The sequence below is a fragment of the Tympanuchus pallidicinctus genome, unplaced genomic scaffold (assembly GCF_026119805.1).
Source record: "Tympanuchus pallidicinctus isolate F22 unplaced genomic scaffold, pur_lepc_1.0 scaffold47, whole genome shotgun sequence".
Classification (NCBI taxonomy): Eukaryota; Metazoa; Chordata; class Aves; order Galliformes; family Phasianidae; genus Tympanuchus; species Tympanuchus pallidicinctus.
Window position 1 is genome coordinate 274,588 of NW_026294766.1, and position 52,354 is coordinate 326,941.

At 50.3% G+C, this 52,354-nt stretch overlaps 4 protein-coding genes across 4 annotated transcripts in view; all 4 read left to right on the forward strand.

Annotated features, from left to right (window-relative positions):
- Positions 1 to 213: 213 nt before the first annotated feature.
- LOC128090467 (keratin, type II cytoskeletal 1-like) lies at positions 214 to 4,888 on the forward strand. The gene is made up of 7 exons (XM_052702831.1): positions 214 to 420; positions 1,303 to 1,520; positions 1,796 to 1,856; positions 2,229 to 2,324; positions 2,650 to 2,814; positions 4,239 to 4,364; positions 4,664 to 4,888. The coding sequence occupies exons 1-7, from the start codon at positions 214 to 216 to the stop codon at positions 4,886 to 4,888; spliced, it is 1,098 nt and encodes a 365-aa protein (XP_052558791.1).
- A 9,018-nt stretch (positions 4,889 to 13,906) lies between these two features.
- LOC128090468 (keratin, type II cytoskeletal 1-like) lies at positions 13,907 to 27,409 on the forward strand. The gene is made up of 11 exons (XM_052702833.1): positions 13,907 to 13,964; positions 14,012 to 14,056; positions 23,121 to 23,260; positions 23,868 to 24,079; positions 24,259 to 24,319; positions 24,531 to 24,626; positions 24,901 to 25,065; positions 25,441 to 25,566; positions 26,233 to 26,453; positions 26,975 to 27,003; positions 27,183 to 27,409. The coding sequence occupies exons 1-11, from the start codon at positions 13,907 to 13,909 to the stop codon at positions 27,407 to 27,409; spliced, it is 1,380 nt and encodes a 459-aa protein (XP_052558793.1).
- A 5,524-nt stretch (positions 27,410 to 32,933) lies between these two features.
- Positions 32,934 to 38,564, forward strand: LOC128090487 (keratin, type II cytoskeletal 4-like). The gene is made up of 9 exons (XM_052702877.1): positions 32,934 to 33,392; positions 34,462 to 34,676; positions 34,965 to 35,025; positions 35,661 to 35,756; positions 36,329 to 36,493; positions 36,569 to 36,694; positions 37,036 to 37,256; positions 37,578 to 37,606; positions 38,086 to 38,564. Exons 1-9 carry the CDS (start codon positions 32,934 to 32,936, stop codon positions 38,562 to 38,564), a joined length of 1,851 nt encoding a protein of 616 aa, XP_052558837.1.
- Positions 38,565 to 51,527: 12,963 nt separating this feature from the next.
- The window catches only part of LOC128090485 (keratin, type II cytoskeletal 6B-like), a 6,248-nt gene continuing 5,421 nt past the window's right edge, over positions 51,528 to 52,354 (forward strand). The window contains exon 1 of the mRNA XM_052702876.1: positions 51,528 to 52,079. Within this exon, the coding sequence (XP_052558836.1) occupies positions 51,528 to 52,079 (552 nt within the window). The remainder of the gene's footprint in view (positions 52,080 to 52,354) is intronic.

Consider the following 52,354-nt stretch of genomic DNA (forward strand, 5'->3'; position numbering starts at 1 on the left):
TATGGCTACGGCAGCAGGAGCCTCCACAACCTCAGTGGGTTTAGGAACTTTTCTACTGGTGGAATCTATGAAGGAGATGGAGGAGGGTACGGAAGGCACTGGGGGTACTATGATGGGAGATACCTGGACAGGGACTTAGGGAGAAGAGGGTATTTTGTAGGGGATTTTCAAGGTGGGGAAGGTAGGACGTATGGAGGAGGCTCAAGCAGGGGAATGCTCAGTGGAGGCCTTCGTGAGCAAGGGACTGGGCAGGGCTTGAGACACACTGCTGCTGGTGGAGGCATCAAGGAGGTCCATGTCAACACCAACCTGCTGAGGCCAACAAAAGTGCAAGTTGACCCTGAGTTCCAGAGAATGCGGTCAGATGAGAAAGAGCAGATTAAGACACTCAACAACAAATTCGCATCGTTCATTGATAAGGTGAGTCCCTGTTCTTTCTTTGCTTGTCATGGAGTGGGAAACACCAGAGCTGCTTCTTATTGGTCCAACCAATGCATCTGGTTCTCCTCTGCAACCTCATCCTCTGCCCCAAAATCTCTGCACTGTCTGGATTCCCTTCTGCCTTAATGGCTTACTGCAAACGCTGTTGTGTGAATCATGTTTAGCTGTGGAATAGGAATCTCTGTGTCATGTCTTGTGGCAGGACAGTAACGAACTACTGCATTGTTGCCAACATATCAGCTCATTTTGACTTTTGAGGAAATGGGTTTGTGATACTCCAGGGCCTACGAATTGTTTGTGCTAGCAAGAGAAACAGATGGTGGACTTGAGCATCCTTGAGGTTTTCTGTTTCTATTTCTCAAGCCGAGCAAAACGTTTCATTTCTCCCAACCATAAAACATGGACTTATTTGCTTGGAGATTTTCCAGATGCCCCCCGCATCATTCTTTACCTCTTTCCTTGGTCTATATTCAGAACTTCCACCTCTGTATGATTTTACCTTCTCAGTCATTCCTACACACATGCACAGGGGAAAAACAGCCTGAAAAACACTTCCACCCACACAGACAAAGGTGTGTGCCTTTGTTTGGGTGTTCACGTGTGTCTGCATAGGGTGGCAGCTGGTGCCATTTGTTACACATGAAGACATAAGAGCCTCTTGTATTACCGTACAGAAAAGGTGTCGGTTACACCCAGCTGTTTTAACCATGCTTAATCCTAAAAAATGGGGTCACTTTGACTCTTTCTTCTTTATTTTAAACCTTCTGCATGAGAGCTGCCAGCATACAGTCTTGTTTGTTGTCCCTACACTGATGTCAGTGCTTCCCAGTGGCTGAGGTGCTCCTGTGTTTTGCCTTCCAGGTTCAATGCCTGGAGAGGCAGAACCAGGCTCTGATGACCAAATGGGAACTGCTGCAGCAGCAAAGCTCGCAGCCGGAGGAGAGCAGAAGCATCACCTCCTTCTTCCAGTCCTACATCAATAACCTGCAGAGGCAGCTGGACACGCTGCGGAGCCAGAAGGAGCAGCTGGATCCAGAAGCCTATGAAATACTTCAGCTTGTTGAAGATTACAAAAAGAGGTGAATAGTCACTAAACCAGGACAAGGCATACGGTAGAGCTGGAGTTTTCCCAGGCAGTGGTATCATGCTTTGGGATGGCATGGCTTTCTGGTCTCCACGCACGCTGTAGACTTGAGAACACTGCTCTGTGGTAGGCTTGTTTGGGGCTTTTGGAGCTGAAGTTGAAAGAAAGTTCAACATGTCCACTGTTCGGATGATTCTCTTTTGTTTAAGATCCATTTGGCTGAAGAATTCAGATAGGCAATTAGCTACCTGTTTCTTCTCTCTGCTACAGATTTGAGGACGAAATCAACAAGCACGCATCTAAAGAAGAGGAATATGTGGAGCTTAAAAAGGTGAAGTAACTCAAGACACTGGGTTAAACCAAAGCCATGGAAATAAAAGAGTAACTGGTTGGTTGTTGAAGTTTTCAGAAATAGGGATTATCCTCACTTCCTTTTTCTAGAGACAGAATGGAGAGAAATCACTTCTTCCAGTGAATGTCTTTGTTCTGTGTAAGATGTGTATTTAAAAGTCTCCGTCTGTTTCCATTCACTGAAGCCTAGAGGAGAGATTGTTATTAAGGTCTGAAGTTGAGGAAAATAAATCTAGCACGAAGATCTGTGTGCTCCAGGAATGAAAGACTGAAATCAAGCTTTGTATGATCTGTGATTCAGAAAGGAGTCGGCCGTCAAAAGAACATAAATAAGTGTTGGTTTCTTTCACAGGAACTGGACAGTGCCTACATGAGAAAAATGGAGTTTGAAGTTCGAGTGGAAATTCTGAAGCAGGAGCTTGAGTTCCTCAGATGCTTATATGAGGCGGTGAGTACATTTCTTGGGTCAGGAGCACAGACACCCTTTGGAAGCTGCAGGAAAATTCTCCTGAGCAGGACTTGGTGTGCAGGGTGGTGCTGTAGATGGAACCACTCCTGATTTAATAATGTTGTGGGTTTTTTTAATCTGTCAATGAAAAAAGGGGCTGAAAGAGACATGGGAAAACTGAAACTGGGGATGGAGCAGCAGGACTTGAGGGAGGCTGGGATATTCCAGCGGGTAACTGGCCAGAAGGTCCAATTTCAGTCCTCATGACAGGACCCAAACTGCTTGTCTGAACTGTGAAAATCCAAAAATCTTGTTTTCCTTGCAGGAGCTGTCCCAGCTGCAAACAGTAGTTGACAACACCAATGTCATTCTGTCCATGAACAATGGCAGAGAAGTGAACATGGACAGCATCATTGAAGAAGTCCGGCAGGAGTATGAGAGAATTGCTCAGAAAGGCAAAGATGAAGTCAATGCCATGTACCAAGGCAGGGTGAGTAGACATATCACAGAATCACAGAATCACAGAATCACCTGGGCTGGAAGGGACCTCAAGGATCATGTAGTTCCAACCCCCCTGCCCAGCAGGGCCACCAAACATCCACATTGAGATCAGGTTGCCCAGGACCCCGTCCAACCTGGCCTTGAACACGTCCAAGGACGGGGCATCCACAACCTCCCTGGGCAGCCCGTTCCAGGGCCTAAGCACTCTCCTTGTAAAGAACTTCCCCCTAACATCCAACCTAAATCTTCCCTCCCTCAACTTGGATCCATTTCCCCTCGTCCTGCTGTTGTCAGCTCTTTTGAAGAGTTTACTCCCCTCCTGGGTGTAGGTTCCCTTCAGATATTGATAGGCTGCAATGAGGTCACTCCGCAGCCTTCTCTTCTCCAGGCTGAACAAGCCCAGCTCCCTCAGCCTGTCCTCATAGGGGAGGTGCTCCAGCCCCCTGCTCATCTCAGTCGCCCTCCTCTGGACCCTTTCCAAAATCTCAATGTCTTTCTTGTACTGAGGGCTTCACACCTGGACACAGGACTCCAGATGGGGCCTCACAAGAGCCAAGTAGAGAGGGACGATCACCTCCCTGTCCCTGCTGACCACCCCTCTCCTGATGGAGCCCAGGATCCCATTTGCCTTTCGAGCTGCCAGAGCGCACTGCTGGCTCATGTTAAGTCTCTCGTCCATCAGGACCCCCAGGTCCTTCTCTGCCGAGCTGCTCTCAAGGCCCACTCCTCCCAGCCTGTACGGGTGCCTGGGGTTCTTCCGGCCCAAATGCAAAACCTTGCACTTTGCCGTGTTGAACCTCATTAGGTTCACCCGAGCCCAGCCCTCCAGCCTGTCGAGGTCCCTCTGAATGGCATCCCTTCCTTCCACCGTATCAACCGCACCACTCAGCTTGTTGTCGTCAGCAAACTTGCTGAGGGTGCACTCAATTCCCTCATCGATGTCATTAATAAAGATGTTAAAGAGCACCGGTCCCAAGACAGACCCTTGGGGGACACCACTTGTTACCGGCCTCCACCTGGACATAGAGCCACTGACCACCACCCTCTGTCTGCCGCCTTTCAACCAATTGCTTATCCATCGGGGTCGCCCACCCATCAAATCCACTTCCCTCCAATTTGGAGATGAGGATGTGGTGGGGGACCATGTCAAAGGCCTTGCTCAGGTCCAGGTAAATGACATCGGTCACCTTCCCTTTGTCCACCAATGCCGTCACTCCATCATAGAAGGCCACAAGATTAGTTAGGCATGACCTTCCTTTGGTGAAGCCGTGCTGGCTGTCTCGGACCCACGACCCTGAGATTAAGAGTCTCATGCTCTACCGACTGAGCTAGACTCATATGAATGAGTCTCCCTTACTTAGGGTTAATTGATCCAGAAACCAACATGTCCATTCTCTTCTCTCTACCCATCAGTACCAGGACCTTCAGAACATGTGGGTGAATCAGCGAGAGCAACTGAGAAGCAGTTACCAGGAAATCCAAGAACTTACCAGGCAGATCCAAAGATTGCAGCCGGAAATTGAAATAGTCAGGAAAGAGGTAAAGCTGATACATTCCAACAAGACTAAACTATTCTTGCCACTCTTACATGGAGAGAAAGTGGAGAATAATGTAGCCTGCCGTTTGGAGGCAAAGCTAAAGATGATATTTTCAAAATGAAGAAAATTTGAATTTGGAGTGCCTACTGGGATTTAATTTCAATTGATTTACCCAGTCTAATGTTGTATCTTCTAAGCTTTGTCATTGCGGTCTTTTAATTTCCAAGAAAAATGAGGAGGGCTTGAAAATCCCAGTCCCACTGGAAGAAAAGGGACAAATTCTATTTATGCCCTCTGCAGAATGACAGACACCAAGAGGCTATCAGAGATGCTGAGCAGCGTGGGAGCTCTGCAGTCAAAGACGGACAGAAAAAGCTTCAGGAGCTGGAGAACGCTTTGCAGCAGGCCAGGGAAGACCTGGGTCGAATTCTCCATGATTATCAGGAGCTTCTGAATGCAAAATTGGCCCTGGATGTTGAAATTGCCATGTACAGGTCACTGCTTGAGGAGGAGGAGACCAGGTAGGCACAGACTGCTCATCATAAGTAGCAGCAACCTATCCCATGCTACGATCCATCACTTGGTCTTAGATGAGTTCCTACCTGGAAGGGTCGAAATCTTTGTTTGCCTATTGATAGCACCTAGGATTATTTTCATGTTTGGTAGTTCCATCTTCTCAATGTCACTTTTTGTTCACAGGATACAGGAAGGTGTGCCAGCTAATGTCCGTAAGTATCTTCAGGTTTCGGAGTTCTTAAAGGCACTGTTAGTATTTTGCTTGCAGTATGCTTAACACCGACTGCCAGAACGATGCCATGTAATTCTAGATTAGTTTCCTAGGAAAAACAAACAAGTGGCACTCCCTCATGAGTGGGAAAGTGCATGTATATGTGCATGTAAATATCAACATATGTCAACCTTGATTTTAAATTTATTGGTCAAATTCTAACAAGTTCAGCCAAACACATAGGAAATAGAGGAAAGTTCAGTATGTCCATGTAGTGAATGTAAAAAGCAATTGAAATAGTCCTAAAAAATTTCTGTAAGTAGAAAATCAACTGAAGGAGAGATCAACAAGGGCTCACTCATGATCTTTCCAGAAGACCCAGACATGCCGACATGAAAGCTAATATGCAACTTATGATTACGGAAGTCAATGCTAGAAGAATAAGTTTGATATGTATTTACTTCTTGCAGGTGTTGTTACACACAGTGAGAGCAGTGCAAGTGGCTTTGGAAGAGAACATGGTGACTTCAACAGAGGAAAGGAAGAGATGAGCTCTGATGATAGCAACAGGACAATATGGACAGAGACAAGAACGGGAGGGGGAAGTGACAGTGGAAGACGAAGTGATACGGGATCAACACATGGCAGTAGAAGAGAAGAAGGAAGAGAAGAAAGGCAATATCATACTGGAAGGAGCTCAGGGTCGGGATCTGGATCTGGGTATGCATCAGGAGGGAGAATTAGCACAGGAGGATCCTCATACAGAGGTGGCCACAGCTCTGGAGGCTTTGGGTCGAGCTCCGGCAGTGGCCGAAGCAGTCCTCACGGTGGAGGGCTGAGCTCTGGAGGGAGCAGTGGCTCTGGCAGGAGAGGGTCCATTTCGGGAGAAGGAGGGAGCTCAGGTCATGGGGGATCGAGCTACGGCAGTGGAAGTGGAGGCTCCATCTGTGGAGGAGGAGGCTCTGGCTCTGGCTCTGGCTCTGGCTCTGGGTCAGGTTCTGGAGGAAGCTTTGGCAGTGGTGGGTCCTCGTCTGGAGGTGGCCACAGCTCCGGAGGCTTTGGGTCGAGCTCTGGCAGTGGATCTGGCAGGAGGGGGTCTATTTCTGGAGGAGGTGGAAGCTCAGGTCATGGTGGTTCCAGCTATGGCAGTGGAAGTGGAGGCTCTATCTGTAGAGGAGGAAGCTCTGGCTCTGGGTCGGGATCTGGGGGTGGCTTTGGCAGTGGTGGTTCGTCACCTGGAGGTGGCCACGGCTCTGGAGGCTTTGGGTCGAGCTCCGGCAGTGGCCGAAGCAGTCCTCACGGTGGAGGGCTGAGCTCTGGAGGGAGCAGTGGCTCTGGCAGGAGAGGGTCCATTTCGGGAGAAGGAGGGAGCTCAGGTCATGGGGGATCGAGCTATGGCAGTGGAAGTGGAGGCTCCATCTGTGGAGGAGGAGGCTCTGGCTCTGGCTCTGGGTCAGGTTCTGGAGGAAGCTTTGGCAGTGGTGGGTCCTCGTCTGGAGGTGGCCACAGCTCCGGAGGCTTTGGGTCGAGCTCTGGCAGTGGATCTGGCAGGAGGGGGTCTATTTCTGGAGGAGGTGGAAGCTCAGGTCATGGCGGTTCCAGCTATGGCAGTGGAAGTGGAGGCTCTATCTGTAGAGGAGGAAGCTCTGGCTCTGGGTCGGGATCTGGGGGTGGCTTTGGCAGTGGTGGTTCGTCACCAGGAGGTGGCCACAGCTCTGGAGGCTTTGGGTCGAGCTCCGGCAGTGGCCGAAGCAGTCCTCACGGTGGAGGGCTGAGCTCTGGAGGGAGCAGTGGCTCTGGCAGGAGAGGGTCCATTTCGGGAGAAGGAGGGAGCTCAGGTCATGGGGGATCGAGCTATGGCAGTGGAAGTGGAGGCTCCATCTGTGGAGGAGGAGGCTCTGGCTCTGGCTCTGGGTCAGGTTCTGGAGGAAGCTTTGGCAGTGGTGGGTCCTCGTCTGGAGGTGGCCACAGCTCCGGAGGCTTTGGGTCGAGCTCTGGCAGTGGATCTGGCAGGAGGGGGTCTATTTCTGGAGGAGGTGGAAGCTCAGGTCATGGCGGTTCCAGCTATGGCAGTGGAAGTGGAGGCTCTATCTGTAGAGGAGGAAGCTCTGGCTCTGGGTCGGGATCTGGGGGTGGCTTTGGCAGTGGTGGTTCGTCACCAGGAGTTGGCCACAGCTCTGGAGGCTTTGGGTCGAGCTCCGGCAGTGGCCGAAGCAGTCCTCACGGTGGAGGGCTGAGCTCTGGAGGGAGCAGTGGCTCTGGCAGGAGAGGGTCCATTTCGGGAGAAGGAGGGAGCTCAGGTCATGGGGGATCGAGCTACGGCAGTGGAAGTGGAGGCTCCATCTGTGGAGGAGGAGACTCTGGCTCTGGCTCTGGGTCAGGTTCTGGAGGAAGCTTTGGCAGTGGTGGGTCCTCGTCTGGAGGTGGCCACAGCTCCGGAGGCTTTGGGTCGAGCTCTGGCAGTGGATCTGGCAGGAGGGGGTCTATTTCTGGAGGAGGTGGAAGCTCAGGTCATGGTGGTTCCAGCTATGGCAGTGGAAGTGGAGGCTCTATCTGTAGAGGAGGAAGCTCTGGCTCTGGGTCGGGATCTGGGGGTGGCTTTGGCAGTGGTGGTTCGTCACCTGGAGGTGGCCACGGCTCTGGAGGCTTTGGGTCGAGCTCCGGCAGTGGCCGAAGCAGTCCTCACGGTGGAGGGCTGAGCTCTGGAGGGAGCAGTGGCTCTGGCAGGAGAGGGTCCATTTCGGGAGAAGGAGGGAGCTCAGGTCATGGGGGATCGAGCTACGGCAGTGGAAGTGGAGGCTCCATCTGTGGAGGAGGAGGCTCTGGCTCTGGCTCTGGCTCTGGGTCAGGTTCTGGAGGAAGCTTTGGCAGTGGTGGGTCCTCGTCTGGAGGTGGCCACAGCTCCGGAGGCTTTGGGTCGAGCTCTGGCAGTGGATCTGGCAGGAGGGGGTCTATTTCTGGAGGAGGTGGAAGCTCAGGTCATGGCGGTTCCAGCTATGGCAGTGGAAGTGGAGGCTCTATCTGTAGAGGAGGAAGCTCTGGCTCTGGGTCGGGATCTGGGGGTGGCTTTGGCAGTGGTGGTTCGTCACCAGGAGGTGGCCACAGCTCTGGAGGCTTTGGGTCGAGCTCCGGCAGTGGCCGAAGCAGTCCTCACGGTGGAGGGCTGAGCTCTGGAGGGAGCAGTGGCTCTGGCAGGAGAGGGTCCATTTCGGGAGAAGGAGGGAGCTCAGGTCATGGGGGATCGAGCTACGGCAGTGGAAGTGGAGGCTCCATCTGTGGAGGAGGAGGCTCTGGCTCTGGCTCTGGGTCAGGTTCTGGAGGAAGCTTTGGCAGTGGTGGGTCCTCGTCTGGAGGTGGCCACAGCTCCGGAGGCTTTGGGTCGAGCTCTGGCAGTGGATCTGGCAGGAGGGGGTCTATTTCTGGAGGAGGTGGAAGCTCAGGTCATGGCGGTTCCAGCTATGGCAGTGGAAGTGGAGGCTCTATCTGTAGAGGAGGAAGCTCTGGCTCTGGGTCGGGATCTGGGGGTGGCTTTGGCAGTGGTGGTTCGTCACCAGGAGTTGGCCACAGCTCTGGAGGCTTTGGGTCGAGCTCCGGCAGTGGCCGAAGCAGTCCTCACGGTGGAGGGCTGAGCTCTGGAGGGAGCAGTGGCTCTGGCAGGAGAGGGTCCATTTCGGGAGAAGGAGGGAGCTCAGGTCATGGGGGATCGAGCTATGGCAGTGGAAGTGGAGGCTCCATCTGTGGAGGAGGAGGCTCTGGCTCTGGCTCTGGCTCTGGCTCTGGGTCAGGTTCTGGAGGAAGCTTTGGCAGTGGTGGGTCCTCGTCTGGAGGTGGCCACAGCTCCGGAGGCTTTGGGTCGAGCTCTGGCAGTGGATCTGGCAGGAGGGGGTCTATTTCTGGAGGAGGTGGAAGCTCAGGTCATGGCGGTTCCAGCTATGGCAGTGGAAGTGGAGGCTCTATCTGTAGAGGAGGAAGCTCTGGCTCTGGGTCGGGATCTGGGGGTGGCTTTGGCAGTGGTGGTTCGTCACCAGGAGTTGGCCACAGCTCTGGAGGCTTTGGGTCGAGCTCCGGCAGTGGCCGAAGCAGTCCTCACGGTGGAGGGCTGAGCTCTGGAGGGAGCAGTGGCTCTGGCAGGAGAGGGTCCATTTCGGGAGAAGGAGGGAGCTCAGGTCATGGGGGATCGAGCTACGGCAGTGGAAGTGGAGGCTCCATCTGTGGAGGAGGAGGCTCTGGCTCTGGCTCTGGGTCAGGTTCTGGAGGAAGCTTTGGCAGTGGTGGGTCCTCGTCTGGAGGTGGCCACAGCTCCGGAGGCTTTGGGTCGAGCTCTGGCAGTGGATCTGGCAGGAGGGGGTCTATTTCTGGAGGAGGTGGAAGCTCAGGTCATGGCGGTTCCAGCTATGGCAGTGGAAGTGGAGGCTCTATCTGTAGAGGAGGAAGCTCTGGCTCTGGGTCGGGATCTGGGGGTGGCTTTGGCAGTGGTGGTTCGTCACCTGGAGGTGGCCACGGCTCTGGAGGCTTTGGGTCGAGCTCCGGCAGTGGCCGAAGCAGTCCTCACGGTGGAGGGCTGAGCTCTGGAGGGAGCAGTGGCTCTGGCAGGAGAGGGTCCATTTCGGGAGAAGGAGGGAGCTCAGGTCATGGGGGATCGAGCTACGGCAGTGGAAGTGGAGGCTCCATCTGTGGAGGAGGAGGCTCTGGCTCTGGCTCTGGGTCAGGTTCTGGAGGAAGCTTTGGCAGTGGTGGGTCCTCGTCTGGAGGTGGCCACAGCTCCGGAGGCTTTGGGTCGAGCTCTGGCAGTGGATCTGGCAGGAGGGGGTCTATTTCTGGAGGAGGTGGAAGCTCAGGTCATGGCGGTTCCAGCTATGGCAGTGGAAGTGGAGGCTCTATCTGTAGAGGAGGAAGCTCTGGCTCTGGGTCGGGATCTGGGGGTGGCTTTGGCAGTGGTGGTTCGTCACCAGGAGTTGGCCACAGCTCTGGAGGCTTTGGGTCGAGCTCTGGCAGTGGCCGAAGCAGTCCTCACGGTGGAGGGCTGAGCTCTGGAGGGAGCAGTGGCTCTGGCAGGAGAGGGTCCATTTCGGGAGAAGGAGGGAGCTCAGGTCATGGGGGATCGAGCTATGGCAGTGGAAGTGGAGGCTCCATCTGTGGAGGAGGAGGCTCTGGCTCTGGCTCTGGGTCAGGTTCTGGAGGAAGCTTTGGCAGTGGTGGGTCCTCGTCTGGAGGTGGCCACAGCTCCGGAGGCTTTGGGTCGAGCTCTGGCAGTGGATCTGGCAGGAGGGGGTCTATTTCTGGAGGAGGTGGAAGCTCAGGTCATGGCGGTTCCAGCTATGGCAGTGGAAGTGGAGGCTCTATCTGTAGAGGAGGAAGCTCTGGCTCTGGGTCGGGATCTGGGGGTGGCTTTGGCAGTGGTGGTTCGTCACCAGGAGTTGGCCACAGCTCTGGAGGCTTTGGGTCGAGCTCCGGCAGTGGCCGAAGCAGTCCTCACGGTGGAGGGCTGAGCTCTGGAGGGAGCAGTGGCTCTGGCAGGAGAGGGTCCATTTCGGGAGAAGGAGGGAGCTCAGGTCATGGGGGATCGAGCTACGGCAGTGGAAGTGGAGGCTCCATCTGTGGAGGAGGAGGCTCTGGCTCTGGCTCTGGGTCAGGTTCTGGAGGAAGCTTTGGCAGTGGTGGGTCCTCGTCTGGAGGTGGCCACAGCTCCGGAGGCTTTGGGTCGAGCTCTGGCAGTGGATCTGGCAGGAGGGGGTCTATTTCTGGAGGAGGTGGAAGCTCAGGTCATGGCGGTTCCAGCTATGGCAGTGGAAGTGGAGGCTCTATCTGTAGAGGAGGAAGCTCTGGCTCTGGGTCGGGATCTGGGGGTGGCTTTGGCAGTGGTGGTTCGTCACCAGGAGTTGGCCACAGCTCTGGAGGCTTTGGGTCGAGCTCCGGCAGTGGCCGAAGCAGTCCTCACGGTGGAGGGCTGAGCTCTGGAGGGAGCAGTGGCTCTGGCAGGAGAGGGTCCATTTCGGGAGAAGGAGGGAGCTCAGGTCATGGGGGATCGAGCTACGGCAGTGGAAGTGGAGGCTCCATCTGTGGAGGAGGAGACTCTGGCTCTGGCTCTGGGTCAGGTTCTGGAGGAAGCTTTGGCAGTGGTGGGTCCTCGTCTGGAGGTGGCCACAGCTCCGGAGGCTTTGGGTCGAGCTCTGGCAGTGGATCTGGCAGGAGGGGGTCTATTTCTGGAGGAGGTGGAAGCTCAGGTCATGGTGGTTCCAGCTATGGCAGTGGAAGTGGAGGCTCTATCTGTAGAGGAGGAAGCTCTGGCTCTGGGTCGGGATCTGGGGGTGGCTTTGGCAGTGGTGGTTCGTCACCTGGAGGTGGCCACGGCTCTGGAGGCTTTGGGTCGAGCTCCGGCAGTGGCCGAAGCAGTCCTCACGGTGGAGGGCTGAGCTCTGGAGGGAGCAGTGGCTCTGGCAGGAGAGGGTCCATTTCGGGAGAAGGAGGGAGCTCAGGTCATGGGGGATCGAGCTACGGCAGTGGAAGTGGAGGCTCCATCTGTGGAGGAGGAGGCTCTGGCTCTGGCTCTGGGTCAGGTTCTGGAGGAAGCTTTGGCAGTGGTGGGTCCTCGTCTGGAGGTGGCCACAGCTCCGGAGGCTTTGGGTCGAGCTCTGGCAGTGGATCTGGCAGGAGGGGGTCTATTTCTGGAGGAGGTGGAAGCTCAGGTCATGGCGGTTCCAGCTATGGCAGTGGAAGTGGAGGCTCTATCTGTAGAGGAGGAAGCTCTGGCTCTGGGTCGGGATCTGGGGGTGGCTTTGGCAGTGGTGGTTCGTCACCAGGAGTTGGCCACAGCTCTGGAGGCTTTGGGTCGAGCTCTGGCAGTGGCCGAAGCAGTCCTCACGGTGGAGGGCTGAGCTCTGGAGGGAGCAGTGGCTCTGGCAGGAGAGGGTCCATTTCGGGAGAAGGAGGGAGCTCAGGTCATGGGGGATCGAGCTATGGCAGTGGAAGTGGAGGCTCCATCTGTGGAGGAGGAGGCTCTGGCTCTGGCTCTGGGTCAGGTTCTGGAGGAAGCTTTGGCAGTGGTGGGTCCTCGTCTGGAGGTGGCCACAGCTCCGGAGGCTTTGGGTCGAGCTCTGGCAGTGGATCTGGCAGGAGGGGGTCTATTTCTGGAGGAGGTGGAAGCTCAGGTCATGGCGGTTCCAGCTATGGCAGTGGAAGTGGAGGCTCTATCTGTAGAGGAGGAAGCTCTGGCTCTGGGTCGGGATCTGGGGGTGGCTTTGGCAGTGGTGGTTCGTCACCAGGAGTTGGCCACAGCTCTGGAGGCTTTGGGTCGAGCTCCGGCAGTGGCCGAAGCAGTCCTCACGGTGGAGGGCTGAGCTCTGGAGGGAGCAGTGGCTCTGGCAGGAGAGGGTCCATTTCGGGAGAAGGAGGGAGCTCAGGTCATGGGGGATCGAGCTACGGCAGTGGAAGTGGAGGCTCCATCTGTGGAGGAGGAGGCTCTGGCTCTGGCTCTGGCTCTGGCTCTGGGTCAGGTTCTGGAGGAAGCTTTGGCAGTGGTGGGTCCTCGTCTGGAGGTGGCCACAGCTCCGGAGGCTTTGGGTCGAGCTCTGGCAGTGGATCTGGCAGGAGGGGGTCTATTTCTGGAGGAGGTGGAAGCTCAGGTCATGGCGGTTCCAGCTATGGCAGTGGAAGTGGAGGCTCTATCTGTAGAGGAGGAAGCTCTGGCTCTGGGTCGGGATCTGGGGGTGGCTTTGGCAGTGGTGGTTCGTCACCTGGAGGTGGCCACAGCTCTGGAGGCTTTGGGTCGAGCTCCGGCAGTGGCCGAAGCAGTCCTCACGGTGGAGGGCTGAGCTCTGGAGGGAGCAGTGGCTCTGGCAGGAGAGGGTCCATTTCGGGAGAAGGAGGGAGCTCAGGTCATGGGGGATCGAGCTACGGCAGTGGAAGTGGAGGCTCCATCTGTGGAGGAGGAGACTCTGGCTCTGGCTCTGGGTCAGGTTCTGGAGGAAGCTTTGGCAGTGGTGGGTCCTCGTCTGGAGGTGGCCACAGCTCCGGAGGCTTTGGGTCGAGCTCTGGCAGTGGATCTGGCAGGAGGGGGTCTATTTCTGGAGGAGGTGGAAGCTCAGGTCATGGCGGTTCCAGCTATGGCAGTGGAAGTGGAGGCTCTATCTGTAGAGGAGGAAGCTCTGGCTCTGGGTCGGGATCTGGGGGTGGCTTTGGCAGTGGTGGTTCGTCACCTGGAGGTGGCCACGGCTCTGGAGGCTTTGGGTCGAGCTCCGGCAGTGGCCGAAGCAGTCCTCACGGTGGAGGGCTGAGCTCTGGAGGGAGCAGTGGCTCTGGCAGGAGAGGGTCCATTTCGGGAGAAGGAGGGAGCTCAGGTCATGGGGGATCGAGCTACGGCAGTGGAAGTGGAGGCTCCATCTGTGGAGGAGGAGGCTCTGGCTCTGGCTCTGGGTCAGGTTCTGGAGGAAGCTTTGGCAGTGGTGGGTCCTCGTCTGGAGGTGGCCACAGCTCCGGAGGCTTTGGGTCGAGCTCTGGCAGTGGATCTGGCAGGAGGGGGTCTATTTCTGGAGGAGGTGGAAGCTCAGGTCATGGCGGTTCCAGCTATGGCAGTGGAAGTGGAGGCTCTATCTGTAGAGGAGGAAGCTCTGGCTCTGGGTCGGGATCTGGGGGTGGCTTTGGCAGTGGTGGTTCGTCACCAGGAGTTGGCCACAGCTCTGGAGGCTTTGGGTCGAGCTCTGGCAGTGGCCGAAGCAGTCCTCACGGTGGAGGGCTGAGCTCTGGAGGGAGCAGTGGCTCTGGCAGGAGAGGGTCCATTTCGGGAGAAGGAGGGAGCTCAGGTCATGGGGGATCGAGCTATGGCAGTGGAAGTGGAGGCTCCATCTGTGGAGGAGGAGGCTCTGGCTCAGGCTCTGGGTCAGGTTCTGGAGGAAGCTTTGGCAGTGGTGGGTCCTCGTCTGGAGGTGGCCACAGCTCCGGAGGCTTTGGGTCGAGCTCTGGCAGTGGATCTGGCAGGAGGGGGTCTATTTCTGGAGGAGGTGGAAGCTCAGGTCATGGCGGTTCCAGCTATGGCAGTGGAAGTGGAGGCTCTATCTGTAGAGGAGGAAGCTCTGGCTCTGGGTCGGGATCTGGGGGTGGCTTTGGCAGTGGTGGTTCGTCACCAGGAGTTGGCCACAGCTCTGGAGGCTTTGGGTCGAGCTCCGGCAGTGGCCGAAGCAGTCCTCACGGTGGAGGGCTGAGCTCTGGAGGGAGCAGTGGCTCTGGCAGGAGAGGGTCCATTTCGGGAGAAGGAGGGAGCTCAGGTCATGGGGGATCGAGCTACGGCAGTGGAAGTGGAGGCTCCATCTGTGGAGGAGGAGGCTCTGGCTCTGGCTCTGGGTCAGGTTCTGGAGGAAGCTTTGGCAGTGGTGGGTCCTCGTCTGGAGGTGGCCACAGCTCCGGAGGCTTTGGGTCGAGCTCTGGCAGTGGATCTGGCAGGAGGGGGTCTATTTCTGGAGGAGGTGGAAGCTCAGGTCATGGCGGTTCCAGCTATGGCAGTGGAAGTGGAGGCTCTATCTGTAGAGGAGGAAGCTCTGGCTCTGGGTCGGGATCTGGGGGTGGCTTTGGCAGTGGTGGTTCGTCACCAGGAGTTGGCCACAGCTCTGGAGGCTTTGGGTCGAGCTCCGGCAGTGGCCGAAGCAGTCCTCACGGTGCAGGGCTGAGCTCTGGAGGGAGCAGTGGCTCTGGCAGGAGAGGGTCCATTTCGGGAGAAGGAGGGAGCTCAGGTCATGGGGGATCGAGCTATGGCAGTGGAAGTGGAGGCTCCATCTGTGGAGGAGGAGGCTCTGGCTCTGGCTCTGGGTCAGGTTCTGGAGGAAGCTTTGGCAGTGGTGGGTCCTCGTCTGGAGGTGGCCACAGCTCCGGAGGCTTTGGGTCGAGCTCTGGCAGTGGATCTGGCAGGAGGGGGTCTATTTCTGGAGGAGGTGGAAGCTCAGGTCATGGCGGTTCCAGCTATGGCAGTGGAAGTGGAGGCTCTATCTGTAGAGGAGGAAGCTCTGGCTCTGGGTCGGGATCTGGGGGTGGCTTTGGCAGTGGTGGTTCGTCACCTGGAGGTGGCCACGGCTCTGGAGGCTTTGGGTCGAGCTCCGGCAGTGGCCGAAGCAGTCCTCACGGTGGAGGACTGAGCTCTGGAGGGAGCAGTGGCTCTGGCAGGAGAGGGTCCATTTCGGGAGAAGGAGGGAGCTCAGGTCATGGGGGATCGAGCTACGGCAGTGGAAGTGGAGGCTCCATCTGTGGAGGAGGAGGCTCTGGCTCTGGCTCTGGCTCTGGCTCTGGGTCAGGTTCTGGAGGAAGCTTTGGCAGTGGTGGGTCCTCGTCTGGAGGTGGCCACAGCTCCGGAGGCTTTGGGTCGAGCTCTGGCAGTGGATCTGGCAGGAGGGGGTCTATTTCTGGAGGAGGTGGAAGCTCAGGTCATGGCGGTTCCAGCTATGGCAGTGGAAGTGGAGGCTCTATCTGTAGAGGAGGAAGCTCTGGCTCTGGGTCGGGATCTGGGGGTGGCTTTGGCAGTGGTGGTTCGTCACCAGGAGGTGGCCACAGCTCTGGAGGCTTTGGGTCGAGCTCCGGCAGTGGCCGAAGCAGTCCTCACGGTGGAGGGCTGAGCTCTGGAGGGAGCAGTGGCTCTGGCAGGAGAGGGTCCATTTCGGGAGAAGGAGGGAGCTCAGGTCATGGGGGATCGAGCTACGGCAGTGGAAGTGGAGGCTCCATCTGTGGAGGAGGAGACTCTGGCTCTGGCTCTGGGTCAGGTTCTGGAGGAAGCTTTGGCAGTGGTGGGTCCTCGTCTGGAGGTGGCCACAGCTCCGGAGGCTTTGGGTCGAGCTCTGGCAGTGGATCTGGCAGGAGGGGGTCTATTTCTGGAGGAGGTGGAAGCTCAGGTCATGGCGGTTCCAGCTATGGCAGTGGAAGTGGAGGCTCTATCTGTAGAGGAGGAAGCTCTGGCTCTGGGTCGGGATCTGGGGGTGGCTTTGGCAGTGGTGGTTCGTCACCTGGAGGTGGCCACAGCTCTGGAGGCTTTGGGTCGAGCTCCGGCAGTGGCCGAAGCAGTCCTCACGGTGGAGGGCTGAGCTCTGGAGGGAGCAGTGGCTCTGGCAGGAGAGGGTCCATTTCGGGAGAAGGAGGGAGCTCAGGTCATGGGGGATCGAGCTACGGCAGTGGAAGTGGAGGCTCCATCTGTGGAGGAGGAAGCTCTGGCTCTGGGTCGGGATCTGGGGGTGGCTTTGGAAGTGGTGGGTCGGTATCCCATGGTGCTCGATCTTTCAGTGGAGGATCTTGTATTTCTCCTGTTGGTCACAGCTCTGGTTTTTTGGGTTCAAGTTCTATTGGTGAAGGTTATGGCTATGATGGTTCTTGCTCTGTGGATATCTGTAGTTCTGGCACTGGGGGGTATGGCGTTGAAAGCGGGCATTTTTCTGGTGGCGATGTATCTTACCAGGCTGGTGGTGAGTGTGGCGGATTTGAATATTATGGTCCTAGGGTTGAAACTCGAGAATGCAGCTCTGAGGTTGAGCCATCTTGTCCTAGATGTTCATTCTCGTCTGGCTCGGTTTTTGGCTCAGAGACTTCTGATTTTTCTGGTGATCCTTACCACAAGTAATTTTTTCTGCTGGAATGGGAGAAAGGCTTTCCCCTTGCTTTCAATGCAAGTATGGCTTTTCTGTCCATCACTGGGTCACCTGTGACACCGACCATTTTTCTCCATATACAGCCATGTGCTGAATTCTCCAATCTGCTGCACCTCTCTCTTGTGACTGTGTTTTGATGATTTGTCTTGTTTCCTTAGTCTTTTTCTGTAATGGCCTGAGCCCTTCAGCTCATTCTGTCTGGTGTTTTTTCTTTGCCAACTAAAAGCTTGACACCCTGTCCTGTGTCTGTGTGTCTATTCGTGAGTGCAGCTCTGACATCTATGAGACTTTCGAACCAACTGAATGAAATACAAAAAACATTTTATGCAGACCTGATCCAAAGTCAGGGCAAATTTATTAGAAACAGGATAACTTTTGGTTGGTGGTGTGTAAGTGGACCATTTGCTGTGAAGAAGGGTTTCAGGGTACACGTTCCATTGGCCAAATCCACAACCAGGACACGTGGATCCATCTCAGTTCATGGAATCTCTCTATGAGGTTGGGTTTGGAAGGCATCTCTGGGCCCATCTAGTCCAACCCCTCTTCTCAAACAGGGCCACTCAGGTCACGGACCATGGGCCCAAGACAATATCCATGGTTTTTGGTTATTTTTGAGCAACCTTTTCCAGTCTTCGTACTTACAATTAAATATTTCCTACTATTTAGCTGGAAGCTCTTGTCTTGCAGTTTATGCTCATTTCCTCTTCTCCTGGCAATGGGCACCACTGCAAGGAGACCTGGCTCTATCCTATTTGCATCTTCTGATGATGGACAGAGCAGCTGAGGTTACCAGGAAGGTTTGTTCAAAAAGCTCAATGCAATGGTGTCATCTTAATTTAGCAACACTTAGATAACTGGAGTATCATAACCCACACCAGGAATATCTCTTGTCTATTCCCATTCAGAGAGAAAGTAGGAACCTCTAAACTGTTTTCCTAGGAAATCAGATTGTGAATAGCAGTGGGAAGGGCAACCAGTGGCAGCTCTTTTCTGGGGTGTGAGGTGTTCCCTAGGCAGGAAATCCACTGTGGAGATCCATCTACAAATGTCCATCAAATCATGAAAGCTAGTAGAGAAGATTCACAGACACAAAAGGCTAAATTGAACCTTAATGATGTGGTCTGGAAGCAGCTTGAAATGCCCTTCAAACAGGGAGGGCTAGGAAAATTTCAGGCAAAACTGAGTTATCACTGCTCTCACCCAACGCAGAAAGCCCCACACGTGTGGAAACTGCCAGCTGTTGCGAGGCTGTGCTGGAGGTTGTATTATCAAACCCTGATAAGATAAACTCAAGTTTTCATCCACACTGGCTCACACCCCGCAGGTTCAGTGTGTGGGTGGTGTGAGTGCACCTCAGCTTGCACAATGCCCTGCAGAGCTGTGCTCGGATAGCTGGGACACTTTGCTCGCCTTGTTAATGGCTGCTGCAATGCCAGGCACTGAAACAGCTCAATTCTTCAGGACCCAAGGGGCAAGTTACATCATTTTTACCTAACAGAGGAGATAAGACAATGCTCCTCTCCCACAGCAAAAACTGAAGGCCCCTTCTATTTTAAGTGCACCTTACAAAGTGTTGCTGGGCTTTTGTTTCACGCTTAAATTATGTAGAGAGGATGCCTGGAGCTTTTCATCTCTAATCCGTGCCATCAGAAGAAATAAAGAATTAATATGAACACTGTGGTCAGGTCTGTGGGTTTCTTTTTTTTCTGATGCATTCTGTAGAGTGAAAGGGAGAAAAGGAAGAAGGTAGAGTCAACGGAGAGAAACAAGCATTTCTGGAGGCAGTTCAAAAGGTCTAATTTGTGCATCCACCTTAGTGCAGGATGAATCACTGCTGGAGATCAGACAAACCATCTGCTTCAGTTGACTTTGCAGGAGCCTGGGAGACCAATGTGGAAGAGAGATTGCTAACCCTGACCTTATACGAGGGCTGGATCAGCATTTCCACCACGTTGCTTTAAGTACTGTTTACACACTGGTAGTACATAGCCTTGAGTGCTGGGCTAATTTTGTGAACGAATGGTTTGGAAAGGTACATCAAAACCTGTTCTGCTTGTCAGCTGAGCTATAATGATATCTCCAGTTTCTGGAGATGAGTGTTTTGGCAACTCTTTCTACACCAAATTACCTGTGTGTAAAGGAGTAAAAAATCTGACCTAGAATTTAACATATCTAATAATATAATATTAAAAAAAAAAATAAAATTGCAGAGAGTAGAGACCAGTGCCTACCTCTGCCCTCCTTCAGAGGGGGCTGTAGGGTCATGAGAAGCTATAGGGTCATGAGGGATTGTTGGGCCATAAGGGGTGGTAGGGCCATGAGGATCTGCAGGCCATGAGGGGCTGTAGGGCCATGAGGGGTTATAGGGCCATTTCTGCTCTCAGATGCCACCAGATGGCTAAGGTTGCACCCAGAGACATTTGGAATTTTGAAGGCTGAGTCAAAATCATGAGAACAAGGGCAGAAATTGAGACCTTCAGATCAACGTGTTAAAGACTTGAGGTGGGTAGAAGCAGTCAACTGTGAACGTGGCTGGCATGTAACACTGCAGGAAGGACACATGAACAGCCTGGGCCTCAGCATGGTGTGAGCATCCAGAAACTCTGACAGCAGGAGCAAAACTTCAGGTAGGAGGGGAGGACACCGAGATGGCGAAGATGACAGTAGGTCAGTGGTGGTAACTCTGCATTTAGAAAACATCCCAGGCTCACAGCCAACATCAGGGTACAAATCCATAAGGAATTTCACCTTCTTGCAAGACTGGGGACCTTGTCCCCACGCCGTCCTTCCTCCCAAACGTTGCCCTCTGCAGGAGGGAGCCAGCCCTTGCTAGCTATATCCTTGCAGAGTGTTGGAGGAGTTGTGATCAGGATCATGTCACCACCAAGAACTTAACCAGGAACCTTTCTGGGCAGGGCTGCTGAAGATGCAATAGATGCCACCACCTAGTGGGAGAAAGAAGTTGTGCTGCAGAGCTGGTTATGGAGCTCTCTCCCAACCTGACAGAGTTTGAAGCTTGTGCCCAGTTTGCCAGAACAAAAAGTTCCCTCCTGATTTACTTTGGCAGAAAGCCGTGAAATTAGTCACGGCAACATCAGAATTGTGGGTCTTCTATATTTACTGCTGGGCCTCTTTCCAAAATTCCTGGTGATTAGAAGAAAATTAGCGAGCTGTGATCACCTTAATAGCCATTCCCCTTTCTGCTAGGTGCTCGCAAACACATACAACTCCTATCACCTGCAAGAGGGCTGCAGTAGCTGGGATTGCTGTGACAGTGACATGGAGTCCCATCAGCAGGATGCAAGAGGAGAAGAGTTGTTGAATGCTAAACCTAGGTCATCTCTCTGAGCCAACGCCACACACAAATTCTAGCTCCTGCAGCAAGTTGGGTGGGACGAGGTGAAGCTGGGAGAGGAGGGCAGAGCTGACTGTACGTCCCATTAAAGCACTGCTGAGCAGCAGAAAACAACCAAAAGGCTCATGTGGCACTGCTGCCTTCTGGGGACTCAAAGTCATGGGGGGACATCAGGACTTGGAGTCAGAGGTGAGGCTGCTCCAGACAGATGAACCTTTTGCTGTGTCTAGGGGAGCAAAAACCAGAGTTCAGGAGTTTTACTCATCAAAGTGTGTCTAGGGAGAGAAAACTATTGAAAGCAGGAGCTATAACCCTGTGGGCTCTGCACCAACAAGGGAATAAAAGCTTGGAGCTAACCCTGAGAGGTGCAAACACTCATTGCCAGGCGGAGCACCATGAGATCTCTGCTCCTAAGGTGCAGCAGAGTCACCAAGCACCACAACAGCCCGTCTCCGGGCCACAGGATGCAGCAAGGAGTTCTGTGGGAGACCAAGGAGAGACAGCCTGGAAGCACAAGATGAGCATGGAGTTGGAGCAGCTCCAGGCCAAGTCCTCCTCCTGGGCTCTGATCCTGCTCTTCCAGCTGGGACTGCCATGGACTCTGCCAGTATTTAAGCAGGCAAGTGAGACACCCAGGGCTTCAATCATTCCTGCTCTTCTGTGCGTAGGTGTAATTGATAGTGCTGTCAAGAACCTGCAATTAAGCTGGTTGTCTTTCCAGCTACTGCATACCATCAATTATCTCTCTTGCTGGGCTAAGGGCAAACTGTTCCAGTGAAGAACATTTGCAAGTAATGAGGTACAAGAAAACCTTTGACATCAGCCGCTCCTCAGACAGAATACCAGCAAGGTTTCTGGTAACCAGTTTTGCTTTTCGTCAGTCTTCTTGTGAAAGGTGGCAAGAAAGCCTTCCAATGAAACCAGGAAATGAACAACAACAACAAAAAAATCTCCTTGCTAAAGCCAGGAAAGAAATAAACAAATGAAATCTTTCCTTCCTTCCTTCCTTCCTTCCTTCCTTCCTTCCTTCCTTCCTTCCTTCCTTCCTTCCTTCCTTCCTTCCTTCCTTTTTTCCAAAAATTGAAACATTTGGCTGCTTCATTGCCAAAAATATTGGTCAAGTTTTGAGCCTATTGAGAAGTTACACCTTAAGATGGCATAATAGAAGGGGAAAACCTCTTTTTCCAAACCCTCTGAAATGAAACCCTTTGCCTTTCTGTTTTGGAAGAGGCTTTAGAAAGATGCCACCAGGACAGAGATGTAATCTTGGCTCCACCCTGAGGCATTGTGAGGATCTCAGCAAAGGTATTAAAATTATCAGCCTTTTCTTCCCCATCTGTCAAGCAACCCTAATAAATCATTTTTATTTGCCTTGAGGTATCCTGAGTTTTAATTACAAGCTCAAATATAAAGGATAGTGACAGGGAATAGCCATAGAGTAGCTGTATTAATAAGGTGCGTGGTTTTGAATGGTTGCTGCTCCATTTGCTGCCTTCCCACCAAGGCCAAGCCTACCAGTGCTCCCAATTAAATGGTTAGCAAGCATCCAGCTAACAGCTTTGTGGCTAAGCTTTCTAGAGTATTTATTATCTTCAAGGAATCTTTTCTTTTTTTTTTTTTTTTTTTTTTTTTTTTGGTGGTGGTGTATTCTATACAATCAGGGTTAAAAACTTAGTGAGAAGATACAGCTGCACTTATCTGTACTTCTAAAAGTTGGGCATCTAAGCCTGACCTTGTCATTTTAGGCTTTCATTGCAGTCAGTGAAGAAGAGAAAGGCTCTCTGGAGAGCTATCTCAGCACAGCTTTGCATCGAAAGTTAGAGGAGGTGACTCATGCTCAACCAGTGATGTTCTTTAACAAGGGATGGTGTGTAGAGGGCTATGTAAAAAGAATTATTCACACTCCTGTGTGAGGAAATCTGTGTCCCAGTCCACCCCGTGTCCCAGCTTCGAGGTGTCGTGCCTGGTGGACACGTCCCATCTTTGCTACTCTGTGAAAGACTTGGAATTATAGAATCTTAGAATTATTAGGGCTGGAGAAGACCTCTAAGATCAGCAAGCCTAACCACCAGCCCATCCCCACCATGCCCACTCACAGGATCATTCAAGTTGGAAAAGACCTGCAAGATCTTCCAGTCCAGAGGTTGACTCAACCCACCATGCCTGCTGAGCCAGGTCCCTCAGTGCCACCAAGAGTCTCCATGGCTCTTGAACACCTCCAGCAATGGTGACTCCCACCACCTTCCTGGGCAGTCTGTGCCAGTGCCTGACCACTCTTTCTGAGAATAAATTTCCCTAATAACCAGTGCAAGACTCAGAGAATCCCAAGGGAGTGGCTACAAAAGGAGCAGATAATGCAAAACTCAGTTTTAATTTGCTGTCCAACAGAAAATTGCCCTACAAACTTTCCTTCACCGAGTGGGAGATTCTCTCAAGGGTGATTAATGGAAGGAAGGAAGACATGCTGAGAAAAAGAAGAATCCTTGCAAAACTCAGCCCACGGTGTCCTCAAGGCTGGGAAGGCAAGCAAAGCAATTTACAAACAGCAAAATTCCATAGGATTTCACAAATGTTCAGTATTAGGCATTGTTTTGCATATTTAAACCTATGAATTGCTGCCAGGTGAGGCAAACCTCGCAAAAACCCCAAATTATTTATCTGCCTTAACCAAGCCCTGCTCCTGAGATGTGTATAAAGGTGGTGCTCGGGGGTGGCAGAGCAGAGGGGCCCTTTTGGAGCTGCCTGCTCCACTCTCTTCCTGCAGCCCTGTGTCCTTCATCCTCTCTTGGGTTACATCAACCAGCATGAGCCAGCAGCTCGCAGCTGGAAGGGCTCTTCATGGAAGGAAGTTCTCAGCATCTTCTGCTGGTGGTGGCATGAGCTGCTGCCGGAGCAGTGCCTTCCCCTCCACTGCTCCGTTTGGAAGAGGTTATGGAACCTGGAGCAGCCAAAGCCTGCAAAACGTGGATGGGTGTAAATGGATTTCTTCTGGTGTTCGTGCCAGTGGAGAGGGCGGGAAGCATGGGAGAATGCTGGGCTTCCCCGGCTGTGGAAGGGAGGGCATTCGTGCAGTGCGTGTCAATGAGAACCTGCTGCGGCCGCTTGATGTGAAGATCGACCCCGAAATCCAGCGCATCCGAAGGCAGGAGAGAGAGCAAATGAGGAGCCTCAATAACCAGTTTGCCTGTTTGATTGACAAGGTGAGAGATGGGGAAAGATTAAGAGAGTGATGAGGTTTAAGTATAGAGGAAAGCTATTCGTGCTTGGATCTTTCATTCCTTTCCTTCTCCTGTCCCATTCTTTGTATCACAAGCTGTTTTAATACATATGGCTCCATTGCCATTAACTGTAAGTGCAGATCTAGCTGATAATGTAATTTTAATCTGATTACTATTATGCTTTGACAAGCTGCCATTAATGGCAGAAGGGAGCTGTTCCTCTAAGGGATCTGCCTGAACTCCTGCACTGCTGCCCTCTCTCTGTGCAGGTAGACCTTGTAAGCTGCATTGCCTCCTACTCACAAATGATGGTTTCCTTTATCAGCCTGCTGATCTGCTTAAAGAGCCCATGGTTCCTTAGCAGCCACAGAGGCTGTGGGGCTTTCTTGGAGAATGGCAGAGCAGCACGCCCAGCTTGCTTTAGCATTCTTGGGTGGCAAAGCCTCCAATGCTCCCCTTTTGTCCTTTTGTTGCCTTCAAACCATAATTTGTCCCTGGAGCACGAACTCAGGAGAGAATGTCTGTTCCCTCACATTTATCTGGTCCCCATATGATATGCCTTCACATGTGCTTTGCATTCTGAACTCAGGTGCAGCATCTGGAGCAGCAGAACAGGCTGCTGGCCACCAAATGGGCCCTCCTCCAAAAGCACCTCCTGCCATCCCAGAAGAATTTTAAGCACGTCTTCAACACTTTCATCTGCAGCCTTCAGAGGAGGCTGGACTCACTGCTGCACGAGCAGGAGCAGATGGAGCTGGAGCTGAACAACACTGAGAAGCTCATTGAAGAGGCCAAATGCAAGTGAGTTCCCAGGACAGAGAGCTGAAACAGCTTCTCCAGCCGGACTTCCTTTCGTCAGTACCAACAAACTTCTGTCTGATAAAGGCTGAGATCCCAAAGCACCCCAAACTCCCCCAGTACGCAGACAAGGCTGCAGCCTCAGGGTGACTCAGCAACTGGTCCCATCTCTTCCCCAACAGATATGAGCAGGAGGTGAACAGATGCACAGCTGCTGAGACTGAGCTTGTGCTGCTGAAGAAGGTAAGGAATTCGGGTGGGCAGAAAGGATGGGTTGAGGTATCCAAGGAATTTCCTCAGACCCAGTGCTTGCAAGACATGGGTCAGGTTTTGAGAATGCTGAAAGTCATTGGACAAGTGTGGATTCAGAAAAAATTCCCCATTACATCACCTAAACAAAATCTCTTAGGCTAAAAACTTAATGAAGTTACCCTTAATGCTGGAACCCTTTTAGGATGTGGACTGTGTCTACCTCACCAAAGCAGAGCTGGAAGCGAAACTGGAAACCCTCAAGCAGCAGACAGAGCTCCTGAAGTGTGTGTCTGCTCAGGTATGGATGCTCCTCTCCCATTCTTGCAGACGTTCCTGTAAACCTCTCCTTGTCTACCCTGATGTAGGCCTGATTAAACCAACCCAGCAGACTCCCTCTGAGAGGCAGTGGGAACAAGGAAGCCTTTGCGACCTTAAAAGAACTCCTTCTAGCTGCATGCATGACCAAATCAAGTGACAGCTCATGGGCTCTGGCTCCAGACAAACTCTCATTGATGGTGAATCACTGGAATGTGAGATAAGAAATGCTGACAGCTTCTTCTTATGGCTCCTAGGGAACTGCTGAGCTGGAGAAAAGTCTCTGTGACACCTCTGTTGTGGTGAAAATGGACAACAGCCAAAGCCTGGGCACAGAGGGCATCCTCAGGGGCATTGAGCTGTGGTATGAAGATGCAGCACAGAAAAGCAAGGCGGAATTGGAAGCACTGTACAGAGCTAGGGTAAGTTGTAACAACCAGGAACACATTGTTAGCTCTGTAGGTGCCAAATGTAGTAGCTCAGAGGCAATGACTTCACTCATTGTGTCTTGAGTATGTGACTTCCAGACTTAGCTTTCCATTCTTCTAAACCTGATGGAATCTCCAAGTCAGGAGATCATCCCCCAAATGCACACAGTGCAATAGGACAGCACTGAGCCGTGCAGGCAATGGAGAGGTGGTGGGTGAGTTGAGGGCTGCAGGAGGAATGCTCTGTTTGCTGCTGACAGCCTCAGGAGCTCTATGCATGAGAACTTTCCTCAAGTTTGGAAACAGAGGAAAGGCTCCTATGTTGCAAACACCACCAGTGCTTTCTGCCAGCTCTGTCTTTTCTGTCAGTACCAAGAGCTCGAGGAGGCAAAGAGGAAGCAATGCAGTGAACTGAAGTCCCACCAGCAAGAGATTGAGGAGCTGAGTTTTGTGATGCAGAGATGGCAGAGGGACCTTGAGAACGTGAAGAACCAGGTACAATGGGCTGCATTTACCCTTGAAAATGTACCTTCTTTTATCCTAAGTGTGGGATCCCAAGTCTTGTTTCTGCATCTCTTACGTTTCTTCTGCTTTCATGTAAGAGCATGGTCTCATTGCCATAAGGAACTCAGCATTGCCAAGCAGGGAAGAAGGGTTATTTGCTGGCCTATTCTCTGTTGGATTGATTGCAAAAAATCATGGAGCCATATTAGATGTTTGGAATTGCTACAGCACTCAAACAATTGCTTCAGTGAGAATTCCAGCGGGAGACAATGCTTCTGACACAGGTTCAAAGCATCCAATAGGTTGGGTGGAATTATGAGTCACCAGTAATTCAGCAAACATAGTAACCTGTGCAATTTTCAGACCATCTGATTCATTAAATATTTTATAACGGGAAGTAATGGAAAACCTTAATTATTAGTTCCAATTAGAACAAAGTGTTAGTATCCTCGAAGCAAAGCTTAGCACAGTAAGGAGACATGCTCAGCCTTTCTTTAGTATTTCAGAATCGATACTTGATTTTGGAAGCGTTTGGCTTTCGGAAAAACGGCACCAATAATTCCCAGATTACAAATAATTTCAGACTCCTGAAAGAGGAGAGAATTTAGGTTTTGCAGATGATTATGGAAAATAAGGATTCATTTATTGCCCACACAGGTGTCAACTCTGCAGACATCTGTTAGTGACACTGAGCAGCGTGGGGACCGTGCTCTGAAGGATGCGCAGGAGAAGCACAGTGAGCTGCAGAATGCCCTCCAGAAGGCCAAGGATGAGCTGGCTTGCATGCTGCAGAATTACCAGGAGCTGCTGAATGTCAAGCTGGCCCTGGACATTGAGATTGCCACCTATAAGACTTTGTTGGAGGGTGAAGAGAGCAGGTGGGTTCCTCTATAATGTGTGAGCAGTCTTCAGCCCCCAGGGCTCTAAGCGTAGACAAGAAGATTGGAAAACACTAGAGATGCAAGTTATGTGATGGATAATCTTCTGATAATGTTTGATGAGAGGTTAAGGAAACTGGCATTGTTCAGCCTGGAAAAGAGGAGGATCACAGGAGACTTTATTGCTCCCTTCAGCTCCCTGAAAAGAGGTTGTGGTGGGGTGGGGGTTGCTCTCTTCTCTCAGGTAGCAGTGGTAGGATGAGAGATAGGCCTCAAATTGTATCAGGGGAGAGTCAGGTTGGCTGTTAGGAACAATTTCTCCTCTGAAAGAGTGGTTATGCACCAGCACAGGCTGCTCAGGGAGGTGGTGTGGTCACTGTACTGGAGTGGTTCAAGAACCACGGAGATGTGGCACTGAGGGACGTGGTCAGTGGGCATGGTGGGATGGGTTGGGGGTGGACTGGATGGTCTTAGAGGTCTTTTCCAACCTTTAATGGTTCTATGATTTTCTTGCCCTTCAGGTTGCGCACTGAGTGCCCTGTGAGAATGTGTAAGTAAGCTCCAGGTTTTCCATTTTCCTTACAACACTACAAAAGCCAGGGGGTGATTTGCAGGGACATAAAGCAGGATTTGCATTATTCACATGGAAATAAGTCCCACTCAGTGGTTCAGTTTGTGTTTCCCCATGGCAGTGATCACGACACCGTGCAACACCTTCTCTGGCTGCAGCACTGGCCTGGGACATGGACCTCGTGCAGCCAGCAGAAGACGTGGGTCCTCCCCTGGTGCCAGCAGAGCATCCCAACCTGGGGATGATGGTGTCTATCACAAAGGGTCCACCAACGCTGCAGGCAAGAAATGTCTCCCCAGTGCTCCCAGATGCAGCTGCTTCCCAAGGGGCCACCAATGGAGCTGTGGAGGTGGGGCCCATGCTGGCCAGAGCTCAGCCCATGTGAGCACTGCTGAGCTCTGCTGTGGGACTGCAGGGAGCTCAGAGAGCTCAGCTCAGCCATCAGCACCGTGCTGGATAGGAGCGAGGATCTCAGCTGGGACGCCGTGCTCCAGGAGCACCACCCGTGTCTGAGCTCCAGATCTGAGAGGATGCAAGATCCAAAGTAGAGAATGAAAGCTCTGCTCCACCTCAGTTCCGCCTTGCGTGAGGGGAACAGACATCAGGAAATCACATCAGAGCAGCCCCACCAGGATCGCATCAAAAAAAGAATGCTTAGAACATGCTGCTTCTCTAAAAGCACTTATATTATCACTCAATCTCAGCTTCCCACCAGCCTTTTCTTTTTTCCCAATTAAAGCTTCGCTTTCTATGAAACGAGTTATGACATTTAAAGCAAAAGCCTTTCCCTAGAGTGCTTCAGCAAGAGAGGAGGGGCCAGACTCCTGTGTGCTCTTTGTGCACTGTCTTGGAGCATCTTTGTCATCCTCATGCAGGCAGGAAAGTCATAAAAGAAAACTCAATTAAAAAAAAAAAAAGGCATTTCACCTTCTGTAGCCAGCAAAAACTAATTATATTTCCTGTAGTTCTGTTAGCTTCCTTCTTTATGTCCTGACAGGCAGTCTGCACTTTGACATGTGCATACATTTCTGCATCCCAGCTTGTGTCTTGATGACTTGAGCTCTGCAATTTTTGCTCTTGTTCCAATAAAGTGCATGGAGAATGAATGTGTTGCCACTTCATTTGTTGTGTTTAACAAAGATACAGAAATTCCTTCATTGGAAGAGGCAGATCTGCTGTTGAAAAGCCTCAACAGCTAAGTGGGCTGCACAGAGACTGTCATGTCAGTGTGGCAGATCCACATTTTGCTAACTGTAAACTATTGAAGCCATTTAAGGCCAGCTTTTTTATGCCAATTTTGCACCAAATTTGGATCCTACCCAATTCCACTCAATGAGAGTTTTAAGATTCGTGGAGAAGTCATCTCAGCTGCTTTGCATTTTTATAGCACATATGCTACCAAGGAGTGATGAAAAAACACATTTTATCGCTGCTCAAATCTTCTGCAATGGGGACATTATTGGAAAAACACCAGGAATGTGTTTGGTTGATGTTTTCAGCTTCATTTTGGAAATTCAGTGATGGCCAGTTTTAAAAGGGTTTTAAAACAAATCAGAGGATGAAATTTTGCTGTATTTGCCTGAACAGGCTGAAAAGAAGCCAACAAATTAATGTGTTAAACCAACTACTGAGGACTGAATTGTTTTGTGATTAAAGCAATTATAGCGAGCTGGCAGAGCAAAGAAATGAACCATACAGGCACAAGTCAGACAGAGAAGTGTTTTACAAAATCCAGAGGGAGGTCCTTTCCTATCTGAAGCAATTGTTGGGATCTGGGACTGAAAGACACTTCTCTCCCTCTACCATTCCTCTTTCCCAATCAAATACGAGCAGAAAATCAGGACCACAGAACAGTCACAATCGTTAGTGAATAAAACCATGGGAAAGATTTGACAAGAAAGGAACAGTTGAGCACCATAAGCATGCTTTAAGAGGGGGTTAAGTGTCTCATAAAGGTTATAGTGTTCTCACTGAAAACAGATGATTCTGTCACAAGAGAAGTCAGGGAGATGAGGTAGAATTAATATTCTCCAAACTCTCTCCCCCAGCCATGCTTCATGAACCAGCACTCTTTAGAAATTCAGCAGAAATAGATCACAAAGCTCTGCAGACCCAACCAGACAAGGGCTGGGGCACTGATGCCTTCACATTACAAAGGGAAGAACCCATCCCCTTGTTACGCTTCCCAGGAGGACCTGCCCCATCTTCCACAGGCAATTCCTTCCTCCTGTAGTGCTCATGGAACCTCATCTCCCCAAGAAAACAGCTTTCAGGGAAGAGCTCAGCATTTATAGGGATGTTGCTGTTGCCCAGTGACAGTTGCAATGTTTTCTTTTCCTTTTCTCATCCTACAGGCAGTTGGATGCTGTCCCATTTGAAGGCCTGGATTCCCATACACCACACCTTTATTTCTGCTATGCAGGGGGAAGGCATCAGCGTGAAAAAGATCAAAACAACCCTTTGCTTTGTCGCAAGCCTTGGCTTTACAGGCGCTAATCACAGCACGGAGATAGGACATATGCATCCACGGGGAACGGAGCGAATCCAGAAGAGCGTGTGATGTTGTGTGCTCTCATTAAGACTTCAAAGGTGATGAAGAAATGTGGCACCCAAAGGGTGGGACTCATCTCGCCCAGCTGTGCCCATCCAGCAGCTGGGCGCCGGGGCTCTTGTCTGGTTGTCTAGACTGCCTCTGGTCGTCAGTAAGGAGCGAGGCAAGTGCCTCCAGAGGCTGATTCCTCCCACCTGTCTTCGCTGCCTATTTTAGGTAGTGATGAGTCACTGTCTGGAGATGCCTATCTCCCTCCATCAGCCATAGAGGGAGTCTCAAAGAGGAAATTAGAATACATGGCGAGTTTGATGGCTCAAGCTGGGAGGGAGGTGAATCCAGGCCCAGTGTTTGATGCGTTTTTTGAGGAGCGTGCTTTGAAAATCCCAGCCTTGACTTCTAAACATAGAGCAGATGTAGGGTATGAGAGGAAGAAGCACATTACCACACAGAATTCTTTTGGCTTTAGGATACATGAGAACAGGGATGCACCAATCAAATCAAGACTTGAAGATCTCATGAATGTCACAGACAAGAGATTACACAGTCCTTGGAGTTGTGTGTGTGTGTAAAAATGCATACTGTGACCCAATCTCATGTCTATCAAATGCTGTTAGCACAGGTAGGTTATTGCCATTGTCTTGTCTGAATGCAATGAGTTCTTCATGGCTGTCTGTAATTACAGAGATGGAGCACAGCTCTTTGAGACTATCGCATAAAATGCATTTTAAGAGCTAGTTCAGATTCACCTCCAGAGGCAACAAACAAATTAGTGAACTTCACATGTTCTCATAATGAATTCCATTCTCAGCAGCACATACAGAACGCTGACAAAGGGAGAGATTGCAAGTCGTTAAAATGATTCATTCAACCCATCAAAATATTTTCCTTCTTTCCCTTCTTTGTCCTTCTTTTCTATGAGATGAAAGTAGGATGGATCCCTCTTTTTTTTTTTTTTTTTTTTTTTTTTTTTTTTTTTCAGTCAAAAAATGTCTTTTTTTTTGCTTCAAAGTGCTCTCCCATCTCCCATGTTTGTACTCACGACAAATTGGTGACTCCTGAGGCCTGGTGTCGCAACAGAAGAAACACTCTGTGTCCTTTGGAAAGACCTGAATGACATTGAGTGAACCTTCCACAGAGCTGCCTGATAACTGAGATCATGAGCAGGAGGTTGGCCAAGAGAAGTGTCACCCAACACTGGACAACCCATGCCCAAAATCTCGCACCTCTCATGGAGCTCTGGTGAGACATTTTGAAAGTGGAGCTAATTCAGTGCAGTTAGTTGGCAGACGTTTAATTGCAGTCTATGATGCGTTTCAGGCGTCTCCCACACAGCCTGCAAGTATAATGGGGTGCAGGAAGGAGGACACAGCTCTCAGTCTGACTTCTGATTTGGGATTCAGTCTTCCTATGTAGAGCACGCATTAGTTCCAGCTGAGTGAAAGAGCTGGAACAATTGCCTTTTGTACTGCTCTTTGGATTCAAATATGCATTTTGCTTTTGATAAGCCTTTGTTCAGAACTTAAAGGATCTGAGACGTTGCAAGCTTTAGCTTTAAGCCTCTAATATTTGCCAGCAGAATGTTTTAACTGATATTGCCAGTTGCGCTGGCAACACAACATGAACTGTGAGCCTAAGATATTATAAACAAAAAAGTCATGCTATAAATATGTTGAATTATTCCACCTGTATAGGGCAAGAGTATCAGTTTACACAACTAATTTATACCACCAGCCCCTCAGACTCATGCAAGTTGCAATTACACATTCAATTAATAGCCTGGTGAATCTCGGTGCTGCAGTCACGTCCTATGGTTTGCTAAGGTTCAAGGTGTGCGTTCCTTTAAGAGAGCTTGATATAAGAAGGTTTTATGTTATAAGGAGGTTTAGCCTTCGTTTTGTGACTTGCAATGGAAATGTCTTCAGCGGGACTAAAGAGGATGCAGGAACGTACTACTGGCTGTCTGCAGATACCATCATTGATATAGAGAGAGCATGAAGATTTCTCCAAGCATAGTTCCCTTTTGGAAGGGCTGAAGGCAATTGGTTGAGTGTGTGGTAATGTGTCTTTCTATCCCGAAATCTTTACTCTCAAAGAGCTGAAAAAGCCCTATTGTTTTGACTTTGCAATTGTCATTTAGAAAGGCCCAGGAAGGGTTGGCTCAGCCTCACCTCCTTGGGCTGGTGATTAGGAGCGACAGATTTGTCTTGCCAACGTGAGTCAAAGCCATCCCAGGTGTTCAGTTTAATCTACTCATTAAGACTTCCTCTGTTGATGAAGAAGACCAATGCCTGTGGGTGTGAATCACCTCAGCTCCCCGGACACTGAGCCGGGGGCTGTTGTCTCTCCCTAATGCATTTCCATTGGGTCAAGGACGTGCCTGGCAATGTCACCCAACTTTCAGCACTCATTTCTGGAATACTCCCCAGGCTGGAAGGTGCAGCTCTTCCCTTTTTGTTAGTTGTAGAGACCACCAGACAATGAAACAAAAGGTCTCGCGTTCAGATGGGAAGAAGCTCCAAAACGGCAATAGATGAAGATTTAACAATGTCAAATGGACCCCAGGTTAAGAATTTGCAACATCGTTCAGGTGAGTTCATCCCTGAAATGCTACAGAATGTAAATCCAGTGGGCAGACTGGAAGATGCCTCAATTCCTGGGGGAACCTGCCCTGTTTTGGTGGGGTTTCATGGTGGTAGGAGAAGGTCAGTGAAATGCTGTAAGAGAATGCTTTTGCAGGGCACTTTGAATCCTCGCATATGAATGCAGACCCATAACTCAGTAGATCTACCTGTGGTACAGGCAGGGAAACAACGCATACATCATAACATGACTGCTAGTGTTTTTCCATGGTTGATTTTGGTAACTTTTCCGTGTCCAAAACAAACCTGGTGAGGAAAAAAAGGAGAGATTGTGAAATTAACCACACAAAGTGCAAGCCTGCAAAATATGCCATCATTCACAGAAACCCATGAGACACAAAACCCCAAACGACACACAGCAAACAAATCACAAAGAGTTTCTTCAGAAAAAACGTTCACTAAACTATAATTAGCCTAAGTTAGGGGAGCACTTCAAACCGTAATATATTCTAAGCCAACTTGCAAACAGAGCACTTTTAGATTCCTTTTTATTTCCTCAGTAGTTGGTATTTGCTGGGCTGCTTTGCATTTTGAGGAGCATTTATTGCTGCCAGGCAAACCAAACCCTTAAGCGCTTTAAATTAACGTCCTGATCCTATCAAGGACCAGCTTCCCAAACGTATATAAGGAGTGGCATCGCGGTGTCACCCCAGCGGGATCTCTGTTCCTCTCCTGCAGAAGAGCTTCCCCTCGACTCCCGTGATCCGCCCTCACCCAAGATGAGCAGACAGGCACCGACGGTGAGGTCCATGCTGGGACGGCGAGGCTTCAGCTCAGCGTCGGAGATCTGTGGTCGGAGCTATGCTGCTGCATGCCAGCCTGCCCGGTGCGCAGCCGGAGCCTACAGCAGCCGCAGCGTCTGCAACCTGGGTGGGAGCAGAAGAATTTCCTATGTGAATGGGGTCTGTGGCAATGGGTGTTTTGGAGATTTCGGCTTCGGAGGTGTTGTTGGCTACGGTAACGCCGGAGGAAGGGTCGGCCTTTGCGGTCCCAGGGGATTCAGCATCGTGAGGGGTTACCCCGATCGCAAGGGGGAAGGAATCCAGGGCATCTGCATCGATGAGAGGCTCCTGAAGCCCCTCTGTGTTGGGGTTGACCCTCTGGAACATGAAATACGCTGTCAGGAGAAGGAGCAGATCAAGACACTCAACACACAGTTTGCCTGCTTCATTGACAAGGTGAGTGCAAACTGCTCCTTGCTTGCAGCTGGTGGTGGAAAAAGTAAAAAATAAACCCTCCCCAGATGTCCAGTGCTGCTCAGGCCATCCGTTGCTGAGCTGGGTACGTGCAAGGGCCCACATTCTTCAAAATGAGGTCTTCAGTGTAGGAGATTGTCTCAGTGTGGGCACATAGGATTTGATGGGGATTGTTCTGGCCGTGGCAGCATTGGACCTTCTTGCTGTTGTCTCCTGTCTGGGTGGCCCCAGATCAAAGCTGAATTCTTGTTTCAGCCTTTTTCTAGCACAGCCAGAATCACAAAATCAAAAGAACCATAGAATTATAAAATCATAGAATCATGGAATTATAGAATTATAGAATCACAGAATCATGGATCCATAGAATCATGGAATCATGGAATCACAGAATCGTGGAATCATGGAATTTTGGAATCACAAAATCACAGAATTATGGAATCATGGGATTATTGAATCGTGGGATTATAGAGTCATGGAATCATGGAATCATAGAATCATAGCATTACAAAATCAGGGAATCAGAGAACAGCTAAGGTTGGAATGGTCATTATTGGTCACTCAGGTCCAACAGCTCCACTTCAGATGGGCTCATCTTTCTGTCCTGTGTTAGAGTCCTTTTTCCCCTTGCCATTAAATATAGTGACTGTTCCAAAAGCATTCCTGAAGTCAGAGAAAGTTGTTCCTGATTCAAGCATTTAAATGTTAGGTGTCTAATTCTGAGCTGTTACATTAGGATCCCTTTGTAGAGAAAAGAGACAAGCAGGTCCCTCCAGTTGGGCGCTCCATTGGAGTCCATCAGAGCTTCTGGAAGAGCTCATTTGCAACCACTGGGGATAAGTGGAGTTAGCACAGGCCTGTGTGCATTTAATATTTCTAAATGCCAGCAGATAATTTCACATTCCTCATGGCATATCACCCCTCACTTTCCTAAAATCCCGTTCTTATGCCTGCAGGACTCTTGCTGCTTTCAAAGTGAGAGCAGACAGTTAAATCAGGTGCAGAACTATTGCATCCACCTTTCTTTGAAGAATCACTCCTTTTTGGCCTGCAGGTCCGGTTCCTGGAGCAGCAGAACAAGGTGCTGGAGACCAAGTGGGGCCTCCTGCAGCAGTATGTCCTGCCAAAGAAAGGGAAGAACCTGGAGCTCTACTTTGAGAACTACATCTGTGACCTGCGGAAGCGCCTGGACTGCTTGCTGTGCGAGAAGCAGAAGCTGGGCAATGAGGAGTGTGCCACAAGCCAGCTGGTGGAGGAGTTCAAGTGCAAGTAAGGACCTTTGGGTCTCTTTTGAGACTTCTCTTTAGTTTGTCTCAGACACACGGTGTGTCCCCTTTGGGGATGTCCCATTCTTCTGTCTCACTCGCAGATTCTTTGCATTGTTAATGCTGGTATTGGTGAAGAAGCTTGTGATCTTTGTATGATCTAATGTTGGCTTGCACACAGTGCCCACAGTGTCTGATGGCAGTCTGAGCAAGGGGGGCTGCTCTTCGTCGTGGTGGTTGTGTGTTTGGTAGTGTTGCTCAGCTCAGCCCTTTTCTTCTCCTTTCCCAACAGATATGAGGAGGAAATCAACAGGCGTACGACTGTAGAGAATGAGTTTGTGGCACTCAAAAAGGTGAGAAGCTCAAAGTAAATGGGTTGTTAGACCTTTCATGGGTTTATCTGGTATGAAACGTGGCTGCAATAGAGCATGGTGAGCAAACACTTGGCAGAAGTATTACAGTGAGCAAAAAGAGGGAGGCCTGTAAAGAAGCACAGTCAGAAAAAGAGGCAAATGGGAGGAGAAAGTGAAAATACTCACAGCCCACATGATCAGTGCTGCAGCAATAGCTTTGTTGGACCAAACACACCCTTAGATTGCGTGTTTCGTGATGCATTCATGGAATGGGGACAGAGTGCGAGGCCACAAAATGGTGTATGAGACACAGGTTATTTCCTGACAGTCTCTTCATATCCTTTATATTTGCACATCAGAAAAGGAGAAATCATTTGAACAATATTAAAAAATCATTTTAAAGTCCTCATTAGTCCATTCTGAGTTTGTAGCTAAGTCCAAATAAATAAACTAATCCCTGTCAGTCACGTTGGAGTGGCTTTGTTTTCCTTGAGGAGACAGTGGGGCACCTGACTCATCCCTTTACACCTTTCTGCTCCTGGAACTCTGTTGGAACATGTCTCTGCTCCTCTGCGGCTGCCTCTGCCTTCCCTATGTTTCTCCAAAGTGTTCACAGCACATCTCCTCTCTTTCAGGATGCAGACTGCATCTTCTTGAACAAGGAAGAGCTGGAGGTGAAGGTGGACCTGCTTAGAAGGCAGCTGGAGCTGCTCAAGTGTGTGTTTGAAGAGGTGAGTTCCTCGGCTCTGTCCCAGCACTGGGTGCTGCCTCATTCTTGGGTGCTCCAGTACCCAGTCCCTCTTGGATCTGTCTCATCCCAAGCCCTGAACACTTGAAAGCATGGAACTACAAGGCTGATGTTGTTGGTTGATATTAGCATGATTATGTTGGGAATTGGGTGGTTCCCCCTCTCTTAATGCATCTCTGGGTATGAATTGGCTGTGTCCTAACTCTACCCCTGAGAAGAGAGGTGAACCTGTCTCGTTACTCCAGATTGCAGTTGTCTGATTAGAGCTCCCAGCTTAATCCTGTCATTAACATCAGCAAAGCAGCTGAAGATGACAGGATACCAAGGGTTAAGTCACTTGCATACCTTGCCCTTGATGTGGACAGAATTGCTGCAGGTCAGCAGCTGGCACGCGGCAACTCATCCAGCAGGGAGGATTTTCTGCTGAGCCAACCTGAGGGAGAGCTCTCGACTTGCACCCATCAGCCGAGCAGAGTGGCTCTTTGTTCCAGCCCTCCCTTTGCTACAAAGCCTGAGAATTCCTTGCAGCTGACCAAGCCATTCCCCAATGTTTAGGAACGGGCTCAAGTTGATCGCCAGCTGTGCGACACTTCGGTCATCGTGAAGATGGACAACAACCGAGACCTGGACATGGAGAGCATCATTAAGAACGTTGAGTGCTGGTACCAAGAAATTGCTCAGAAGAGCAAAGAAGAAGTGGATGCCTTCTACCAAACCAGGGTGAGTACAAAGCAACCAATTCCAGCTCATGGGCTGCAGGTCAGATGTGGCAACTGTCTTGTTTCTGTCTTCCAGTTTCAGGAGCTTCAGGATAAAAGGGGCAAGTACTGCGATGATCTGCAGAGCAACAAGTGTGAGATTTCAGAGCTGACCCGGATGATACAGAAATTGCAGTGTGAACTGGAGAATGTGAAGAAGCAGGTAGGTGGGACCCAGAGGCCACGTGTGTCTGGAGGACAGCTCAGGCATGGGGGAAAGTGATGCATTGGCCTTCAGTAGATGTATGACCCAAATCCAGCCTACCGTGGTGACCAGCAGTGAATTTAAACAGATGAGAAAGCTGAGAGCCAAATATTCCTTTTATTTTAAAAGTTGTTGCTTTAGTCATGTATTGTACACAGTGGTACAAAAGTGGATAGAGATAACAAAGCACTCCAGGGAAGCTGGTATCTCTCCCTGTTTGCAATCAGAAGGGCTGCATGCAGAACACCCAAGCACTAAGAAAGCAAAGACACCTGCACTGTTGTCCTCTCCCCTGACAGGTCTCCTGCCTGCAAACCTCCATCTGTGATGTTGAGCAGCGCGGGGACTGTGCCCTGAAGGACGCACGGGAGAAGCATGTTGAGCTGCAGAATGCCCTCCAGAAGGCCAAGGATGAGCTGGCTTGCATGCTGCGGGATTACCAGGAGCTGCTGAATGTCAAGCTGGCCCTGGACATTGAGATCGCCACCTATAAGACTTTGTTGGAGGGTGAAGAGAGCAGGTAGGTGGCAGAGGGTTTGTCTCTTTCTTCCTGAATATCAGAGCTAAGGCCGGAATGAGTCCAGCTCTTACGTGAACTCTGCAGGTCTGGGATCCTCCCAGGCTCACAGAAGCGGGGGTGGACAGATGGCTGAAGGCCATCCCATTCACTTTCTGCCAGCAACAGCAGTTACTGTCCTAGGAATAGCCAGATGTGTTGCAACACGGGATTAAGTGACAAGTGGGCTGGATGTGGCTGCAAGTGATGAGTGACATCAAATTTCTAGATATACATGCCACTAGTTACTGGAATAATACACATTTCTCTTCTTTCCCCTAACAGGATATGTGTGGGGAACCCGGTGAGCGTGTGTAAGTAACTTGAAGTTTTACAACCTGGAGGGTTTCTCCTTGTAGGAAGGGCAGTTTATGGGGCAGAATTGCCTGTCCCAGCCCCCTCTGCCTTTGGCTCCCTGCCTCATTTCAGCCTAGGCCCACAATGAGAAACGTTTGTCCCAGAAATCCCAAATGGCCCTAAATTTCAAGAAAACCATTAATTTGATGTGGGAGGGAAAGTCAAATTCACACCCCTTTTGTACATTTGGGGGCAACATTCTGTCCTGGCCACCAGAACATGCATTATGCATGGGAGAGAGCGTTGAACCAGTCTGAAGAGCATGGGAAGTGTGAGGATATGGAGGGGATGCACTGGGTCATGAGGAGGAGATGGGAGGAGTAGTGTTGAACCAACGCAGGGGGAATCAGGCTTGGTTGGTTCTGCCATTTGTGGAATGACATGCATGCAAGACTCCCCCAGCTCCATGTAATGCATCCCCTGGGCTGTCTTGCAGCGGTGGTCAGCAGTGGCTACAACCTCCCTGATGACTGCGGGATGTTGGCTGCCAACGCAGCGGCATGTGGCTACGGCTCCTTGGGGAGACGGTCCGGACGTCACAGCTCCCAGAATGGAGGATTCAGCTCTCGCAGCGCCGGGATCCACCCCAAGAGGGTCATCAGCTCGGTGGCTAAGCCATGTGTCCCAGAGGTGTTCTGCCAAGCCGGAGGAGTCAATTGTAAAACCGGGGGGTTCAGCTCCCGTAGTGGAGGGTACCCAGCCCGCACCGTCATCAGCACAGCCAGTGGGGGCTTGAATGCTAGGATGGGAGCTTGCCAACCTGGCGGTGTGGTCAGCTTTGGGAACCAAGGCTGTGTCATCCGGCAGCTGGCGGGCCCGCCGGTGGTGGTAGCCAACAGCCCTGAGGTTGTGGCGTGCAACAACGGTGTGGTGGGGAATTTTGGGGTGGTCAGAGACCCGTGTGTGGTCCCATAGGGACAGCAGCCACAGAGGTGGCAGAGCTAGGAGCAGTGGAGCGTGGCGTGTAGACGCGCAGTTCCTACCACTGAGATGAGGCAGAAGGGTTTTTCTGCCCTCAAACAGCAACATTTGTCACCCAGTCCATTCCCAAAGTCATTAACATCACACACATGCTCTGAATAATGTTTTCAGAGTCTCCAACCTTACAGTCACATCTAGCAAGCTTCTCCAGCAGGTGCTCCACGTCATCTTACTTCTTTGAGTTTATACTGCTTAGTTGACTGCAGCTTTTAGGTTTTGTTTGTTCCATCGCATTCCCCCCAGCTTTCCCATAACAAGCAGGTGCATTAGGGGTGTTCTTCCTTACAAGACACCTTTTTTTAACAGCACCTCCCAAAGCATTTCAGAAAAGAGCATGATGATTTAACTTCCCCAGGAGGAGCTGCATGGAGCACGTTCCTCTTCTCATCCAAAGAGAAACCCCAAGCTGAGAATTTGAGCTTAAATTTTAAGCAAGGCAACTTCAGCGTTCAAAGCACCTGCTGTTTGCACTGCAACCATAGGCTTTTTGTGGAATTTGCTTACAGATGAATACGTAGTGCTTTCGTTTGCTTGTGCATGTTAGGGGTGGCTGGTTCAAAGTGTGCTGAATCTTAGAAGCGCTCACCCCCATCCCCACCCCGAAATGCTGAGGAAGTGTTAAGGCTTCTGACTCTGATGTCTTGTGCTCACACAAACAGAGCTTCTTCCACTGACTGCTCAAACTTCCCAGCTTTCCACTGTGCCTTCAATAAACTGCATTGAAAGTATTTGCTTTGTTCCTGGATTTTTCCATAGATGCAGGCTAATGTAATTACAGGACAGGGGAGAAGTGCTCTTTTGCTTTCTGTATGTCCACAGGTAGAGAAAGGACCCGTTGTCTCTGTAGACAATTTGGGACATGTTGGGGCTCAGACACAAGGAGAGTCCTAAGATGTTTATTCTATTTGCTTCCTCATGTGACATGAGCATTTAGGTATTATATAGGCCAAGGTGCCATTTGCTAAAGTAACAGCTGATATCAAAGCTTGCTAGGAATCCCCAAAATGTTTCAGAGTGTTGTAACACCTCCACAACTAGCGTGCCACCTGTATCACTCACCACTGTGCTATCTGAACAACACACTCATATGGTCTTTCCACATAGCAGCAATTGGATGAGGACAGTGCCAGTGCTGACCTCTGTGGGCTTGATGGTCTCTGCCGTATTTGTATGTACTCCAGACACTAACACCTTTGCTTCAAGTGGCATCAGGGCTGAGAAAGGGTGACGTTGCCCCATATGTCTTAAAAGGGATGAGTTGGAAGATGTCTTGGCCATAATGGGGTGGAAATAAAATTTGTCTAGTTTTGAAATTTCCCACGCAGAGCTCAAAGTGAGAGCTGGTAGCTGGGGGCTCATTTCATGGAAAGAAACCAACATTTCCATGAGATGATTCACCTGACCAAACACAGAAGCCTAGTTTAGCATGAAGTGCATCAAGTGCAAGACTCTACTGGATGCATCAATTAGATCCATCTCGGCTCTACAAGCAGCCCAGGGCAGGGGCATTAGTGCAAATGGAGACATCACCATGCAAGACGCCTGCATACACTCAGACAAATACAGCCTGCCTGTCATCCACAGGGTTTGCAGACACTATTATCACCATGAATTTCTTCCTGTCTCCAGCACACAAAGAATTACAGGTTGCACGGAGCTATTAATCTCTGTGCTCTCATGGGGCAAAATTCTAATGGCAACGTTAAAAAAAAAAAAAAAAAAAAGTGAGTATTAAAGGCTGATGCAAAGAAGATAAGCACCTTGGAGATGGGCAGGAGGTGTCACTTCAGCGCTAAAAGAAGAAATTGTCCCATCTGAATTTGGTCATCAGAATGTCAGACCCAGGTTAAGGGAGATGGGTAGTCCTCTGGCTGAGCTCCACTTGATCGAGGAAATCCAGTTTGGTGGCTCATCTGAGCAGTTAAAATTGGGTGGGATGGAGTCCACTTAAGCAGCTGATTTTGCATCTGAGTTTAGTGCATTCCTCATTACGTGCTAACAGACATGAGTTGGGAAGAAGAGCAGCGCAGAGCCTTGAGCACTGCTGGGACACTGGCAGCTCCACTGACCACCTGCATGTCATCGTCACCATGCTCTGGTCCACAGCACGGAACTGTTGTGGCTCCAAGTTTGGGTTCTCCTTTGGGTATGGAGAGGCATGGCCATCCTCTTGCAGTTCATAGCTAGAGCAACTCTGCTTGACTTTCCTTCAGAGGCTGAGTGGAGTCTGCTTTGGTTGGGGCTCAGTGTTGCTAAAGAAGACGGTTGAGAAAGATTTGGACCTGGGTTATTGCCCAACTTGATGCAGGTTGATTTGTTGGCCAGTCGGTCTGGCCCTTATATGCAGCCTGGTAGAGCAGGAACTTGCTTTGCATGACACTCCCAACCTCCAAGGGCTGAGCCCAGTCGTGGCCTTTCCAGATCTTTCCCCTCCAACCCTTAGAGACCGTAAGGCCTGCATCCCCCAACAGCACCACCGAAGAAGACATCCCCTGGAATGTTCAGGTGTGAAGGGTAACTCAACCCAACAATTCACCCTCCTCCTACAGACAGGAATCTGCCAGCAAGGTGACTTCTCCCATCCCAGGAAGGAGCAGACGACTGCCTAATTGCAATGGAAGAATAATTACCGTGTAGTGGCTTGAATAATAGGGAGAAGAAAGGAAGATGATACCACTTCTTCCAAAACACGGGCAGCACCTTTCCTCCTCGTGTTTGAGCCAACACCCAAACGTTCTCAGCTGTAATTTTCGCAAACCAATGAGGAAAATGAAGACAGCATTTACTTTTTCTCTGTGGCTACAGCTGTAAAGATTCTGTCACTGCAACAAAGGGGAAAGGTTCATCTCAGATGGTTTTCAAGCTATTCATTAATACGTGTATTACAAGCTTTGAGAGGCTGGGAACAGTTCCAAATAAGTGATTACTGTTTTTTCTTCCTAGTCTTGTTCTGTAGCTGTTTGTTTTAGGTATTGAAACAATGCCCACATCCTGAATGATGGCAAAATAGCAAAACACACATTATCGTATTTGTGAAGTCCTACCAGCTATGGAGTTTCAGTGCAAACATTTCAAAGGACAGATTTGATTTTTGAAAAGAATTCTTTTTCTTTTTCACTCCTTATTTTGATTTTCTTAAACAAACTGCTGTTTCAGGCCAACACATCCACCTGGATGATTCTGTCTCTTCAAATACCCAGAGAAAGCATTTTGATAACTGAGAAAAGATTCTCTCCAGTCCTTTTAGCAAAACTATTCATGATATGAGTATGGAAATACCATTCCAGAGATTTTATCATAGGAAATGTTCGGGGTGTGATGTTTTGCTAGACCAATACAAGCACTCTAAAACCTATCACAGCCAAGGAGATGAAGAACTGACTTTATAGGGACGGAAGGATGACTTGTCATCACCCATGGCAGTTCTCTGTGCTAAACACAGCCAGATAAGAATTTTGGGAGAGGAGGAAGAGGGGCAGTAATAGAAACAGAGGGGACTTTGCCCCTAGGGTGCCCCATGTCCCTGCAGTATGATATAGAAGAGATGGCACAACCACAGCATCAGCCTGAAGAGCACACTTTGCAGCAGGTATTTGAGCAAGTACCTTGAGTGCGACATTAAAGAAGGAAAAATTCTTCAGGCCATATTTGTCAATTAAGCTTTTTAACTTGTTTACTATTTTCCATGCTTCTGTGTGATAGCAGCTAGAATGTTTTGTTCACCTCAAATTCAACCATTGGTTGCCATGAGCCAAAGCAAATGGCACAGGTTCAAAACCATTAATTTCGTCCAACCATGCCCAACATGAGGGCTGTTTTCAAAGCGTGCCGCTAGATGGGCTCCTTCTCTTCCTGCTCTGCACTTTGCCTATGGGCAAAGCCCTTTCCATCTCTTTTTACCTGGATCAAGATGAAGATGCAGCCCCTGAGGCCCAGTGCTGGAAAATGGGTCTTTTTTTCTCCCTTTTTTGCTGGCTAGTGGATAACTGGGTTGATGGTTGGACTAGATAATGAGTTGATTGTTGGAAGCTGATGGGTTGATGGTGGGGCTAGATGACATTAGTGACCTTTTCCAATAGATTCTCTGACTGTGATAAAGAGGTTTCAAATTCATGATCAACAGCAAAGAAATGGAGCAGCTTTGCTGAAACGGAAGCTCACCTTTGGTCTCTGCAGCACTGCGGCGATCTTGGTGATGGAAAACACCGGTGAGGTGGCATGAGATGTGGAGTGCCACAGGGCTGGACTGAAGATTCCAGAGGCTGTGGGGGCCACAGATAGCACAGAAGGTTTGGGTCTTAAGGAGGGGACATAGGGAAAGTCCTGGTGATGCTGATCCTGGAGGTCCCACTCATTCTGCAAACTGAGGAAACACCAATGCACCTTTGGGGCTGAAGGAGAAGAGCATGAAACACATACAAAAACTCAGCAGCAAACCTGCCCACTTCACCAACAAAGCAGGAGTAGGAATTTTGCTTTATTCCATGGTGAATTCCTTACGCAGCTGAAGCAGGAAGTCCCCACCTGCATCAGAAGGAAATGGTTTGGAATATCCCACTTAAAAATAATAATAATAATAAAAGTAAGTATATAAAGATTTTTTTAAAAAAAGTTAATGTAATTTCACCTGAGGTGAAAAAAAAAAAAGAAATAAATTTAAATACCTCAGGATTTCCTGGGGGACCAAAGCTGCATTTTTGTGGTCTGAAAAAATGGATGCAGATTTATTGTGCTTTTTACCATTACTCAGGGAATCATTATCAGGGATCATTTGCATTTCCTTTGCTTCAGATACCCAATTTCCAAGCCACACAGTTCCCAGGAAGCACTAGAGGTTTAATTTCCCCTTCCTGACCCTTGCACTGGTTGGATTGGCCTCGGTGTCCTCCTGATGTGCTGCTTTCTATTTTTTAATGAACGCACCACTGCCTATAATTATCACCACATTATTATTATTGCTGGCAGTCAAATGGGGAACACACATGGGAAATTGGAGACAGTGCTTCCAGCCCCAAGAAGCAGATAGGTGCTTTGAACAGCAGGTGGGAGCAAATGATACCCAAGGAGCCTGCCACAAAGCAGATCATGGATAAATGCAGGTAAGAAATTAGCCAGTAATTAGTTCCTCCTGTGAATGCTCATTCCTTGCAGCCAGACGGCTCCACAATCTGCATTATATCCAGAAGCAAGTTGTTTCTTGTGATGTGGTCAATGGCACCAGGAGGGAGGAGGAGTGGGAGGCTTTAGGCAGGGATCTCACCTGGAAAAGGAGATGCTCTGGGTTTGTGGTCCACGCTTAGCCTAAGGCTGGAGGAATCCCCACCCCCTGGGTATGAGCCTCACAGGGTTGTGCTGGATTTCCTTGCTTCTGCTTAATTAACTGCATTTCCTTATAGGATTATTTTAATGGAAAATTAATCCTTTTCTTTCACTTTATTTCAGCAACACTGGAGCAAAGTGAATTTTGGACCTGGTGGCTGGGCCAAACATCTGGGTACATTCTGACCTGAGTGCACCCTTGCATTTTTTGCTACTTGGATATCAGGGCTGAGCCAGGCTCCAGGAGGCAGTGATTCTTCCCTTCATGGGATGCTCATGTTGGATATTAGCAAAAAATTTATCCTCTGAAAGAGTGGACAGGCCTTGGAACTGTTGCCCAGAGAGGTGGTGGGGTTACTGTCCTTGGAGGTGTTCAAGAACCATGGAGATGTGGCACTTAAGGACACAGTCAGTGGGCATGGTGGGGTGGGTTGGGGTTGTACCTGGTGATCTCAGAGGTCTTTTCCTGACTTAATGGGTCTAAGATTCTATGATTCTTTTTTTTTCAGAAACACCTCATCTTCAGCTGCAGCTTTAGTGCAGACAGAACTGGGCTCTGGAACTGGAATTTCTGCTGACTCAAACTCTTTGCATACGGAGCCCGAGTCACACAGATGTTCTCCATGGGTTGGGTGGGTTGGCATAGCCATCAAGTCCACAGTGCAGAACCCTCCACCCCCACCCAGGGCCCATTGGCCATGGACCAGCTCAGCAGGTTGGCTTCATCCTTTCCTGGATTAAAGGGACTATTCCTCGAGGATGAGTCACCCTGGCCTGATCCCTGCTGCAGGATGAGGATTCACATTATGCAATTAGTTCTGCATTTCCCCAAAAGTGATGCAAATGAGGCGGAATTGCTCCGAACTGCAGCTTTTCTCAACCTTTAGGCACAAACTTCGGATCATCTCCATCAGGGTGGAAATGGACAAATGATGGGCGATGGGCACTGCTGGGAACCCAGCACCGAGCACAGCTCTGAGCAGATGCACAACACAGCAACTCCTTAACCCAACTGCACAGCTGCAACACCCACAAGCTGACGTAGGATGGATCCTTAAAAAAGGGCTAATGCCAGATTTCTTGAAACAAGCTGTTTTGTACAACAGAAGTTGATGCTGTTATCATTCCTGGACAGCAGCACCTTGCAGAAAGCAGGGAGACAGAAGGGTGAAGCATGGAAGCATTTCCCATTGGAAGATATTTTTCAGTTCTGGGGTCAAGGAGAGGGAACTGGGTGTTCCTAAGGAACACGGGCTGAGCATCCAGCTGCAGTGTTAGTGATGAGGGGTGGGGGTGCCAAAGCAGCAATCACACCGAGCCCAGGAGCGATCTCATAATCAACTGCTTCTCTCTATCGCATGCTCTTGGAATAACTTGAAAGAAAGTCATTGGAGAGGGGTGGGACGCTTCAGGGACAGTGAGACTCTGGTGTTTGTCAATCCTTAATGGAAACGAGGACAGGGAAGCCACAGCTGTCACTCTTGGTAATTAAAGGGAAAGTTGCATCTTGGACAGACGGGGATTTGCGATGCTGAGCAGCGTGGTGACTGCCTTTGCAAAATTGCCTTGGGGAAAAACAGTAGCTGCTTTCTTCAGGAAGCTGAGGAGCTGGGAGGGCAGGTGTGCAAATATTGGGATGTCCAGGGCACCCAGTGGCTTCTGGTCATTGTCATTTCCCCATGCAAGCCATTCCTGGATGGAGAACAAGAGAGCCAGGTGTTGAGCACTGCCCGGTGTCGCACGCAGGTGGTTACCCCATAGGGATTTCAGTGAGAATATGCAACCACATAATAACAAGAACAAAGAGAATAATGAGGCAACACTGATGCATGGAGCAAGAAACGACGCTGGAATTCCCCAAACAAACCTTTGCCAGCGTGCAGGCAGTCCGGCTGCTAAACCAAAGCCTGGGTTTCTGAGACCCTGTTCATCCTTCTGAAAGCAGCAGGTTTCCCTAATAACATGCTTCCCTGTGTCCTTCAACAGAGGATGGCCAGGGAGTCCTGTGCGAACTGTGGTTCACAGCCAGACTTTCTCCTTTTCGTGTTTCTCTGCCAATCCCAGCTTGTTTTTTTTTTTCCCCATCTTCTGAGCTGTATTTTCTTGCAGCGCAGTTACCAATCCAGGGCAGTAGTCAAGAAAAGGTCACAGAATCACAGAATCACAGAACTGTAGGGGTTGGAAGGGACCTCCAGAGATCATCGAGTCCAACCCTCCTGCCAAAGCAGTTCCCTACAGCAGGTCGCACAGGTCGGCATCCAGGCAGGTCTTGAACATCTCCAGAGAAGGAGACTCCACCACCTCCCTGGGCAGCCTGTTCCAGTGCTCCATCACCTCACTGTAAAGAAGTTTTTGCACACATTTGAAAGGTCCCCAGCTGAATTTCAAGCCCACCATGGTCATGTGGAAGAAACAACTTCCTAAAGCAGGAGATGGAGGTCAGAAAGCTCAGGAATCCACTGCAGAAAGACATTCCAATAAATAGAAGCATGATTTTGCCTCTGATCTTGCTCCCCACAGGATGTGGCTACTGCAGAGGAGTGCTCAGCTCCTGGAGGAATCAGCTATAATTGGCACTTTTGCTTGGCTTTATCTCCCCGACTATGTGGTTTGCTGGCAATTCAGAGAGCCCATGTCTGGGGTTGGAAGCTATAAGCCCGTGAGCTGCTCAGAGGGGAGATAGAGGCTGCAGTGCCCTCCGGGGCAGATCTGAGCACCTCTGGGTGCTGAGCATTGGGCTGCAAGGAATGGAAGATGGCTGCATCTTCCTCCAGGACAAATGCTTCTCTTTATCACGCTCAGCCCAGTGAGGTCAACCATTACACAGAGCTTACGCACCCAGCCACCGCCTCTGCCATGACACACAGTCATTTTTTTACATGCAGGTGGCAAAATGAGCCACAAAACACGACTCTAACCATTCATTAAGATAATAGGTACATATTCTACAAGCTATACCTTCTGTAATCTCCTTAATCTAAGTGTCCTTCTGGAAGGCATTATGTATTGCTAGGTGCTTACCAGCACAGCATTGTTGATTCTCCCGGTTCCCATTTGTCCTTTTTTGTTTGGCTTTGACCAAGAGCCCCACCTCTGCTCCTGAATCTGCCTGTCACTGCCCTCAACTATGTGTGGGGCCTCCAGCTTCCGCGTGGTGGTGGAGGAAACCAGTGCAAGAAGTGTGTTTATTCCCTTCTTATCCTATCTGCCAAGCCGCTTAGACCAGGCCTTTAATGAGATTTGCTCTCTAACATTTCCCCATGTCCCCCTCCACAGAGTGGTGACTTCGCTCCACAAGCATGCAGAGATTGCATTGCTGATAAAAGCTCTGAGTTTTCTGCTCTGTGCATGTGTACCACTGGTACTTCATTTTTATTCAAGGGAAACCTAAATGTAAGTCTGAAAAATGAATGCTATGATACATCAATCACACACGCTGCTGCACAGCTCCTTTCTATGGCCATTACGGTGCCCAAACAGATTTCCAGACCCCCCCATTGGGAGCAGGTTGAAATTCTGGGCTGCATTTCTCTCTTCCTACACCTCCACTGCTGCAGGGCATCTATGGAGTCCCTGTGCATGAAGGAACACGCTTTGGTTGGAATTGTTCATATCTCACCGGAGGAGAGGCAGAGGCAGCTGTCCCATGACACAGCACAGCAATACTTCCAGCCTCAGCACCTGGCTGCTGTTTGCCACCTTTCCCCAGAAAAACACTTCGGGTGCAAACCTCACGCCCTGCTCCCAGCGCGTGGTTGCATTCCCTTTGCAGTGACCGTTCCCAGCGCTGCTCCATGCGCTTTCATCGTGACCCTGCCTTGCCCATTCCACCCCATTACTCAGAGCCCTAATAACCCATCAGGCCACATGGATGGCCAGGTGATGCAAAAGGGCCTTACAAATTCCTATGCAAAAGAGGAACGTTACAAAGGAAGAGGGTGGACACCCGCAGTGTTTGGTACGAAACCTATTTGTCTCTTGCAAAATAAGGCAATAAGCAAGGGCTATAAAGGAGAGTTTCTCTGCTTAGGTCACTGTCAGCATCATCAACGAGGAGATTTTCAATACCCAAACAAGATGCTGTGTGCTGCTGTTGGAACCCATCAACATTTCCAGCAATCACCCAGCAGTGCCCAAAGCAGCACTCTGCGCCCGGCTTCCCCACCATGAAAGTAGTAAAAAGGAAGCACAGAATATGGCAAAGGTGCCTCAAATGAAACACCTGGATTTGCTTTCAGGGCACCGGGGTTGGCCAAATGCTTGACAGAGGAAATAGGACAGTAGGAAACTCTCCGTGGCGTGATGCATTGCCCTTGGGAGTGACGCTCACTTCTGTTTTCCTTACCGTCACAACGCCCAGCATCGGTGCTGGTGAAGTGACTGATGTTGGTGAGCCTCTGTTCATCATTGTGCAGATCCTTTTTCCAGTAGAAAAGCTGCAAATGAAGGAAAAGATTTTGGAAAAGTCCTACATAGCAGGATGATAAATAAAGATGGTGCACGTGGGCAGTTGCTAATGCTGGTTTGGAATCACAGAATCATGGAATCATAGTCATTAAAGTTGGAAAAGACCACTAAGATCACCGAATCCAACCACAGACCCAACACCAGCATGCCTACTCATGGAAGCAAAGAATCATTAAGTCTGGAAAAGACCTCCAAGGCCATCCAGTCCAACGAAATCCATCCCTCCATGCCCACTAACTGTGACCCTCAGTGCCACATCTCCATGGTTCTTGAACATACCCAGAGACGGTGACTCTACCACCTCCCTGGGCAGCCTGTTCCAAAGCATCACCACTCTTTCAGAGATTTTTTTTCCTGATATCTGACCTGGAAGGTTGGAACTATCCTGCTCATTTTTTCTTTTGTCCAAAAGCAGCATGAAAGCCATGTGATGTCCAGTGGAAAGCAAGGTTGCGGGTGGGCAGATGGGGGGCATGGTGACCACAGCAATGGAAGGAGCTCGGATTATTGTGCCAACAAATCCACCACCTGCTTTCATGTGAGAACATCCAGCTGCAGTTAAGAGCAGGAAGAGCCCTCATGGACCTCTGCAATCAGAGGGTGATGTCCCAGGGGCCTCATTAATGCTTTTAATGGTGACTGCAGGGTCCCTTTGCAAGGAGCCACAAAAACTGCCCAGGGAAGAGAGGGAAAGCACTGACAGTGTTGGGAGCACAGCCAAGCCCTGCTGGCCCCATTTCATCAGGAAAGGGTCTTTAAAAAGTGGTTTTCTCATTGGGATAAAGCAATCTTGGGTGGCTGGTCATCACAGCAGGAGGCTGGAACACCCCTGGGGCTCTCTCTGTTTTCACAGATGACCCAACAGACCAAATGTAGCAGGGTGCTTAAATAGGACTAATTTGCCCTAATGCAGGGTGGATGTAAATCTCAAGGCCTCGGGTCCCAGGGTAGCAACCAGGGCCCGAGGCATCTTTAAGGCCAAGGACCTCTGGGGTTTTCTGGCAAATTCAAGTATCATCTGCCGCTTTAAAGCTTTGCTGAGTCCCATCAGCCTGAAAACTAGTTTCAATTTTTTCCTTTAAAGCAGCAGATCAGTGCCTCTCCACAGCTCCCCAGCCACCACCAGACCTGCATCAGACAGGACAAAGCTTGGAGAGAAGGAAAGATGTGTGACTGCAATCCTTCCCTGCAGAAGGTGAAATGGCATCGGCGCGTTCTTTGCTTTGAAGTTTATGTAACCAGAACTGGCTTTGTGACAGCTCAGCAACTGCAAACCACAAGCACTGCCCTGAACCCTCTGATGTGCGGGGCTGGGCACCTGCAAGCAGCCACCTCTCAGGGCTGGAGTATGGGCTTGGTGCTGTGAGTGCATGGGGAAACAACAGGGAGGGGTTGCAGGGATGGTAGCTATGGGAGGAACATGGGTGATGGTCCCATTTTCCTTGCTTTACAACCCTAAAATTGTGCAAGCATTGCGCATGTGGTGCAACGGGGCCATGAGGGCTCTGTGCACAGACAGCACTCCAGGTTGGACTTTAGACAACACACCTGTTGTCCTGCACCAAAACTTGGGCACAATATACATTTCTGAAATAATTCCCCTTTTTGCTTACCAGCAAGAGGTTCAGCTGCCTGGGTGACGGTGGGCAGGATGACATGGAGACAGCAGAGCCCAAAAGCCCATCTCCTTCCTCCAGCTATCATGACCTCATACATGGAATTGCATCTCATTACTAAACTTGCACCTTCGTTTCTCAGACCAATGTGGCTACAACAGAGCTACAACGTGATTAAAATTGCATTTCATGCCTCATTTCAACCCACTCTGAGATCTGTAAAAAAGAATAGAAAGACCTTTAACTGGGGAGACACCACAAATATTCTAAATTACCATAATTCCTTTGCATTATTTTCTCATTCGAGACAATCCATTTTAAGTACACAATCCCATTGTCTAGGAATCCTCCCAGAACCAGGAAATTTTGCCCTAGCAAAAATGCAAAACCTTCTTCGGGCACGCTATGCAATCACTTGTGCTTCTGTGATTAGACTCCTTTGTTAAGGCAAAAAAAAGAAAAAAGAAAAAAAAAAAAAAAAAAAAAAGAAAAAAAAAAAAGAAAAAGCACTTTATTTGTTTCCAAGCAAATTCAAAACTCTTTTTAAGAATTTTAATTAAGAAGACAAGGTGCTTTCTCATTAACAGATATCACTTGAATAATTTAACGTCCAATAGGCGTGTCGCAGGAATAAGAGGAAAAATGTTCATTCTGGCCAACATGGCTCAACCTGTCTGAAATTTCTCTCTTCATTGCTTTGTTGCACCTCCAGGTATTCACTGGTCCCATCGCACCCAGACACCGAGCACATCATTCCTACACATCCCTAAGCACATCATTCAGCACAAAATGCTCTTCCGATGGGCACCGTGACTTCTTGCCCATGAACCCCCTCTCCAGAGCATCCCCCCCACGACCAAACTCAACACAAACACAGAATGCTCCATTGGCTCCACCACCAACCCCCTGCTCTGCTCTTATCCCATCCAGGTTTGATCCGACACAGCTGCAAGCATCCACCTTGGAGAGCCATGGCCATGCACTGAGGTGCAGAAACGCGCGTACTGATGGAACCGCCTCCTGCTCCACTGTCCATTGCTCAAGAGCTGCCCAGAGACCCTGGCGGGGTGTTCTGCAGGAGGTCCTGGAATGTAATTAAACGCCGTGGTGAAACCGAACAGTAAACAAGCCATGAATAAAAACCCCTTGAATTATTTTGCTAAACTATAATTACACAATAAGGAAGCAGATTAATTAAGTAAAATATAAGTCCTGAAACTGAAGCTTGCAAGCAAAGCAGTTTATTTTAATTTCCACATTATTTCATATGAGATGGAAGTGTTTGCTGTGGGTTGGAAATGTTGGAAGCCATTCCTTGCTGCCAGGCAGACCAAACCCAGTGGATAAATTAAATTTTTGCATCTCAGGCACCTCCTGGAACGTATATAAGGAGCCGGGCTGCACCTGGGAGCAGCCACAGGAGATCTCCTCGCGCTCCTCTCTCGCTCCTCCACTTTCTTCCATCACCGTTGCTCCCATCCCCGTGTGCCGCAGCATGAGCCGGCAGTGCTACACCTCCAGCTCGCTGCTGGGCCGACGTGGCTTCTCTTCAGCCTCCGCTGTCTGTGGTCTGGGCAGGGCAGGCAGCAGCTCTGCCTCGGTGTGCCAGCCGGCGGCACGGCGCTGCGGGTTGGGTGGCTTCAGCAGCCGAAGTGTCTGCGACCTGGGCCGTGGGCAGAGGATTTCCTTCGGAGGAAGCTGCCGTAGCGCAGCGTACGGAGCGGGCAGCGTGGGACGATGCGGCGCTGCCTATGGCGGAGGTCGCTTTGGCGTGGGCACGGTGGTGGGGTTCGGTAACTGCGGAGGCTATGGGGGCCTGGGCGGCTACAGAGGCCTTGGGGATGGCGTGGCGATGGGCGGCTATGGCGGAGGCATCAGCATCGGGCTTGGAGGAGGTCGATCGGAAGGGATCCGCGGTGTCAGCATCCACCCGGAGCTCCTCAAGCCCCTGTGCGTGGGGGTGGACCCTGAGGAGTGCCAGGTGCGGACCCACGAGAAGGAGCAGATCAAGAACCTCAACAACCAGTTCGCCTGCTTCATCGACAAGGTGAGCCCGCGGATAACGTGTCACCAATGGCTCCCGGTGCAGGCACTGCTTGGATCCCAGCCCTTCTGCTGTGCCTCTTGATGGCCACCAGCCTGCAAAATGTTTCAGTTGGGGTCAGCAGCAAGCCAAAGCTTGTGGACAAAGGAGGGAGATGCTGAGATGACCTTGGAGGTCTTCTCCAACCTATGCCATGTGCGATTGGCAGTTGCTCTCCTACCTCTACAAACACCAAAGAAACACCTTGGAGGTGTCAAGACCATGGATGGGGCCTGGGC

What these genes read in the sequence shown, in the direction of transcription:
- LOC128090467 (XM_052702831.1), top strand. Translation starts at nt 214, where the DNA reads ATGCTCAGTGGAGGCCTTCGTGAGCAAGGGACTGGGCAGGGCTTGAGA. An exon ending in GTTGAAGATTACAAAAAGAG is followed by an intron (nt 1,521 to 1,795) that starts GTGAATAGTCAC and finishes TCTCTGCTACAG; the next exon opens with ATTTGAGGACGAAATCAACA. An exon ending in AATATGTGGAGCTTAAAAAG is followed by an intron (nt 1,857 to 2,228) that starts GTGAAGTAACTC and finishes TTTCTTTCACAG; the next exon opens with GAACTGGACAGTGCCTACAT.
- LOC128090468 (XM_052702833.1), top strand. Translation starts at nt 13,907, where the DNA reads ATGGCAGTGGAAGTGGAGGCTCCATCTGTGGAGGAGGAGGCTCTGGCT. An exon ending in TTGCCTGTTTGATTGACAAG is followed by an intron (nt 23,261 to 23,867) that starts GTGAGAGATGGG and finishes TTCTGAACTCAG; the next exon opens with GTGCAGCATCTGGAGCAGCA. An exon ending in TTGGAGGGTGAAGAGAGCAG is followed by an intron (nt 26,454 to 26,974) that starts GTGGGTTCCTCT and finishes CTTGCCCTTCAG; the next exon opens with GTTGCGCACTGAGTGCCCTG.
- LOC128090487 (XM_052702877.1), top strand. Translation starts at nt 32,934, where the DNA reads ATGAGCAGACAGGCACCGACGGTGAGGTCCATGCTGGGACGGCGAGGC. An exon ending in ATGCCTTCTACCAAACCAGG is followed by an intron (nt 36,494 to 36,568) that starts GTGAGTACAAAG and finishes TCTGTCTTCCAG; the next exon opens with TTTCAGGAGCTTCAGGATAA. An exon ending in TTGGAGGGTGAAGAGAGCAG is followed by an intron (nt 37,257 to 37,577) that starts GTAGGTGGCAGA and finishes TTCCCCTAACAG; the next exon opens with GATATGTGTGGGGAACCCGG.